The 70,948-nt window shown below is 46.5% G+C and overlaps 2 protein-coding genes across 5 annotated transcripts; one reads left to right on the top strand and one right to left on the bottom strand.

Moving 5' to 3' along the window:
• Positions 1 to 11,913: 11,913 nt before the first annotated feature.
• On the top strand, positions 11,914 to 28,809 carry GSG1 (germ cell associated 1). Of its 3 annotated transcripts, none has more exons than XM_087855413.1 (6): positions 11,914 to 12,053; positions 21,738 to 22,056; positions 23,491 to 23,538; positions 24,417 to 24,569; positions 26,037 to 26,148; positions 28,150 to 28,809. In XM_087855413.1, exons 1-6 carry the CDS (start codon positions 12,006 to 12,008, stop codon positions 28,493 to 28,495), a joined length of 1,026 nt encoding a protein of 341 aa, XP_087711539.1. In that variant the 5' UTR covers positions 11,914 to 12,005; the 3' UTR covers positions 28,496 to 28,809. The 3 variants fall into 3 exon arrangements, with proteins under 3 accessions (XP_087711539.1, XP_087711538.1, XP_087711540.1); XM_087855412.1 differs by having other exon boundaries at positions 23,491 to 23,661; XM_087855414.1 differs by lacking the exons at positions 11,914 to 12,053; positions 24,417 to 24,569 and having other exon boundaries at positions 21,735 to 22,056.
• A 480-nt stretch (positions 28,810 to 29,289) lies between these two features.
• On the bottom strand, positions 29,290 to 63,370 carry FAM234B (family with sequence similarity 234 member B). Of its 2 annotated transcripts, XM_045781398.2 has the most exons (13): positions 63,265 to 63,370; positions 51,597 to 51,995; positions 48,222 to 48,320; positions 45,666 to 45,854; positions 44,502 to 44,632; positions 40,775 to 40,922; positions 40,291 to 40,432; positions 39,112 to 39,255; positions 38,859 to 38,940; positions 35,606 to 35,761; positions 34,171 to 34,288; positions 32,431 to 32,651; positions 29,290 to 31,836 (listed from the first exon to the last, which is right to left on the bottom strand). In XM_045781398.2, the coding sequence occupies exons 1-13, from the start codon at positions 63,299 to 63,301 to the stop codon at positions 31,831 to 31,833; spliced, it is 1,872 nt and encodes a 623-aa protein (XP_045637354.1). In that variant the 5' UTR covers positions 63,302 to 63,370; the 3' UTR covers positions 29,290 to 31,830. The 2 variants fall into 2 exon arrangements, with proteins under 2 accessions (XP_045637354.1, XP_087711773.1); XM_087855647.1 differs by lacking the exon at positions 29,290 to 31,836 and having other exon boundaries at positions 32,416 to 32,651.
• Between the last annotated feature and the right edge of the window lie 7,578 nt (positions 63,371 to 70,948).

Genomic DNA, 70,948 nt, shown 5'->3' with positions numbered 1-70,948 from the left:
ACAAGGTGACTTAATCCTGTCCATTTCATCAAAGACCAGCCCAGGTGGGAATAGAGCCCCCATCCTCCTGCCCTTGCTTCTCCCTCTGTACCTCCAGTCTCAATCTTGGTGAGCAGCTACCCTACCCACCCAAGTAAGTGTGTAAAAGAAAGCTCAAGAAAATAAGGGGGTGTTTGCTGAGCGTTTGCTCCTCGAGTCTGTCTAAGAAGCTGCTGTGTACGGACAGATGGAGACATCTAATTGCTGGAGGCCGAAGGAGGGCCAGGCTGAGCTCTGGGCAGACACTTTCCAACCCAGACCATGTGGAGCTCCTTCAGCACAGCCAGGATGGAGAAAGCACAGGAGACTCTACCAAATAAGGAATTGCTCAAGGAACTGGACATATTTAGCCTGGAGAAGAACAGAGTCCGAAGACAGAAGAGCTATGTGCTCAAATACCTGATCTGTTCTCCTGGGAAGAGGGACGAGACTTGCCTGACAAACCCAAGGGAAGAGTTTACATAAGGGCAAAGGAGCTACTTTGAGCTACTGCTCAGAGCTACCCAAAGACAAACGCGCTGCCTCGTCTTAGCCAAGTACAAGCTAGAAGACCACCGAGATCCTTGATAGTAACGCATCCTGTCACTCTCAAGAGTCCCTGATTTGGGTCTAAATTACCGGTCACCAGAAAGAGCGAGCACAGCCCCTCAGCTCCTGGATGACTTGTGTGGGTTTCTAAACATTTCCAAGCATGTAATTTTTCAATTTGCACATACAAGATGTTTTTGAGATATAATCCTATGAATGGTTTGTACGTACAAGGATTATACTTTGTATCTGCCTTTCCATCATTTCTATTGTGGAGACTGAGCCTGTTCCTTTGCGGAACTGCTGCTTTTGCTGTCTGCGAGCTCCAACCAGCAGAGGAAACAAGCCCAGGAATGTGGTGCTGAATGGAAAAGGCAGGAAAGTTCTGTCTGACTTGGAATTCCTCGGCCTGTAGCAGCAAGGGTGGAGAAGTGACTGAGCTCTTGGAACAGGGTGTTCTTTGGGGCCCAGAAAACTTGGTGAAAGATTCTAAGTTCAAAATAAATGGGGACGGGGATGGAAGGGCGGGAGGGACAGGCAGGGACCAGGCCCTGCGTCCCTAGGTGCCAGAGGGAAACTGTTCTTTTGGGGACGCCGTTGACCTTCGGTGTGGCAGTTCTGCTTTGTTTTGCTTTGTGCTTTTTTCTTTTTTAAAGAAAATACATCACCAGGCTAGGGGCAAAAATCGTCATTTGAATGACAGTTTCTAAGAAGGGAAGAATTAAGGGAAAAAAGAGAGATCGGGAGAGGGAAGGAGACCTCGGGAAAGAAAGTCATTTAGGAAAGAGAAGTAAGCAGAGCCTCCCGCAGCCTGGGTGCCAGGCAGATGCTGCCTCCGTCAGAGGACGAAAGCAAAAGCTCTCTCAAGGCCCTTCTGGTTTATGATGTGTTGATTATTGCAAAGAGGACCTTCAGCCCCGTGCGTGTCGGAGAACAGAGTGTGCCTGGCTGGGGTCTTCTCTTTCTCTGCTTGACTCTGGGGCTTTGACAAAATCACCTCACCTTCTGGAGCCTCCGGGTCCGCAAGTGTCCACATGAAATCTTCAGGGCAGCGTGTTTCCAAGGCCCCTTCTCGTTATCGCCCTGTGCATGGCCCCCAGGCAAAGTCGTGAGATGGAGAGAGTGGCAGGCAGGGAATTTGTCCATGAGGGTCTTGACGGGCTGGCGAAAAGGAATCGAGCTGTTGAGAAACGGAAGCCGGGGGCCCCCAGACTTTTCCTCTGTCCTCCTTACTCCACGTCTTATGATCCCCAATGGGAAGGGCACAAGCAGACCTCAGACTGCGTGCGCCCCTCTCTTCTGGAAATCTCCTCAATAAAAGAGGTAATGGTGACAACTGATAGTGTCCCTTCCCCTGAGGGGCCTGAGGAGGGCCAGACAGGAGGCCTGTGTGGCATTCAGCAGCTGGTTTTATCCTAAGCTAGCTCAGGCTTCAAGCTCCATGGACCAGGTGTGCAAATGGGCCACCCAACATGGTGAGTTAAATCGAAGAATCTGGAAGGAGAAATCTGGCAACACGTGGAATGGAGAAGGGAGGTATCGGAGCAGATATGTTTGTGGAAGACCCTGCAAGCCCCCAGGAAGCCAGAACAGCTAGGGACCAGTTACCTTCCCACACGGAAATTCTGTTCTGGGTCCTCAAGAGCATCCCAAACACAGCTGGTGCTGCCTTGATGCCTGCCAGCCCCCACCCGGGGCGCCGGACAGAACAGGGACTAGTCCTCGCCGACACACGAGCGTTGGAGTGCGGGGAACGTATCTGAGCGCATCTCCTTCTGCTTCTGGAGAGCCCGGCTGGGGTCTGTGTTGGTTTGGAGCAATCGACAGCCCAATTTGTGAGCCGGAGAACTAGGGCCACTGAGGGGGCACAGCCCCTAAAGCGCTCTGTACGGCAGTCCTTCCCGAAAAGCAGGGAAGCACGTGGTGCCGTGAATGCAGCTGCCGTCTCTGGGCAAGAAGCAGCCGCCGATAAGGACCCATGCCCCCAGGGGAGTGAGGTCATAACAGTCCCTGTGTGCACACCCGAGCCTGTGATCAAGTTTACGGTGTGCAGCTCTTATGTGTGCTCTCATCAGCTCCTATAGCAACTCTGGGAAGTAAACAGAACCGATAGCATCACCCCTATCTTAAGAGTAAGAAAACTAAAGCTCCGGTGACCTGACGACATAGGCAAGCTCCCACGGCTGGCAAGTGTCAGAGCATACACAGACTTTGGTCTGCATCAATGAAAGGCAGTACTTCTAGAAAGAAAGAAAGGACGCATAACCAATCCTCTTTGTTTTGCTTTGGAATTTACTTTTATTCGTGCCACCGTGGATGGAAACCGAGAGATAGAGAGAGAGAGAGAGAGAGAGAGAGAGAGAGAGAGAGAAGTGCGTGCGCTTTCCTGCCTAAGAGGCTCCAAATACCTGGAAAATCATTAGCCTCTCGCTGCATACTCCCCACTCCACACACACACACACACACACACACACACACACACACACACACACTATCCACAACTCCCCAGAATCACACTGGGAGGAAAAGTTCATAACAATCCCTGCCACACTCGGGCGCCAATTAGCACTTTATGTACTGAACACCCACGCAATCCTCACCAAGCCCTATGGGGCTTTATGGCCACAGAGAAAATGCTGTCTTTATTCTCAAGGAATTTATAGTCTTAAGAGGAAGTAGAAGAAGATACGTAGCAAGTTACACGTGGTATAAAATGCTTCGCCGAATGCCAGGATTGATGGGAGTACATGAAATCCACGCACAGGTGGACAGCGTCTGCCACGGGGAACACGTTAGGGCTTGGTCATGCTTGGAGGGCTGCAGCTAATGGCTCGAACAAGCATTTGCCTTGCTCACCGTCATTAGTAAACAAAAACATACTTGCATATCTTCAAAGGCATGTTTAGATTTCACAACCTTGCATTTATTACTACTTCAGCTAATATACGGCACACTTCCTTTTGCCCTTTCAAATTCCTTTTATGTCGTTTAGGACTATTAATAATAATCGCTTCCATTAATTAGATGTTTACTCTGTGCTGGGCACTGTTAAATGCTTTGTATTTGTTATCTCATTAAATCTCCTCTAAGACACTAGGAGGCAGGTGTTATTAGCTCTACTCTTCAGACGTAGAAACTGAGGACCAGAGGGATTTTGAAGAAACCTGCTCAAAGTCATACAGCTTGTAAGGGACAAGTAGATTCGAACCCAGATCTGTCTAAATCCAAAGCTCTTATCTTTTATTTTTCCATTTTAGCTTGATGGACAGCCTTATGAAGTAAGTAGGAGAGGTTTTATTAACCCCCTACTTTAAAGATGAAGAAACAGATTTATCCAGAGTTTCGATGACTGACTTAAGAGTTCTGGCACTAACCCTGCAACTCCATTCCACTGAACAATCTATCCCATCATCTTTCCACAGCACCAGCGACTACCTAGAGCGAGAGGGAACGCCAGAATATTATAAACAGGCTTGAGACTGGAGTATAAGCAGGAAGGCAATCCATGCAGTTTTTAATCATCTGCCATGCGAGTAGCATCGCACCCAAATGTTAAGAAGTCTCCCCTTCACCCAGGAGAGAATGCAGACTCTTCAAAGCCAAGCTGGAAATGACCCACATTTGAGAAAATGCCTGTCCTGGGCTCTCGCAATGCTACGTGATGCCAGAGATGGTTGCAGACTTGCTTCAGAGCTCACCACTCGAAACTAGCAGTTCTGTTGGAAGCACTGGTGACTCAGAGCCCAGAGTCTCCTGGAATCCCTCCCTGCAAGCCCTAGCCGCTCTCAGTGGGCCTCCACGGAGAGTCACCTTCTCCGAACTTCTGCCATGCTTGTTAGTCATTCTAGGAAGCTGGGCAAGATGTGCGTCCAGGCCACGGCATTTCTGCTTGCTCAGAACCCCCCTGACAACCACGGTCCTGCTGTAACTTACCAGAAAGTCAAGGGGCGGTGGTGTGTATAGTCACAGCATCAGGTTCCTCATGGGTAAAATAATGTTCATAAAGCCACCTGACTGCACTGTGGGGACTGAATGAGACAATGAACAAAAAAGCCCACAGCACAGAGCGTTGTGAGCAGTCAATAAATACTAGCTAGATAACATTATAGTGTCTTACATGACACTATATTGTACTATATTGTTATTAATAATCATGTAATATCATTATTATTATTACTGCTCATGAGGAGTTTGAGTATATTGAATTTAATTAAGGAGAGTATGACTAAACAGTATATGCAATTAGATTTCTTCTTTAAAAGATTCTGAATTGGATCCTTTCTCAGCCAAACAATGGTTTAAGAAAGAAAAAGAGGCAGAATTATTCATAAAGTCATCCCGGATCATGGCGTGCCTGTGCTGTCTGAATGGATCAGGGGAAGAAGGCAAGGTTGAGAACCCACCTACCTTTACGTATTAGAGGGAAGAGAGGCTTGCATGAAGACGTATTTTTTGGACCTTTGCTCCTTCACTCACAGAATCCCTACCTAGTGAATGTTTCTCTTATAAATTAAAAGCCAGGAGGCTCAGAGAGGACCTGCCTTCCCACGAGCCTTTTGTGTGAGCCGGGGGCGAGGATGAAAGTTGAAGTAATTTCCTTTTCTACTGCTGCCCTTGTTTGTTTCCTGTGGCTGCTGTAACAATTACCATAATCTCCATGGCTTCAAACAGCAGAAACTGACTATCTCAGATTTCTGGAGGCCAGAAGTCTGAAACCTGTTCCACTAAAACAAAAGCAAGGTGTCAGCAGGGTGGTGCTCCCTCTGGGGACTCAGGAGAGCATCCTTCCTTGCCTCTTCCAGTTTCTGGTGGCTGCTGGATTCCGTGGCTTGCAGCTGTATCACGCCAGTCTCTGCGTCCATGGTCGCGCTGCCTCGTCCTCTTCTGTGTGTGTCCGGCCTCCCTCTTACAAGGACACATGTGACTACATTAAGGGTCCACCTGATGTCCGGAATCATCTCCCCATCTCAGGGTCCCTAACATCATCATATCTGCAAAGTCCTTTTTGGGGGGGCGGGGGGATGTATAAGTTAACATACACAGGCTCCAGAGATTGGGGATTAGGACAGGAGTATTTTTGAGGTGTGTGTGTGGGGGGTGCGTGTTGAGCCTAGCACAACCACTTTTTCTGCTAAACTCGGCACCCAGCTCTGTTTATACCCCTTTCACCAGATCCAAAAGGGAAGATCTCGGAGATGTTGCTGCCTAGACTCCTTTCTTTGACTTTGAAGAGGTTTTTCTCCAGATCTCTCCACAAAAGCTTCAGGTGCTAGAACAATCTGGTCTCTTCCAATCCATTTCAAGTCAGCAAATGAGAACTGAGCACACACCGGCGTTTCGGACACCGTGGGGGTTTCATTATTTTTTTTTTAATTTTTAATTATGTTATGTTAGTCACCATACAGTACATCATTAGTTTTTGATGTAGAGTTCCATAATTCATTGTTTGCCTATAACACCCAGTGGTCCATGCAATACGTGCCCTCCTTAATACCCATCACCGGGCTAGCCCATCCCCCCCACCCCCTACCCTCTGAAACCCTCAGTTTGTTTCCCAGAGTCCATAGTCTCTCATGGTTCATTCCCCCTTCTGTTTACCCCCTCTTCATTCTTCCCTTCCTTCTCCTACTGATCTCCCTGCTATTCCTTATGTTCCACACCTATGGGGGTTTCAGAGATGAGTAAGGTATATTCTCTGCCCCCTGGGAATGAATTAGGTGTAACTAGAGGAACAGTGGTTCCACTTTCCTTCATGAACAATAACAGAATAAACAAAACATCGATAGTAATGAAGACTGAGAGCCACACCAGGACAAAAGCCCTGGATATATTCACATCTACTTCCAAAACATAGTTGAGAACCGTTTAGGGGATCTCTAGATGCTTTCAGTAATTGAGGAGGGGGCAGAAATAATTTAAATTTATGGAAAAATTGCACAAATAAGTTTAATACAAAGAATAGTCATCTATCCTTTTTCCAGATTTACCTGTTGTTACCATTTTACCTCATTTGCTCTACCATTTGCACTCTTTCTCATTCTCTCTGTCTCTCATACTTAAATAAATTTTCCTAAACGTACCAATAACAAATTCCTTCCAACACAATCTTTTGCTCCTACTTTATTGCATATTTTGTAAGAACAGGGGTATTTTCTTACACACATGTAATGCAGTTATCCACTTTAGTCAATGTGGCATTGATATAATACTTTAATCAACCGTCAGATTTCCAATTATATCAATTGACTCAATAAAGTCCTTAATTTTAAGTTTTTCCTCCTCCAAGACAGAATCCAGTCCGAGATAAGTGATTGCCTTTGGTTGTCATGCCTCTTTAATTTCCTTAATCTGGACTATTTCCCTAGTTTTTCTTTGCCTTTTGTGACATTTTGGACATTGACATTTTGGACATTGACATTTTGGAAGCACACAGTCCAACTTTTTAAATAGACTGTTAACTCATTTGGGTTCGCTCAATGTTTTCTCATGCTTAGACTCACCTCGCACAGTCTCCACCCCCAAATCTTACACAAGCGATGGTGTATTCTTCTCAGGATTTCACATCTGGAGACACACTATATCCATCTGCCCCTCGGTCAGGTCAATTTCAATCACCTGGTCAAAGGGTTATCTGATTTCTCTACAATAGTTACTTTTCCCCCTTGCAATTAATGAGCGATCTGTAGGGAGGCACTTTGAGACCTGCTTCTCATCAAAATTTCCCCCTATATTTAGCATTCACTGATGATTGGGTTTAAACCTGTATTTACTATAATAGTTGCAAAATGATGATTTTTCTTTTTTAAACATTTTTTTTAAAGATTTTATTTATTTATGTGACAGAGAGACAGGCAGCGAGAGAGGGAACACAAGCAGGGGGAGTGGGAGAGGAAGAAGCAGGCTCCCAGCGGAGGAGCCCGATGTGGGGCTCGATCTCGGAACGCCGGGATCACGCCCTGAGCCGAAGGCAGACGCTTAACGACTGCGCTACCCAGGCACCCCCTCAAAATGGTGATTTTTCAATTCCAGCCTGCTCGCCACATTTACCAGTCAGCTCCTTGCATTGTTCAGTAAGCAAGAGCCTTCCCTTGTCCTTTATTTATTTGTGTGTCTGCTGCCTATATATGTATCAGTATAGACTCATTAATTTCTGTTTTTTTCCCAATGGTTTATCACTCAGTGCTGTACTTAATTATTCTGATGCTCAAATTACACCAGATTTAACCAGTAGAAATTCCTTCAAGGTGGCCCCTCTGCCCTAGTGAAATGCCCTCTCGTCATTCTTTTTTTTCAAGCATTACTTTACTTTCTGGCATCATGTTCAAAGTTCATCTGGTAACTACCTTGTCCCATCTCTGGGATTGGCCCTTTGTTGGAGGAGCTTTTGATATTAGAGGCCAAGATTTAAGTGCTAGGTGCTCATTGCTACTGGGGAGTCCTTACTTCTAGGCCCTTTCAGTAGACAAAGCTAGAAAAAATATGCATGTATTTACACATATACAAATATAATACAGAAGTACGTATTACACTATATACACATGCAAACAAATATGTACATGTCTATATATTTATGTGTATGTATATTTATATGTATAGATGTGTGTGTGTGTGTGTGTGTGTGTGTGTGTGTGTGTGTGTGTTCATAGTGATGCCTCTACTTCTAATCCACCCCAATAAGGTTCCTTCTTGCCTTCCCCCATTCCATATTTCGATGTCACTTTTCCATATTTCGATGTCACTTTCCCATATGGGAATTGTAACTCCCAACAGCAGTCACGCATTTCCATTTGCCCAGTGTCACAATATATCTAAAATGTTTCCAAATTGCTTAACACGCCCACCACAAGATGAAAGAAGTATATTAACTAGAAGGAGTTCAGGAGTTGAGTTGGGGGTGCAATTGCCCCCAACTCAACCTCACCCAAAACAGAAAGTAAAGAGTCAAACACTGTGTTCGTGAGTTACTTAGATTTGTTCTTTCTTGTCCTTTTCTCCCTTCAGTGTGGTTGTAGTCTTTATATGAAATACAACTGCCATCGTATGTTTCCGTTTGTTTTCAGTTGTAGATTTTTCTTTTCCTTCCCATCTTGTTTTAATTTTCTTTTGGAATACGTAAAACATTAACATGCTTCCAAAAGTCAAAACTAGACAAAACCTTGTTCTCAGAGAAGTGTCTCTCCCTCCTGAATCACTTCCATCTCCTCCCTCCCTAAGAAATCAACTTCATTGTTTTTTGGTTTGTCTTTCCTGTGTTTCTTTGGTAACAATAAGCCAATATTTGTCTGTTTTGTTTGCCCTTCTTTCTTGCACAAAAGATAGCATAGTCTATATCCTCTCTTGCCTTCCAGTTTTTCGGTTAATATTTCTTGGAAAGCATTCCATACCAGTTCGTGGAAATCTCCCTCATTTGGTGCTTTCTATTTTTACAGACCTGCACAGTACCCCGTTGTTTTTATGTGCCATAGTTAATTCAACTCATCTATGCTGGGAGATTCTGGTAGTTTCCAATATTTCGTGATTACAAACAGCACTGCAATGAGTAACTTTGTACATATATATTTCCATATTGTTGGTGGTGTATCTTTAGGGTAAATTCCTAGAAGTAGGATTTCTGTGGCCAAGGGATAAATGCACACATAGCTTTGTTAAACGTTGCCGATTCCCCTCCATGTGGCTTGTAGCATTCTGGATTCCAGCAATGAATGAAAGTGTCTGTTTCCCCACAGCCTTATCTTTAGAGTATATTGTCAAGCTTTTTAATTTTGCCAATCTGACAGATAAGAAACGGTATCTCATTGCAGGTTTTTTTTTTATTTTTTAAATTTTTTTTTTAAGATTTTATTTATTTATTCGACAGAGATAGAGACAGCCAGCGAGAGAGGGAACACAAGCAGGGGGAGTGGGAGAGGAAGAAGCAGGCTCACAGCGGAAGAGCCTGATGCGGGGCTCAATCCCATAACGCCGGGATCACGCCCTGAGCCCAAGGCAGACGCTCAACTGCTGTGCCACCCAGGCGCCCCCTCATTGCAGGTTTTTAAAAGATTTTATTTATTTATTTGAGAGAGATCACAAGGGAGGGAGTTGGGGGAGGGGGAGAGACAGAGGCAGAGGGAGAAGCAAACTCCCCACTGAGAAAGGAGCCCCATGCAGGGACTCCATCCCAGGTGACCTGAGCCCAAAGCAGCCGCTTAACTGACTGAGCCAACCAGGCACCCCCTCACTGCTGTTTTAATGTGCATTACTCTGACTGTAAATGAAGTTAAACACCTTTTCATATATTTAGGGCCACTTATATATCTCTTTTCATGAATTGCCTGTTGCTTAATTCTGCCTGTTTTCCATAGGAATTTTGATCTTTCTCCCTTAATGTTTAAAAGTTCTTTACTTATTAGAGATAGTAGCCTTTTATCTGTCATATGCATGGCTCATATTTTCTCCCATTTCATGATTTTTTATTTTGTTTATTGTGATTTTTGCCATGCAGAAGGCTTTTGTTTGTTTGTTTTTTAATGTAGTCAAATTTATCAATCTTTTCTTATCTAGTATCTGGATTTTTAGCCATCATCAGAAAGCCTCTATTTCCACCCAGATTTTAGAGTCGTTTGCCCATGCTTTCTTCTAGCACTTGTATAATTTCGTTTTCTATATTCAGATCTCCAGTCCATTTGGAGTTTATTCTTGTATATAGTATAAAAAGTGGGTACACTTTATATTTTTCTAAATAGCTATCCAGTTTGTCCCAAAGCCATTTGTGAAAAAGACCATCTTTGCCCCAGTAATTATAGATACCACCTTTGCCATATACTGGATGTCTTTATGTAGCTGTGTTTATTTCTGGACTTCCTCTTCTGTTCCATTGGTCTGTTGGTCTAGCCATGCCCCAGAGCCACACTGCCTTCTGCATAGAGGCCTGTAGCCTGCTTTAATATCTCTTAGGGCTGGGTCCTCTCTCAGAGCTCCTTCTTCCCAGGATTTCCTAGCTAGTCTTGCGCATGTGTTTTCTGAAATGAATGTTAATATCAGCTCGTCCTGCTCTTTAAAAATGCTCATTGGTATTTGTATTAGGGTTACATTAAATTTGCAAATTAGAGAGAGCTGACATCTGATCAAGTTGAAACATGCCAAGAACAAGGCATGTTTAGTTCCTTCTGTTCAAGTTAGTGATAGATCATTTTAGATCAGATGTCCTCTCTTAGATGTTCATTTAGGTATCTTAGCTAGTAAGAAGCTCCCCACTGCACAGCCAGACCATCCATGCTCTGCAAGCTCAAAGGGAAGAAGAGAGTGGTAAGAAGTAGAAGAGCAAGGAAAGACGGGGCTGGACTAACACGGGAATCAGGTGTCCCAAAGGTCACATAGGATTTAGGTGGGGATGGCAAAGAGGATGGAATCCCAGTGAGGGGCACCCAGGCTAAGCTCAGGGGTACACTCTGGGTGACATGCCTCACAGGACAGGAAGTCCCCAGCCAGACTCTTAGCTGGAATACTGGGGAAGACACCAGCCTTCTCTGCAAGCCTCAGAGTTACATCTCAGTGTTAATAGCTCGCAAATCCTCATTATGTACTATTATAATTTGGTTCATGAACACCAACTAGATTTCAGATACTAGTCCTTTAGAACGGTCGTTTCTGTACATTGTTGCCTTTTCTGGGAATGCTGTAGAGCGGCATTACCCTATACGTTCGCTACTAGCCACACGTGGTGATTGAGCCCTTCAGTGGCTAACGCCATTAAGGCGCTGAATTTCTACGTTCATTTCACTTTAAATTTTAAACGGGAACTTTTAATCGAACTCAATCGCTTGTTTTGAGGAGGACTGCATTTTACTAGAATTATACCACTACATAAGATATCATTGTTGTACTGCGACGCATGGGTCCATTTTACTTTTTTAAATGTGGCTACTAGAAAACTTGCAGTCACGTGTATGGCTCCTCTTTATTTCTCTTTGGGAGCACTGGTCTAGAGCCTCACCACCCCCTGTGGTCTGGGCAGCATCACGTGGGAGCTCTCCCAAACCCTCAGAATCTGCTAGCTCACAAGGATCCCCAGGTGATTCTGACACACAAAAGGGCATCATACATTATACAAAAGGGAATAGAAATCTGTTCCTCAGACGACATCCAGGCCCCTGGTAGGTACCCCAGAGTGGCCCCCATCCTTCTGGTGGTAGGGCAGAGTGTAGGGCAGAGAGCTCCCTACCTGCCACTGTGATGTCACAGAGAAAACCTCTTACATCAGCCAGCCCCGCCCAAACTGGTGTCCTGGCTACAGGATATCCTTTCCCATCTTCTCCAGCCCCCCTCATACCACCTCACCCCTCTGCTGGCAAGAGGGGGCCTGAGTCATCTTCTCACCAGATACGCATTCCACGCAACTGATCAAGGCCGAGCAGAAGAGAAACTGAAACACCTTTGCCTCAGAGCTTCGAAAGTGAATGAGCAATCCCTCTCAACTGACTCAAAATGTTTGTCTCACCCAGAAGGTAGGTACCCCACTTTTTTAAAAGTTTTTATTGACATTCCAGTGAACATACAGTGTAATACTAGTTTCAGGCATACAGTGTTGGATTCGTAATACAGGTTATACAAATCCACTGCTTTATTTCCCGTGGTCATGGTAAGGAACTGGGAACCCACTGTAGGATTATACAGAAGGGAATAGAAATCTGTTCCTCAAGCCCCATTTTTATTGATAAACCTGGTGATGTCCCTACCTCGGCCTTCTGTTTTCATCTCTTCCACTAACTTTCCGTTTCCTCCGCCGCCGCCCCTTCATCTGACTTTTCCTCGCTGCTCCCAGGACTGCTAAGGGCCCTCTAGCTCTCCCTTCTCCCCTCCCATCTGTATGATTCCTGTTGCCAAAATCTGGTTCCTGGTAAAAGGCCCAGTAGCAGGGGCAACCCCAAAGCTGTTGATGACTCTAATGAACTGAAAGAGCAGATATTAAGTTCTCTGCCAGAGGAAGGTGAGGCACCCCCAGGGTCCTGCCAGTAGCCAGCTCTGGAATCTATTAGAACTGAGGAGGACACAACCGTGGTCGTGCTACTTCCTCTTTCCGGTCTCAGAGAATCTGGGAGAATCTGCAGGGATCCTTCCAGATCCAGAAAGACCCTTAGTCAGTAAAAGATGGCTTGGCCTGTTTAGGAGAACCCACATCTGGAAACGACTCGCCTCCCATCTGAGATAGTTGGGAACAGCCAACTTGCAGCTCAACGGGTTACTAAAAAAGCAAGTGTTCATTTCTCACACTTCTTGCTTTTCTCAGGAGAAAAATGAAGCTTACAATTAGGCAGGGAAATAAAACACACACTCACGCACACAGAGCTATGCGGTGTGCTGTTCATTGTCTGGTCGTTAGGGGTCCGGGAAGACAGGACAGCAGCCAAAGTGAGTAGATCATAAATAGGAGAACCGACAGAAATGGGTAAGAACGTGATAGAAAAAGCCAAGCGTAGTAAATTTTTTTATTATTGATTTAGGAGGAAAGACAGAGGGACTATGGAAGGGTTTATCAATACATATCCATTGCATCCTTCTGTGTGAGTTTCCATTATCAGTCCTGCAATCCCTGCCTTTTGCTCAAGTGTGTGCACCTCCCCTTTCCTGACTGGCAGCCTGGAGCTGAATCAAAAGGTTTTGAATATTGACTCCACCATTTACTAGCCTGGTGGCCTTGAGCAAGTCAAACGCTCGCTCTTGAACAGAGTCCCACCTCTCCCTGAGGCCGATAGTGAGAATTACGTGAAGAGTCTCGCAAGGTGTCTGGAACAGGGCAGATTCCCTCGCCCTTCCTTTACACTTTCCCCGCTGCCTCTTGGTCTTCACAGCAGAACTGTGAAGAACAACTCCTTCTCCTCATTTACTTCCGAATCACTCAGGTAGGTTATGTAACTTGGCCAAAATCATTAGTCCAGTCGTGGGTGGAGGTTGGGACTAGAACCCAGAACAGTTGAGGATTCGTGGTCTCTAGGTTTCCTTCTAGGATCCCACGAAAAGAGGCAAAGACTTGGACCAGCAACCAGCGACCTGTACCTTTAGGGGAAGGGCGGGAGTTGGGAAATGGCTGACTTTTGGGTTCGACTGCAACCCGCACCTCCCGACCCTCAGGCCTAGAGGCTGGGTGTGAGGAGCTGATCACACGACCAACTCGTCTCTGCCCTCCCTCCGCCAAGCCTCGCCAGGACAGCCGGCCATCAGGCCCCGGTGCTCGGCCTCCCTCCGGCCAGCCCCCTCCGGCCCCTTCTCTCGGGAGGGCCCCGGGGACGCGGCGCTCAGCAGACGCGGGAGCCGGGAGAGGAAGCCAGGGCCCCGCTCCCGCCCCACCCGCTCGCGGAGTCCCAGGCCCTGCGCCGCTAGGGCGGGGCCTCGCCAAACAATTCAAAACACGCTGCGCGCGCGTCGCCGTGGCAACGCGCGCCCGCTGCTAGGCGACCCGGGCGCCGTAGTAAACCGGGGGCGGGAGTGTTACTCACCGAGGGAGGGGGGCGAGGGGAGCCGGCGGGGACTCGGGCTGGGGCACCGCGACAGCCGGGGAGGGGGAGGGGGAGAGAGCAAGAAAAGAAGGGACGAGGGGGGCGCACGCGGCATGGAAATGGGGCAGCCCAGCTCCGCGCTCTGAGCACCCCTGGAGGGGCGGCTCCCCTTAGGCCCCCGCCCCGCGGTGCCCAAGATCCCCGGCCCCAGCAGGCCCCGAGGGCTCGGTCACCCGCGCGTGAGCAGGATGCAGATGTGGCTGCCCCTCTGATTCACGCCAGCTGCTTGGGGCAGGGAAGAAAGGCGGCTTCCTCTCCTGGAAATGACTGCATTAGCAAAAGCCGTCTAACAATTCCACTAACAGCGGAAAGGGAAAGGCGACAGAGAGGAGAGGCCCCAAAGTGCTTTTCTTCAGTCCTTCCCGCTGAACCTAAGTAGAAGTGTTCCCAGAACTCCTGACCCATGTTAGAAAGAAAGGAGTCGTTATTCTACACGTTTGGGGGCCCTGTGGGCGTGAAACACTGTTGCAGTGGTTAACCCGAAAGCCCAGAAATCCCAGAGCTCAGTGCCCTATACTGGTGTTAATATTTTGGACGCTCAGCATGGGCATTTTGGTGGCATTACTCTACCCTTCCGGGCTGGGAGGAAGATCAAAATGTCCCGTGTGAAGACCCTCCTTAACTTCATCAGTGAATGAGTCAGACATGAGGCACTGAAGCAAACATTGTGGAGCTGGGAATCTCTGATGGTTCGAGACGTGTCACCCAAAAGGGTTCTCATCAGTAGGGAATCCCAGAGCTTGGGAAAGGACATGGCACTTCCAATCGGTCACTGGCTTTTAAGCCATCTGTTTGGACCCTGGTCTGTGAGCTAAAGATAATATTCGTTCATGAGATCATTGCTGTTTTCTGGGCTTTGCTCCTCGAAAAGCAGGAATGTTTCCACAGGTGGGAGGAAGTGTATTGGCAGAAGATCTGTTCGACATGCATCTGTGTAGAAAGGCACAGGGTGTGTCTGCGGACCTACAGACGTTCTTCTACCTTCTACCTTCTCGCTGCTCTTTTTTTTTTTTTTAAAGATTTTATTTATTTATTTGACAGAGACAGCCAGCGAGAGAGGGAACACAAGCAGGGGGAGTGGGAGAGGAAGAAGCAGGCTCCCAGCAGAGGAGCCCGATGTGGAACTCGATCCCGGAGCGCCGGGATCACGCCCTGAGCCGAAGGCAGACGCTTTAACGACTGCGCTACCAGGCACCCCCCTTCTCACTGCTCTTAAATCGTGTGAATCAGGAGGATTCGCGCGCCCTTTAACAATGGAAGACTGGACACTTTTCTCTATTCACATCTTATCTTCACTCATAGGCTTCTTAATTGTATTCTGAGCTGGTTTCCATTATAAACATCATTCACCCATTCCTGCAAGTGAGAAAGTGCTAGGCTCTGAGGATCAACCTGGAATAAAAAACACAGCTGCTCCTGTAACTAGCAACTTCCAGTCAAGCCTGCGGGTTCTGAGCTGCATGAGAAAGGCACACGGTGGAACATGCAGGAACAAAGAACAGGGCCCTGCAGATGAGAGCCAGTGACAGCAGAAACATTTCACGTCCCACTCCAGCTTTTTGACTGCTGAGTAACAGAAAGGAATTAGTTAATGAGGCGTGGGTCAGAAATCTGACTCCTGGGCAAAAGAGATACTACTGTTGGATGGGGGTGGAGGGGGAGAAGATGCCACTACTGATAATGGGAAAGGACAAACAAACAAACCCCAAATCCCTTAGCCCCAGGCTTTGCCATCAGGCAAGTGGTATGCTCTCCAAACTGCTCCGGCTCGGCATTCTTACCCATTGTTTTAATCACGTCTAATCTACCGTGTATTCATAAAACAATACATTGGATTTCTGTTTACAAACTTTGTGTGGGTGTCCCAAGACCATTGTTTCTCTTTGTGTATACTTAGTAAATACGGTTTCATACAGTGCAGGGTATGGTCCCTGAGAACCTTAGCAAGCACAGGTTAGTTCCAAGCTTTGGCTTTGTGACGTCATAAATGCTGAGTCACATATAGGTCCTTGGGGGGTCATCCTGACATGGTAACAGTCCAGCATACCAAAGTTAAATACTGTGTAGAGATACGGAATCTTTGTGTCTGTCCTGAGTCATGAGCTTCTGAGCCCAACCTAATTATATTCATGTTGCATTGACTAGCAATTAACTTCTTCTATTCTAAGGGAGGAAAGAGAAGAAGAAAAAATATTAACATGCCTAAATTATAATGAAAGGAAGTGAGTGGGATGCCAGGCAGAGCAACTCATGTCCCGTCAAAAAAAAGGAAATTAGACGTCGTAGCATGGGGTCCGTGGGGACAGGGGGCTGTCCTCATGATGGATCACAGCTAGTAGCCCACCAGCCCGCCCAGCCATGCAAAATGCACGGCCACCGAAGGGATAGAGTCAGGCTTTGGGGAGGCCTAAAATAATATAACTTCGGAGGCTCTCTTTAAGAAAAATAATCCAAAGTGACAAGTCTGTAAGGGTCTTGGAAGGGTCTGAGTCCATGAGAAACCCCAAAGCTGGGGTGTCACTAGCTTGCTTCCCTTTCCATCTCCCTCCAGGCCTCCTCACATAACCTCGAGACTGCTGCTCCCGTGCCCTTTTCCCTGGAGAAGGCAAATTTCAGCCTATTAAGGCACAGGGGGTGCGGTTTATGAGCAGAGGCAATAAAAACCAAAGACACCGGACTGTGCCAAACGGTGACTCAGGCGGGATATGAGAAGTGTCTGCAAGTATTTGAGGGGTGTACGCGCAGAGAAGGGAAAAGAATTGTTCACTGTTGTGGTGTGGAAAGGGAATGAGGATACGATTCAATAAAGAAAAATGTGCACAAAAATCCTCAGGAAGCATTGGCTGACTCTATTTTCTGATACCGTGGAGTTGTATTTCCCAGGGGAAGTATTTGAGGATCTATGAGTCACTGAAAACTGGAACTGGCCAGGAAAAATGTGCTAGAGGAAATAATCCTACAAGATGTCCTCGAGGGAGCGGCTGGATGCTCCCAGAGTTCGTTCGGAGCCCTGAATTCCGTAGGGCTGACACCAGACATTCTATAGCTGTATGAGTGGGGAGGAGGCCAGAGGAAGAGACAAGAGCCATCCCACGGGGAGGAGCCGCCACCTGCGCCCGCATTTGCAGACGGGTGGGGACAGCCTGTGCCCGAAGAGGGGAAAATATAAGGAGATAGCGCCACCCAGCGTCGGGACAAAAGCTGTAGCCAGGAAACCGACAGCCAATTCAAACGTGGAGTGACCACAACATTCCTGCTCCGGTCCCAGAGGAGAGGGAGCTCTGTAACAATAAAGGGTCGTGTGGGCGATATGGGAATCACGCCTGGGCATAAGCACACGTGTGTCAAATGTGCGGAGACATCGGCCCTAGAAGAGTAGGAAGCCAGAGCCAGAGACACTCCCCCAGCTAGAATGTGGACTAATTCACAGAGCCTGCCTTTCATGCCCCCCGCTAACCTCACAAATACAGAATGGGAAAACCATGACTTGGTTGGTGGCAAATCTGGACCATTCCAGGTGGGGGAGGGCCAGGGCAGAATATGAGGGTTTCATTAAACGTAAGCCCCACCTGAGGCAAACAGGTAATACCTGATGGTACGTTAATTCCCTGGCTCCGTATTTTCCAGTTTGTTCAGCTTCTTACTTGTTGTTAGGTTGTAGTGGCAACTTCCAAGCTCTTTACATTTGGAACCGGAAACCAGAAGTCCATCCCTGGCTACCTATGAAAAGCTTTCTAAAATTGCAGATTCCCGGGCCTCACCCCTAGGGTGGAATCTCAAGACGGGGCCCAGGGATCTGAATATTTCCCGAAGTTTCAAAGACTGTTCTGATGCTCAGTCAGAACTGAGAACTGCTGCTCCGATGAAGGAGGGGCCTTTGAGGTCTTTACAATCCAGACAACTATCCGGAGTATAAAAGTATTATGAGAGGGGTACAGTATGGAAGGACAGAGAGGAGGGAACTGTTCTTCGGGAGAAAAGAAACATTTTCGAAGAATGAGTGACTTTTACACTAGTCTTGATAGGAAGGCAGATCACCAGATAAAGAGAGACTGAAGACATTCCAGGTAGAAGGAAGGGCATCTGCAAAGGCACGGAGGACCGTCTCCGTATTCCATTGGAGGGACATTGTTAATAATCCTTACTAACGATGCTAACTGGAAGACAGAGACCCCCCATGACACAAGGAAGCTATTTCAAACCCATGGCTCTATGAGGCCCTATCATTACAGATAATAGCTTATTAAAAGGATGAAGGGACGCCTGGGTGGCTCAGTCGATTAAGCGTCTGCCTTCGTCTCAGTTAATGATCCCGGGGTCCTAGGATCGAGCCCCACATCGGGCTCTCTGCTTAGCGAGGAGTCTGCTTCTGCTTCTCCCTCTCCCTCTGCTCCTCCCCCCTGGCTTGTGCTCTCTCACTCTTTGCTCTCTCTCTCAAATGAATAAAAAATCACACACACAAAAAAGGATGGAAAATCCTACACAAAGGAATGGGAACTCTTGTAGTAATGGTGACTCTGTAATATTTTCTGTGTCAGCCATAAAATCAAGCCTAAGCCATTCCCACCAGCTTCCAAGGGAATGGCAGTTAGGTGGAAACTGAATCTTCACTTAACTTTCTAAAGAAACTTCCCTCTTCGAATACAGGTCCTTGCTTCTTTGTGCTTAATCCCAGATCCCCATTGGCAGGCTCTCCCGTGTATCTTCCAGAACATCTGGGCCATGATTGCATTGTCAATTATTAAATGCCGAAGGTCCCTGCAAGGCAGCATTTAATCATGAGGCACTCTAAAAAAAAATAGGACGTAGGAGAGGAGGGATGGGAAGGGAGGCAGGAGGGTGGGAAGGCAGTTTCATTCTGTCAACATTAAACCAAGGGGATTTGGGGCACAGATGGCATCCTATGGTCCTTCCAGACAAGCTGCAAGACGCTGACCATGGCCAAGGTAACCAGCTTCCCTGTCTTATTGCTCAGAATATACATTGCATAGCGATTTTGCACCTGATTAAGATCTGTCCTGTCTCATCAATTTTGTTGTCTGTGTTAACTCTGAGTTTTTCTGTTAAACCATGTTGATGGAAGAATTAGTGACATTTTGGCACTGATGCATTTCCTATTGATCTGAGGCAGTCTAGGAAGCCACTCTCTGCCCTTTTCTAGAGAGTAAAGAGTCACCTTGGCATGAAGCTTGTCAGTATATGCAAAGATACAGCTTTTCTGATGGCTGCCACTTCTTCATGATCTCCTTAAAGAGATCATTGCAAAATTAGGCTTGGTCTTCCAATTCAAGAAGTTATCTGGATCCTGGAGAGAAAAGGCATGTTTAGGGAGAAATAAAACATGTGATGAAGGGCACAGTACTGTAAGTGTTGAAGATAATTCTCGAAAAGGCTCTTGAATGCGTTCCCATTCAATTGTCAAGATAACTCTTGAATGAGGCTCCTTGTATCTGTGCTTGGTTGGACACTCCTTCTGGAAGCAGCCTCTTTGAGCTTCGTTCCAAGCTCTTTTTCATCTTTTTTTTTAAGATTTTATTTTATTTATTTATGTGACAGAGAGGCAGCCAGCGAGAGAGGGAACACAGCAGAGGAGTGGGAGAGGAAGAAGCAGGCTCCCAGCGGAGGAGCCTGATGTGGGACTCGATCCCGGAACGCCGGGATCACGCCCAGAGCCGAAGGCAGACGCTTAACGACTGTGCTACCCAGGCGCCCCTCTTTTTCATCTTTTGTTTCTCAAATCACTTCTTCCTTAAATTGGTTATCACCTTGGTGCGGGTTCCTTATTCTTATCTGTGAATAATCTGCAAAATAACTTACAAATATGCATAACTTGAAACGAATCGAGGGTAGAGTAAAAATCTGATGTGATAGTAGACAAATTTCCAAGCCGTATTAGATTGAAAATGAAGTTGTTGAAAATGTAGAATTGCCTAAATCATTAGTTCGCTCTTTATACAGAATGACTAATGAAGATGTTTTACCAGGAAGTCCATTTCCTGTTCAAGCAATGGATATGAAAATAATTAGAGAGAATAACTTACAGTAATGGAACAATGGCTAAAACCAATAGGATTTGCACAACTAAAAACAAGATGGAAACATTCTTTTGGGGGTACGGGGGCAATGCGTGACTTCCATACCAGGTAATAGAAGATCTTTCCTCACTCCAGATGCTGTGGTTTTCTGTCTTTACCAAGGTCACCCAGAGTCCTGCACAGACTGATTCTTGGTAGATTTAATTTGTTGAGTGCTTTTTTAAAAATCCTATCAGCAGATTGCTTTCCAGAAGTTGTTTTATCGTATGTCTTATGTATTGATTTTTATATGCATATGAACCTTGTCGATTTCCTATGGCCATAAATAATCTGCACTTTGTGGTATGCACTGTTTCAGTCCCTGGAAATTCTGAAGAATGAACTGTTATATTTCGAAGATAAAGTTCCCTGTTAAATGTAGAAAATGTTAAGCTGGAGATTATGAGGCAGATTTATGGGCCTGTCCCATTTAGCTATGGTTTTATTTACGTTTCTTAAACTAAGCAGATTTACGTCTGATTAATTCTGATACGAGAGATCCCCTGGAAAGCTCAAGATGGTTTACTTTAAGAAGCGTCTGTCAGCAACTAAATATGGCTGCTTTTCCCTTCAGGACGTATTACCGTAACAGTATAAACTGCTCTGTAACACAGAGTGCAAGACCTGTCAGGTTTCTTTATTTTTCTAAAGTCCAGTCTGGCTCCCAGCCACCACTCACCGAGGCTGAAACGTCTCCCGCTGGTCCCTCTTCAGCTGGGCTCCTCTTCTCTTAGGCTAACAATGATGGGGAGATCAGGGCTCCAGCCAGAGCCACACTGTCCCCACTGTGAGTCAGGCACCACGGCTGCATCGAGCAGTGGAGATGTCCCTCCAGGTTCCTCTCTGTGCCCACAACACCTGGTGTCCAGTCTCCGTGGGCGCCACACAGCCACCTCGCATTTGAGGTCCTGTCCTCTCTGTGGCAGTGTATGAAAGCTGGACCCAGGTCACCCGCTCTCTCCCAACCCACAGCCTCATCTCCTCTCCAAGGGGCTTCCACTTACCCCACATCCCAGTAGGTCCACTGCCTTCACCCCTGGGGTGATCCAGTATAATGCTGACCAATGGGCCAGATCTTCTTTGACTGTCCTCTCAGAGGAATCTGGGATACAGAGAAGAGGACGCCAGCAAAACTTGCGTTGTTCCAGCAACAGATACCTCAGCAAGTCGGTGCTACAACCCCTCCCTGAAGACAAAACCAAAAATAATCATCAGTAAGCGCATTAGAGTGGCCCCAATTCTTTAGTCAACTTGAGATGCACTCACTCAGTGGCTGGATCACACTGCGCCTGAAGCTGTCATCGGGTACTTATTCAGATTGTCCTCAATAAGCATTTGAGTCCAACGAGGTCCAGCTTACATAAACATCATCCCCATGGTGACTACTCCAGGCCGTTCCTGAAGCTAAGGCTCCTTGGAGAAAGCTCTCGGTGGGCTGGCCGGCCCATCACCGTCCGCGTGGAGGAGCGTGGCTTGAGCTCAGGGAGCCGCAGAGGAGGGTATCCAGATTTCCAAGCAGGTTCTGCAGTCAGGCTCTCCCCCTTGTGTTTGTCTGTTGCAGATGGAACTCCCGAAGGGCTCCTCTGGCCAATGCGCATTCCTATCTGCCGTCCTCAACATGCTATCACTCGGCCTCTCCACAACATCCCTGCTCAGCAGCTCCTGGTTTGTGGGCACACAGAAGGTGCCCAAGCCCGTGTGCGGAAAAGGTCTGGCAGCCAAGTGCTTTGACGTGCCGCTGCCCGTGGATGGGAGCAGCGCCAACACATCTTCCCAGGAGGTGGTGCAATACAGCTGGGAGGCTGGGGATGACCGCTTCTCCTTCCATGCCTTCTGGAGCGGCATGTGGCTATCCTGTGAGGAAACTGTGGAAGAACCAGGTAGGCTCCTCAGCCCAGCTGCCTGCTTTCTTGCCCCCAGAGAACTGAACACGGGCGAAGAGCCAGTGGGAAGCAGACAGCACTGCCCACACCCCACCGGGCCTCACCCCCAGGCCCAGCATCTCCTACCTCTGTATCCCCTCCCTTCTCCCTCAGACTCCCTTTCAATAAGACCCAAACATCCATCTGGCTTTTCTCCTCCCGGCTGTCTAGTAGCCATGCGGCTTTAAAATAGCACTGTCCCTAAAGGGTTCCACTTAGACTTGTAGCATCATGAGAACCCCACTCCGGTGAGTTAGGGTTGCTGTCTGGAGACCAAATGAGGAGAGAGACAGGGTTCTTAGAGAAGCAGCCCGGGCTCTGCCCAGCTGTGACCCCGTATGAGCAGCTGGCTGTCTGCAGGCCTGGATTTTCTCCCTAGGGAGATGAAAAGACCAGAGTAGATCACCTGTCAAGCCCCTTCCTCCCCCACCCCACCAAAAGGGTCTTCTTGTCCTAAGTGCTACCATTACAATTTACAAGGTAGGGGAACTGAAGCCTCAGGAGTAAGGCCACCCTTGACCTCGCAGGTGTCCTGCAGCTCAGCACATCCTGGCAAAGCGGGTCCTGTGTCACTGTGCATTTCTTTTTTTTTTTTTTTTTTTTAAAGATTTTATTTATTTATGTGACAGAGAGACAGCCAGCGAGAGAGGGAACACAAGCAGGGGGAGTGGGAGAGGAAGAAGCAGGCTCCCAGCGGAGGAGCCTGATGTGGGGCTCGATCCCAGATCGCCGGGATCACGCCCTGAGCTAAAGGCAGACACTTAATGACTGCGCTACCCAGGTGCCCCTCACTGTGCATTTCTTAACCTGAGTTCCTCAGCTTAAGAGCACTGGCCTACGGACACTCCTCCTCCCTGCTCAAAGCATTCAGACATCCCCTGGGAGTGACGTTTTCCTAAAGCCCAGAATCCAGTACAATTAACCTATTTCTCCCAATTTGGGCCAAGGGAAAAAGGAGACAGAAGAGGAATATAAATGTGTATTTGTATTTTTTGTGTTATTAACATGCCATTTATCGCAGCTTGGACCCCAGTCCCGGAAACAGTTGTGAGCCATTCAGACCAGTGGGTACAGCGGCAGCAAAATGATGCTGGTTAACCCTGGGATTGTTTACGCCTCCCTGACCTGAGAAATGGGAACATTTCCCTAGGGAAGCCCTCCCAGGCTCACGTGCTTTTCTTCATTGTCAGAACTGGGGACAGAGAAATGAATCCGGAGTGAGTCTAGGTCACGCAGACATCCGTCCGTGAGGCATTCTTCCCTGCTTTCAGAGAGCTCCGTTGAGCCCTTACCTGCCGTGTGCTGGGCAGGCACTGGGCTGAACCCATGGGGTGGCACCAGGCGTGGGACATTTTCATCCCCCCCTGAAGTTACACCTTGTCTCTCTTTCAGGGGAGAGGTGCCGAACTTTCAATGAACTCACACCACCAACCGAGAGAGGTGAGAAAGGACTACTGGAGTTTGCCACGTTGCAAGGCCCATGTCACCCCACTCTCCGATTTGGAGGGAAGCGGTTGATGGAGAAGGCTTTCCTCCCCCACCCTCCCTTGGGGCTTGTGGCAAGTATGTGGGTTTGATCACCAATTTAGTGGCCATTAAGTTGGACCTCTCTGGCCCAACAGTGCTCTCTATGCTGTCCTGTGATCTCCTTTTCTCTTCTTCTGAGCCCCACGGGTGACCCACATTCCTTCCAGAGCTGACTCTCATTCATATGCAGGAATGCAAAAAAGGAACAGCAGGAACAAATAAAGTTCACAAATAGAAAACCACCAACAGCTCTAACCTCCTCCTGTTGCCAAGTAACCATATTGAAAAGCCGAGAGGTTTTTTCCTCCGATGTGTATATATATTTTTTAAGTAAAAAAAAAAAATATTTTTAATAGAAGGGAGTGAAAAAAGGAAAGGGAGGGAGAAAGAAGCAGAACTGATTGCTCTAAAATTCAATAAGGAAAAAGAGAACAAAAATGACCCCCAGCAAAGACATGCCCCTGTGAGATTTTGTGACAATCAGATGATTTCTTCTCGAATCGCCCTAATGGTACTTCCAGTCAATCAAGTTTACTTGATCCTTTATTGGGTACTGAGCAGACAGCGAGCGCAGGGGGGACAGCGAAGGACTCAAAGTAGGGAAAGGTGCCAGCTCTGTCCCCCTTTCCCCTTCTCTGACTCTGGGAGGCTTTCCCTTCTGCTGGGCTCTGTGTGTTCAGCGTTCAGTCGTGTACCTGTCTGGGTGAGGGCTCTTCTTCCTCTGGTTTCTTTATTCTTTCTTTTTTTTAATACATACTTGAATTTTATTTTCTTCCTCTGGTTTCTGGCAGAGATCCTATGGTTATCAGTGGGAGCCCAGTTCTCGTCCATCGGACTTGAATTCGTCAGCTTCCTCCTGCTACTAACGGACCTGCTGCTCACTGGGAACCCGGGCCTTGGGCTCAAGCTGAGCGCCTTCGCGGCCGTTTCCTCCGTCCTGTCAGGTGCGTGCCCCCCAGGCTGGAGCGGGTGGGGGCTCGCCACCCTTGAGGCGCCTCTGGCTGGCACGTGTGTCTGTCTGTCCGGAGGGCAGGAAGGAGGAGGCAGGACCGAGAATGGAGGGAGGAGAGACATTGCAGGTGTCTTGGAGTTGGAATGAGATTTTATAGCAGATCGTTATGTACTTGGCGAAATGATTTCTCTCAAGGTTCTTTTTTTTTTTTTTAATATTTATTTATTTATTTATTTGACAGAGATAGAGACAGCCAGCGAGAGAGGGAACACAAGCAGGGGGAGTGGGAGAGGAAGAAGCAGGCTCATAGTGGAAGAGCCTGATGTGGGGCTCGATCCCAGAACGCGGGGATCACACCCTGAGCCGAAGGCAGACGCTTAACCGCTGTGCCACCCAGGCGCCCCTCTCGAGGTTCTTTTTATTGGAAGCCTTCTCAGTGCGTGAAATGCAGTTTGGTTTACTTTCCAGTTGCGCGTACACACAGCTTTTCTTTTTTTTTTTAATATTTTTTATTATATTATGTTAGTCACCATACAGTACATCCCCAGTTTCCGATGTAAGGCTCGATGATTCATTAGTTGTGTATAACACCCAGTGCACCATGCAATACGTGCCCTCCTTACTACCCATCACCGGTCTATCCCATTCCCCCACCCCCCTCCCCTCTGAAGCCCTCAGTTTGTTTCTCATAGTCCATAGTCTCTCATGTTTCATTCCCCCTTCTGATTACCCCCCTTTCTTTATCCCTTTCTTCCCCTACCGATCTTCCTAGTTCTTATGTTCCATAGATGAGAGAAATCCTATGATAGTTGTCTTTCTCTGCTTGACTTATTTCACTTAGCATTAGCTCCTCCAGTGCCGTCCGTGTTGCAGCAAATGTTGAGAACTCGTTCTTTCTGATAGCTGAGTAATATTCCATTGTATATATGGACCACAACTTCTTAATCCAGTCATCTGTTGAAGGGCATCTAGGTTCCTTCCACGATTTAGCTATTGTGGACAGAGCTGCTATGAACATTGGGGTGCATATGGCCCTTCTCTTCACTACGTCTGTATCTTTGGGGTAAATACCCAGCAGCAGTAGTACACACAGCTTTTCAAGACCCGTGGGATCGAGTAGGAGCCGAAGGTGCAGATATAAAGCTAGAGCAAGAGGAAAGCTTGTGTTGAGGGCATGGGTGGGAAGAAGTAAAAGGCCCTAAGGGCAGCATTGACTCAGAAACTTTTTCCATAGCTCTCCACCTAAAGCCTGGGGCAACCTATTGCAAAGCTCTGCATCTGAGGAGAAGCCCCCATCGCAGAGTAGTGTCCCCGGAAATGCGGGGACAGATGGGCAATGGAACATCTCCACGTAGGCTGGACCTGACACAAACTGAGGCAGTTGCTTCACACTCATAGTCCCGGCAGAGGGCCAAGCCAGCCTGTCTCTAAGGGCGCCGCCTTCCTGTTCCCTCTGTAGGCCTGCTGGGCATGGTGGCCCATATGATGTACTCACAAGTCTTCCAGGCAACCGCCAACTTGGGTCCAGAAGACTGGAGGCCACATACTTGGAATTATGGCTGGGCCTTCTAGTAAGTGCTTACCATCTGCTGAACCTTCTAGCCCCTCCCCAGCCAACCTGCCTTAGATGTCGTGCCCTCAGCTTGATGCTTGCTTGGTGTCCTTCTGCCTTCTCTCCATCCCTCATCCCAGCAGTCTGCTGACCAGAGAGCTGGACCACCAGGCCACGCCTGTTCTTTCCCCACCTCCTGTGGAGGCACAGAGAGGATTCTTCTGGCTTGTTTGGTCGCATTTTTCTAATGATACGGCTGTCGCCGTTGCTCCCTCACCTGATATGCATGTTCCCTTGGGCAATGAGACTGATTTTGTGTGGCTTATGCAAGTGTTGCTCCGTATTTTATAGATTTTACGATTCAAGGTGTTGGAGGACAGAGAAACAAAGAACTAGCCTTGAGATTTGGGTCGAATTCCATCCCCTGTGAATGGCTGACTCTTCTCCTGTAACGAAGCGTCACTTCTTCCTACTTCCGTTCTTCTTCGACCCAACTGTGTGAGAAATAAAAGCTCCCCTACCAGTCATTCCCTCACCCTTAACGAACTAAGGGGTCAATTATTTTCGATTTCTCTCAAGAAGAGAGAAGCAGCAACCATGACAGACACAGTTGAAGCAAATATCCCCTCTGTTTTACGAGCCGCTCACCTTCTCCCCTGAGGAACACGCTCTGCCCACTGCACGTGTGTCAACCTGGGCCTGCGCGACTGTGTGGGATAAGTGCCGAGTACTGTAACAGTGCTGGAAAGGCCCACGCTGCGTCGAGTTTCCATGCTAGCGGGGGCAATCTGGAAGCCTGTCCATGTCTGTTGGGAGATCCTATCCCCTTACCTCATGATGTAACAGGTGCTATTTGAGGCGGGCGTCTTTGGGCTCTTCCACCAGCCACCCAAGCTCCTTTTCCAGGCGCGTCGTTTTGTATCTTTTGTCTGTCCGTTGTTGGCACGACACCTGCCAAGCGCAGCCACAGCAGTCCCATCAGAAGCATCCCCGGCCCGAGTCGGCGGAGTCTGGTGGAGGCGGCAGATAGGAGCACGCCGTGCCAGCGCGTGGCCTGGCTTCACCCATCACTTGACCTCATGAAATTCCTCACTAACCTCACACAACTTCCTGTTTCCTGGGCTTCCCAGAATCATGGGGAGATTGAGGGGTTGACTTTCCAAGTTTTTAGGAATGCCTTTGATATAGTTCCCTGGTGGTTTCTTTTTTTTTTTTTCTTTGTTGAATCCATCCAGCTTCTCTTAAATCTCCAGCTTCTCATCCATCCATTATAAACTCCCTTAAGCCAAGAACCACATTGGTTTCATAGGAGGCAAATTCCACTGGTACAACGTATAATACCTCCAGGTTTGTAGTGCGAGTTGCCTGAATGACACTCAGAGGCTTAACTTTGTGGCCCGTAAGACTGCTAAACTCAAAAAGAGAGACGACGGAAGAGGAATGATCGCTCCCAGCATCTGGTCTGAGTGAAGGAATATCTTGGGCAGGGTGTGTGTATGTGTGTGTGTGTGTGTGTGTCTCGGGTGGGTGTGGGGTGCTGCATTGAGCTGCGTCCTTTCGATACAGCGGAGCTATCAGTCTGTGAATCTTGGGAGACTACAAGGGTAACTGCAGGTGGGGAAACCATAGTCCAGAAGAGTGTGTGTGTGTGTGTGTGTGTGTGTGTGTGTGCATGTTATATGTATATAGAAAAGGCACACCAGGAATAAAAGAGCAGAGTGCTGACGACTAATCGATCCAGTGCAAGCGAATCTTTTAAACTCCTGGTCTGACTTGCAACACTCAAGAGTCATTCTCTCTGACTACAAAGCATTCAGAACATATCCCACCAAGACAGACCAAATTCAGGCCTCTGGCGCACACAGCTTCCCCACAACATGGTGGAAAGGAGCGTCGGGCAGTCCCTGAATCCCTAAGGGGCCCCAGCCTCCTTTACTAGGAGGAAGGGATCGGGGAAGTCTTCCCTCGGACCTGTACCTGGGTCAGATTCTGACCGTCCATGTTTTTGGTTCGTCCCTAGCACGGCCTGGCTTTCCTTCAGCTGCTGCATGGCGTCGGCGGTCACCACCTACAACACGTACACCAAGCTGGTGCTGGAGTTCCAGCGGAAGCACAGTAAGGGCTTCAAAGGAAAGCTGAGTTGCCTGCCGCTCCATCACCAGTGCTTCCTGGAGCCGCCGTCCTGCGCGGCCCCCACGGGGGGTCGTCTGACCAGCTACCACCAGCACCACCATCAGCCCGTCCGCTCTGTCTCTGAAGGAGTTGACTTCTACTCGGAGCTACACCACAAGGGATTTCAGCAAGGACCCAGCCAGAGGCTCAAGGAGGAGGCGGCTGGGGCATCCGTAGAGGAAGAACCGTGTTAGAAGTAGTCGGGTTTGGAGGGCAGGCTGAACCCAACCTTACATGTTCCTTTGCTATCAACACGTACTGAAGCCACAGTCTGTCTCTCGAACGTGGTTTTCCCAGCATATCGCAAAGCGCGGGGCAGGTCCAAACGGGTGCGTGCCCGGGCGCCACTGCCCCGCCTCCTTCCCGGCTCTTCCCTTCCCTTCCTGTGTTTCGTTTCACCACCCGCCTGTCTCCCGCATTCAGGATCACCGCCTCTCCTTTACTGATGGCTTGTTATGTGCCAGGTTCTGGGCTCTGCAGCGGAGATGAAAAGAGAAGTAAAATCCAGTTCCTGCCCTTCAGGGGTTAACCAACCCGTCTGGTCCTCTGGGATCTGGAGGAATGCAGGTGGGCAACTCGGTAGTTGTCCATGGTGGCTCAGCCTTCCATGTTGCACTTGAATTTTCCTGGAAGGCACAGAATGGGAGACAGAGGCCCTCCTGGGAGAGTGGACATGTGGGACAGATGTCCTCCACACTGCCTGTTACAGTGCCCTGCACCCACATAGTAGGGACCCAGTAGAAGTTTAAATACTAACCTGGAAGCCACCAGGAGGCTAGTATACATGAGAAGGCCCCCACAGCATGCAGGGACAGGTCCGCTTCCAGAAATGGTCCACTGAAGTTATTCGTAGGGGATTTATGGTAAGGGGCACTTCCCTGATGAACAAGGTCACAGCATACACTCCTCTCTGGAACTCCAACTCACCCACCCACTTGTCCTTCCTCTTTGCCGTAAGGGACAACAAACCATCATGATGGCTGAGATGAATGAGAATGACACAAGTGTGTTTCCTATACATTGTATTTATTTGTTCTGCAACAATTCACATTTTAAATAGTGCTTCCTGACATTATACCAGCTGGCTCTTCTGTAGTATGGGCAATAAAAGTAGCCATTCACATTCAAGGGGGTTGGTATCAGCATACCCGACTGGGAGGGGGAGGAGAGAGCATCTGGGGGCTGGGGGGGACGCTGTCTAGGGTGGAAGGGCCTGTAAGGATAGTGAGGAGGAGAGCTTGGGAGAAGGAAGATCCTTGTACCCGCACAAGTCACAGCTATCCCTAAGTGGCAGTCACGCTGGCCTTGCTGGGGTGGGGGAAGGAAGGAGCTCTTCCTATCTTAGATGTCTGCTTGGATGGATGTGTAGGGACAAGGAGAAGGAAGTGTAGGGACACACCTGACAGACTAGCACCCACGCTGGTCAGATGAAGCTTCTGCAATCCTTGGCCACCATTCTAACCCTCTGCCCTGGCTGCAGGAGGAAGGGGAAAACTACAGCCTGTCCTGTGTCTAGCAAAAATGGATTCAAACTTAACCAGAGTCAAAACAATCTATGCTAAGTTAGTTTGTAAACACACCGGGAAGAATTTAAGAATTGATGCTCTTCTAGCTTCCTCTTATTTCTGGGACTCACCCGGCATAAACACCATCTTCTACCCAAAGGATCCCACCCCCCAGATCGGGCCCTCAGTAAACAACTTTGCATTTTACTCCTCTACCTAAAGTGGCTTTCCCAGAAAGCCTCGACATGCTGAAGAACGAGGGCGAGGCGCAGCTGGCTCAGCCCGGGCCGCAGGACCACAGGTCAAGTTGTAGCTATTCAGTCAACTATGAATTAGTCCTTAGAATCCTCTACCGGACCAAACAAGATCCTAGGCTCTTCTACCCAAGCAGATTCAAACTCTAGAAGTGAATCTAGAATCATCCCTATCCTCTTGGATATCCTCTAACTGTTCCCCCAAGTTTACAAAAAGCTGGACCCACACATGCTTCCCAAAGTGTTGAAACCAAATTTGCTTTCAGGGCCTTAAGGGCAAGGGGGTGCCTAGAAATCTGGCAGGCCAATCTGCTATTGCTACCAATCTCCTGTTATGTCATAATGCCTACCATTGGGCAAGTAATACACATCCCTTCAAATCCGGGATCCCTAAATTTCTGTAATCTCTAAATTTTTCTGGACTCCCTCTATTAATACAAGCTAAAAAGATACAGGCCCAAGTAAAGACAGAACCTGAGTTGCACTCGGGTATGACCTATCAAAATTATTCAAGAAGAAAAGCAGTTCTCCACTGGCTAACGTGGGACTTTCTGCTATATAAACAATGACCTAGAAGTTTAGGAGAGAACTTAATAGAAGTAACATATTTATGGAAGAAGGGAGAAGTAGCACGGTAGATAATTCTAAAGAACTTAAGCAATTATAAAAGTTAGAGTATTTACATAGGCAATTTCTCCAAATACAGCGCTTCAAAGGCTCTGCAAGGAAGGAAATGGTTGCATACGGGACTCGAGGAGCAAGAATAAAAATCCAGAAACAGCTTTGCTCTCATGCAAGCAAAGCAAAAATCTGACTAAAAGAGGGCAAATGAGAGGCAGTACAGAGGACAGCTCATAGGAGATGCTAAGAGAGCAGAGTGGAGATGAGGCAGGGATAAGGCTACCTGCCTGAATAGTTCCTGACTTCACAGACCTAGGGCAATACACACACACGAGCACTTCCGAAGTGACTGCAGGGAAAAGGTCACGATGGGCAGGCCAATCAGGACCACACAAGAGCACAGGGACCGTGTCAGAGGCTGCCCACAGACTCTGCTGCTCTTGCTCCCCTTCCGAGAGGAATGTGGTGGTGGGGACGGTCACCACGTGTGTAGAGATGGAAAGGTTGTGAGGCGGGAGGCTATGGAAGATAAAAGATGAAAATAAATGTGCAGATCGTTCCCTCAGCCTCCCACTGTCCGTGTGTCTCCCTGGCGCTAGGATGGCGAAGAAGCCAAGGTACAGGTGGTGAGAGAACACGGAGGGAAAGGATGAGCGGCCCTGATCAGAGGCAGGGCACCTGGAAGTCTCAAGACGACCAGACAAACCAGGTGTATTTCGGAAGGACAAGAAACTGGGTCCCTGGAGCTTAGAACAGATCTAGAAACGATTTCTTCACAATACCAATACGTACATACATGTGGCATAACGCAAAACAACATGTTCCAGGGAAGAACCTCACCGGAATTTCCCAGCAGCAGTTCATAAATTAGACACACAAAAAATAAACCGTAAGATTCACATTTCCAAACTATCCATGGAGTGCCTAGAGGGCGTTAATGCAGGGACTGAAAAGGTAGCTCAGATCCCCAGCCAAGTGGATCGTGCCGTCATCAGAGAACTCCAACGCACACTCCAAAGTGCAACAATCACGCAGAGGTGGTGACATGAGGTTGAGGTCTTCCTTCTCTCCAAAGGACTGACTTGACGCTGCCGGGAGAGAGACAGTATCGCTCTGTTCGCTTCTTCTGAAACGGAAGATTCCATCGGACTATATCTAGGGGAAAGAGTACAGGTATCAGCAACTTTCACTTTTTTCATGACAGAGAAATGGAGGAAACCCAAAGGTCAGGCTATTTCTCTACTCTTCTGTCCTTTGATCTAGCCCTGATTGCTCGTAAGTCCTTCCAGAAAGATCCAGAGACTGTTTTTCTCCATGATAAACTCTTGAACATTGAACTAGACCACACAGTATTTGAGGGCTGCGAGGTTAGCGTTTTGAGCAAGATCGTTCTTTGGAGTATGTAACTGCCCCACGCTGTGTGATGTTAGCATCACTAGCCCCTACCCAGAAAACACCAGTCCTATCCATACCCCTCAGTCACTGAGACAACAGACACCAGGACCCCACATTTCCAAGTGTCCCCTAAGGGGGATGGTGCCATTCCCAGCTAAAAACAACTGAGTACCATTTCTGAATGGTCATCAAGCACCCTAAGAAAACAGTGCCGCTCTCGAACAACTGGTTCTTGACACCTAGCTAACCAAGAAGGCTCCCCCCCCCCTACTTTCTAGGGAACAAAGTTGGAGTTGGTAGCATTTGCCCCAAACCCTTAGGAGTAATCAAACATATCTTTCAGAAGAGATTCACCTGGTGGGGAGGATCAACAAACTTTATCCTAGAGAGGAATCTTCGCAGCTCCCCGCGGCCAATTTTGGGGGCGGTGTCCTCGAGTTGGACCACCTGGCCTTCCATCAGCGCCCACCGTAGACTAAGCTTGCTGACCACCAGGGGTGCTGGATGGCCTTCGGAGCTTGGCCCTGTTGTCCTGGTAACATAAAAGGCATCTTTCCAGAGGTCGTTAATTCCAACTGAGGAAGGACAAAAACAAGAGCAATTAACGAGGACAGAAAACTCCTGTTAACAGGACACTGGCTTGACTCAGCAACTAGATTCATTCATTCATTTACTCCCTCATTCATTCATGCACGAAGTTCACTGAGCACATAAACACACGGCACCACAGGAGCGCACAGTGGGCAATGACAGGGGCCGGCAAAACAGCACATTCCTCTCGCTCTTTGGACCTTTCCTTTTCTGAAGCTGTTTCTGAGAAAGCCCCAAATCAGGAAATGAGGATATGCCAACAGTGCTGACAATTTGGCAGAATGTGAGCACAGCAGACCAGACTTCTGAGAATTCCCAGACTGTCGGCACAGTCACAGAAGCTACCTGCCTCGCCAGTGCTTGTTTTGTCTTATCCTTAAAACAGGTGTTGTACTACAAAGGGTCTCGATTCCTAATTACCACTATTTAACGCTCCCTGAGTAATAATTTATGCTAGTACTGAGAAACAAGTCATCTAGGTCCAACCACAGGATTCTGCAGGATGACGCCTCCCCCACCCCGCCACCCACACGAAGCCAGGGGGCAGGGGTTCTTGCAAATTCCAGATGAGCCCTTCTTCCCAATGTATCCCAACTAATTGAGAGTCACAAGCACCAGCTTTAAGTTGAAGGCAAATGAGTTCGTACATCGTACATCGAGAGCAAGCCTTTGAATGGAAAAGTGGCCCATCTGGTCTTCCTCCCCTCGCATCCCTCCCAGCAAGAACTGCAGACTCCTTCAGGCCAGAGTGAGGCAAAGGATCTCTGAGGAGGAGACCGTCAGACGCTTCCAGACCAGGAGGCAGCGCTGGCTGAGTTTCCAGAGCTTTGACTGCCTGGATGACAGGTCTCTAATATTTGACCCAAATTTTGCTATGCCGTGTTATTTACATACATACATAAAGGTGAAGGCTGCTTCCAAAAGGTTAATAGGGTAATGAGTGGTCAGATTCCGTGCGATCTTTCTTTTTCCTGACTTTTCTCTTGGCAGCGACTTCTACGCACTAGGCATGCATACTCGTACTAGCCAGAAGAAAGTCTCCACCGATCCTACACCGGTGTCCTGGAGACAACACGCTACGTCCATCATGTTCCTCACAGTTTATTCTACTTGTATTCTAGCCTTACTTGTATTCGTTCCCAGCACCCGGCACAGTGGCCGACACACAGATGTAGCTCAACGAACGTCTGCTGAACGAGTGGCTGCGTGAATCACGTCCACCTGAGAACCCTGTGAGACTGGGGCTGCACTTGCCCTCAGCTCTCAGCCTAAGAGGACTGGGTTCTCAGCCTGCGAGCCTGGCGCTCCTCCCAGAGGGAGCACTCTGGCAATGGCCCTGAGCACCAGGGATGCATGGGAGTGGCTCAACTGCCCCCCCCCATGTTGTCTGAAGGCACGCGTCCCTCCCTCCCTCGGTGAGACAATGGCATCCCCACACACACACAGCCAGCACACCTTCTCCCCTCGTCTGTGCACACGGCCCCCACTGTCACTGGGACTCACCCTCTGAAGCCGTCACTGTGCCCGTGGCATTGGTCAGATCCAGAAGAAGAGAGGGGAATGCTGGATGCAGGAGGTAAAGGTGGTGAAGGCTGGGTGGCCCAGTTCCTGGGATGACATCCTGCCAATGAGAAGCAAAAGGGAAGAACATAGGTAACTCTACATTCCCACATGTGACAGCCCTCCGGTGAAAGGGACAGAGGAGACCGCAGTGATTTCTCATTCCTCTCAGATGCTATGACCTGACCCCCAACAACAAGCATGTGTTTGAGAGAAACTCCCATATACGAGAAACATGTCAGAGAGCTCAAAACAGACTCATCACTAACTTCTTCAAACCAGCAGAACTAGAAAATGCATTCTCCCTTATGAGAAAACAAAGAATGGAAATGTGCATGCCCGGGGGGGACCCCAGCCTTCTGCCTGTGGCGGTGTTAGGACACTGGCTCATCTCTTGCAGCAGGTGGGGCATCGTGGAAGCAAAATGTACATACGAAAAGACATCTCCTCTCACCGGGTATTAAAGCCAATTGCAAGTATTTAGCTAAAATCACAAAAATCTTCTTAGGGGCGCCTGGGTGGCTCAGTCAGTTAAGGGTCTGCCTTCGGCTCAGGTCATGATCCCAGGGTCCTGGGATTGAGTCCCACATCAGGCTCCCTGCTTAGTGGGGAGCGTGCTTCTCCCTCTGCCTCTGTCTGCCACTCCCCCTTCTTGTGCTCTCTCTCTCTCTCTCTCTCTCGCTATCTCAAATAAATAAATAAATAAAATCTTAAAAAAAAAAAAAGGTATGTTTCATTGAACCAACTCAGGATGGATCTTATCAAAAACTCCCAAGCACCTAGTAGAGGTGGCAGCCTCATCAACCCCATTAAAATACTGCAGGATAGCATTTAAGACTTTCGAAACCCTGCCTTCTGGCATCAGACCTTCTCTCCTATAGCCCCCCCCAGGTGAACCTCAATCTCCGCCTCGTCCATGTGCTCTCCAACTGCCTGGCCATCCCCGCCCCACACCGTTTCTGCAGACTCAGTTTATTCGCCTCGAAGCCCAGCCTCGCCCGCCATGAAAGCTCCTCTGCCCATTCCAGACCAGTCACAGTGCCTTCTCTTTGACTGTAGCACATGTGAAGCATCTGGAAATCCGGACCTAGCATCTTGAGAGGACTTATCCTCTATCTAGCCTCCCGCCGTCAGCAGCCGGTGGCCAGGGGCTGCGGGCAGCGTTCACAGCGCTCGGCTGAAAGGCAAGGCCAGGGCGAGCAGAGCTCAGGAAGAAGCAGGTTCCAGCCCTGCCCACTCGGGTGCTTCCGTGTTTGACCCCCACCCCCTGGGAAGCGTGGCTGCCCCACTAACCCTCCAGACCCAGTCAGCCCCGCAGAGCAGCTGTCATCTCCCCTAGGGACAAAAGGACCCCCGGCCCCACGCCCGCCAGGCTCACAGAACTGGGAGATGCTGCTGACATCCCTTCAGCCCAGAAGAGGAAGACAGACTTCTGGTCTGAAGTAACTGCCGAGGTGGCTGGCGTCTCTTTCATGTGACAGGGAGCAGTGTAACTCCAGGAAATGGAGCCTGAGTCTCCATCCACCACCATCATCTGCAAAAGAGGAGACAGTGAGTACAGCCCACCTTCAGAAAGGCGGCAGGCTGGGGCGCCTGGGTGGCTCGGTCAGTGCGGCAACCAACTCTTGATTTCAGCTCAGGTCGTGATCTCAGGGTTGCGAGATGGAGCCCCACGTCGGGCTCTGCACTGGGCACGGAGCCTGCTCAAGCTTCTCTCTCCCTCTCCTTCTGCCCCTCCCCCCACTCCCTCTCTTAAAAATAAGGCAGCAGGCCAAGAAAACACACAAAAGAATGAAAACCCACATATATTAACAGGTTGAGTTTATTACATGTGAACAAACTTGGCGTTCAGAGAGCATTAAACAGCGACGAGGGACCAGACCTGGTTTTCTGCAGCCCTGGTCCCCATTTTGTAGAGTTTAAAGGTCTGCTGAATTCTCAGGTGGGAAGGGGACATGATAAATCATTCGATCCACCTCTTGTTCTGCAGAGGATAGAATGGCGGCTCGGGGACGGGCTGGAACTCAGGACTGTTCGGTGTCTGTGGCAGTCCTGGTGCAGAGAGCGCAGCCCTTTGGAGGGGAGGCGCTGTAACCAGATGCCCACAGCAGCGCCTCCTTCCCTCCCACGCCCGCAGCGCCCACGGAGGGGACAGTGACTGAGTGGACGCCTGTCCTAGGCGCCATGCTACAAGCTCTATGGGTTCGACTCCTGGGTGTCACGCGTAGGTCCCTCACCCCCAGGCTGGCCTCAAATTCAAAAGAGCACATCGAGACAGGCAAACAAATGAACCAAGAGAAAATACATTCCTCAGCTGCATCTCTTCACAGGATAATGAAGGGACCAAGCTCGTAATTCCTGGCCACACTTCTATCTCCTTTTCACCCCAAATACCTCGTACCTCACAGTTTTAGAGCCTCTCCTTGGCCCAAATCCACAAGAAACTCCCCATCCCCCTCCAGCCCCTGTCTTTATGGCCCCTTCCCTCAGTCTCTGGTCTTCGCTAAGGGGAAGGACTGCACGCCTGTCAGCAACCACTTCCCTACTCTTCCAGCCCTCGGTCCGCCTTCTGTGGCCTGCTCAGACTCTGCCACACAAAAGGTTCTGGCGCCACCTGGAGGGACAGACTCCCCCCAGCCAGCAGTTCAAGATGCCCTTTGGTGGTTTGGGAGAAAAGTCTTGAGACACCACACTAAAAAACTGTATCCAGTCAAACACACATTATTTAACTGTCATGATAACCCCAGGAAGACAGGTGATACCATCACCCCCACTTTATAGACATAGAATCCACAGTTACGTGAGAGTATGTTATTTGCCCAAGGCCACCACTAAGTAGTGGAGCCAGGATTAAATTCCAGGTCCAAACCCGCAGCATCTCAGCTTTTTTTTTTTTTTTTAAAGATTTTATTTATTTATTTGAAAGAGATAGAGACAGCCAGCGAGAGAGGGAACACAAGCAGGGGGAGTGGGAGAGGAAGAAGCAGGCTCATAGCAGAGGAGCCTGACGTGGGGCTCGATCCCATAACGCCGGGATCACGCCCTGAGCCAAAGGCAGACGCTTACCCGCTGTGCCACCCAGGCGCCCCAGCATCTCAGCTCTTAATCAAGCTATGTATACCCCCTCCCTTAAACCTGCTGGGAATGCCAATGAAAATGGCAATCTCTACCTGAAATTCTTTCGAAACACAATCGGACATTGCATCTTTCCTGCACAGCACCGCTGGAAGACTCCCCCTGAAGTGATGCCTTTATCATCAGATCTGTCCTCCGCTCAGGACCAAATAACCCTACCGCCTCCCAATCGTCACCTAAATGCTGCAGCCCTGCTTTTCAGGGCCTTCCTTCAGCTGAGCTCACTCGGATCTCTCTGGCGGAAATGCCCCTCAGCCTCTCCTTATATATGGATCCAGCAAACCACTTCTCTGCTTTCATGACATGAACATCTAGCCCACAACCAGCATGAAGCACCTCTTGACTCCCTTCACTCTATCTGCTCCCCACGCCCCCGTGGCATTGTGTGGACCTCCATTACAGCACTCAGCACACGTGGGAGAGCTGTGAGCCTACAGGCACCCCAGTGACTACGAACGACACGAGACCGGGGGCTTGTCTTCATCATCACTGTGTCTCCAAAGACCTTATCGGTGCATCTGCACGGAACTTGGCAGACATTAGAGGCGATGATTAAGTGTTAGGTTGGGTCCCAGGGAACAGTGTGCAATATATATATACATATTTTACAGTGAAGATAAACCAAAAAGCTAGGTTAATTATAAAAAAGAAATCTTAAAAACTCTAATTCTCCCTGTAATAAGAATGAAAACTGGGGGCGCCTGGGTGGCTCAGTCAGTTAAGCATCCAACTCTTGATTTCGGCTCAGGTCATGATCTCAGGGTGGTGAGACGGAGCCCCACATCGGCTCCTCGCTGGGTACGGAGTCTGCTTGAGATTCTCCCTCCCCCTCTCTGTCTGCCCCTCCCCATGCTCAGGTGTGTACGTCCATGCTCTCTCTCTCTCTCAAATAAATCTTAAAAAAAAAAAAAAAAAAGAATGAAAACTTCCTATCCAATCATATGTCTTCACAATATGCAACCTCACGTAAAATCAGAAGGATCTATTCAGTGTCCCTGGAACATGCACGACCTCTGGTGTCGGTGTTCTTGACCCGACAGGCCTTCCCATCCCCCTGCTCATATAAGTATAATTCAACTTTCAAGGTTCTGCTCATCATTTTTCCCTCCCTTACTAAGTCCTCCATAACAACCCAGCGACCCCAGATACCCCGCCTTCTCTGAAATCTTAGGAAGCTATGTACTGAAGTACGAAGTTTATTTACGCCTGTCTTTCCCCACCAAGAGACTTCAGAAGGTTCCTGCTGCCTAACTGTAAGTTAAGAATTCAGAAGAGGGAATTCACGTACAGCAAGGAGGTTAGCTGGGAAAGCTTCCGACGCTATAGATTTTAGCACTAAAGTGTGAGTCTTCATTTTATCCAACAGCTAGGCTTCGAGTTCTCTGAAGGAAGGGACCACATCTTAGGGTCTTACTTCTCACAGTGCCTAGCATATGGCTGGACACAGGAAATGCACTTTATAGATGTTTTCATTGATTTCAGTCGCAGAGTTTTACCTTTTTCATCCCAACTCCATCCTGTATCTGGAGAAGGAAGTCTAAGGTCTGATCATCAGTAAAATACCCAGGCGTAGGCTGGCTGCAAAGGAGAACAAAGCCATCAGTAGTGAAGCCGCAGAAGAGGAAAACCAGGACTTCTTTCTCCCTCTTCTCCTGCACCACCCCCGATATCAAGCAATTGCTCTGGGCAATTTTTAAACGTGGGAAAGCAGATCAAAACAGCAACCCTTAGGAGGAGCCCACGGCAAACCTGTGCAGGCCTTGCAGGCTCAGTGTCCAGGAAGGGGTAAGATTTTGCCCCCGAAGCAGGACGAGGCCTTGTCTGGTTGTCATCAGGAGGTTGCTGCAGTTGGAGTCAGGTGCCTCCACCATCTGCAGTAGCTCAACACCATCACTGAATTAAACAGGACCCAACAGTCAGTCTCCCGCTTGGATGAGATTCCGGACCCACAAACTGGGGCTCTTTCTCTCGGGGTACGTGTTTCTATATACTCCTGTATTCACTTCCCACCATTATCTGATCGAGGGGGGCACTCTGTCATTCCAGTTGAGTTTCATTTTAGAAAGCAAGAATCCCTGGAAAATTCATGCAAGTTCAAAAGGAACTTCCAGGAGAAGGGCTGCGGAGCCAGATCTCTCACTTCGGATACTCTGGGCACAATAACAGAGCCAAGGATAATGGCAGGGAAGCGGAGGGAGACCTGGACAGGAGGCCTGAGACTGTCCCCAAGCTTGGACAGCAACTTGTGGTCTACACTGCATCGAATTATTTCTTTTTCTGGACAACTGGGACCATTCGATTTAACACCTGCCCAATTGACTGGAACAATGCGATACTGCCTGAGAAAATGCTAGAAAATGCTAGAAAATGATCTGACACATCTGATAGAAGAGAATGAAGACAATCACTACCCAGGCCTGGGGTTAAATGGGTAAAATCCACTGCATGGACAGGCGACATGTTTTTGATTAAGAAATAAACAAGAATAAAAGATAAGAGTTCATGGCTGCTAGCCTTGCTCCTGCCAAAATGATTCTTCAACTAAGAGAAAAACACAGAAAAAGAGTAGGGCAGATACTTCAGCCCAGTTTTACAAGCAGGTTTTTTACATAAATCTCTCTCCCTGCCTGAAGGTCTCCCCATCTCAGCCTGCCCCGCTCTGACTCAGAACACTCAACAAATAGCCTTCTTTGCAGTCTGTGTGCAGAGCGACCACAAATCATGATCACCAGCACAGCTTTCAGCACGCTATGTCACCAAGAAAAGAACGTCTCTACCTCACCAGATCGGAAGATGGTATATTAAGGCTGGCACTGTCTCCCCCCAAACCTCGGCCCCCTTATTCACTGGCCCGAGCAAACGTGGAGACTCCACGGCTCGTGAGATCTCAGGAGACTCAACTGTGACAAGGTCAGACACCTGCCCTACCTGTAAATGTCAATGAGCTCGGACAGGTTGATGGATCTTCGCTTCTCCCATTCTGGCTCTTCTATCTGCAGAGAAGGTGGTAAGCTGTCTCGATTTTGGGCCTGAACAAAAATGTCCCGCAGGGCGACAGCTTGGATATTTCCTAGCACCACAGGAAGAACCAACACTGAGAAGCTGAATTTACTAGAACTCTCCCAGGGTGAGGATCTGAGCGAGAGACACAGAGCCTGATCAGATGGGTCTCACAGGGTCCGCCCAGACCGGTCCAACACGGAGTAGGGAAGGGATGGAGCAGACACTGGACAAAGAGACTTCTCTTTGGAGAAGGCAGCCGGGGAAAGCAGAGTTAATAACCGGCAATGGTGGGGGGAGAGTGAGAGGCCCCGGGGACAGGAGGTGGCGAAAGGGCTGGTGTCAGCAATTAAAAGGAGGCCTACCACACACACAGATGGGGAACAGCAGCAAGACTAGCTTTGCTTCTTACCAAAGCCAAACAGGATGTAGACAGCCCCATTTGTGGTGACATAAACCTGAGGGCCAATCAGATTCCCCACTCCCACGATGCTGTACTTCACGGGCCGGCCCACTGGACTCCCTGTCCGGCCGGACACCAGCAGAAAGCACAGATCTGGCTGAAGAAGGGAAAAAATGGAGTCAGTAGATGCCGTGTCGTTTCCTAACCAAGCAGTTTCTCCAGAAGTCGCTACTTTCTCATTAGCTAAGGGTTCAGAAACCCTTCCCAAAGTTGGAAAGCACAAAGCCAAACCTGCTTCATTTTTTCCCCCGGAAGCAAGAAATTGAAGCCAACATTTCCATTCCCTTGGTAGATATGTGCAAAAACCATCTTTGTGGTAGCCCAGGCAGTTTCTCTGAAGCTCGGTTGTTGCTTGATGAACAGTCTTCTGAGGCACAGAATTCTGGCCCAGAGCTAACTAAAGGACAGCTGACTCCCGGGTCTCTACTCTCCTACTCAGAAATCCAGTAATATTTGGTCCCAGCTAAAATCAATACAGGCAGCCTCTCCCATCATAACATTACATGGTTAGCCTGCCTGGCTGCTATCAACCTTACTCTCAAGGAGAGATCAGCAAACCTGTCCTGTGAAGAGCCAAATGGTAAACACTGTAGGTTTTGCAAGCCGGATGATTTCTGAAGCAACTAGTCGACCACAATAGCATGAAAGCAACCATGGATAATAATAAAAGAATAGGCATGACTGTGCTCCAATAAAACTTTATTTACAAAAACAGGCAGGGGGCCAAATTTGGCTTACAGGTCACAGTTTGCCAACCCCTGCTCTAGAGGGTTTTCTTTAAAGAGTAGAGTCACTAGTTGGGAAATACGAGAATTGTAGTGATATCCTGACTTCAGTAAAGATTTGACAAAGTTTAGCATCATGAATTCTTTTGGACAAGATAAAAAGATATGGTTTTCAGTGTACCCAGAGTGAGTCAATGCCAATCCAGAGGGAGATTTTTGTGGAATGTCACAACACTCTACTATTGTCCCATTCCTACTGATCATTCTCATCAAAGACTTGAATGAATAGTTTATCTCAAGCTTATCACAAAGCTGAAAGGGATAGCTAATACGCTGTATGACAAACTCAAAATTCAAAGAAGTCTTAGGCTTGGAAGATGAGTCAAAATCTGAAAGAAGAAATGGGGCCATTAATTAATTGATTAATTAAACGGTGTGGGTGCTTTAACGGATTATAAACAAAAACTAAATCTTAGACTATCACAATCTTCAGCTGCATTAATAGAAATATAAAGCCTATATCAAAAGAAGCAACAATTTCCTTACATTGATGTAACTGGTTAGGGTACCATTTTCAGATACAGGTATGACATTTTAAAAGAAACATGGATAAAATGGAGTGCAAAGGGAAAGAAAGCGAGAAAGAGAGGGATCTAGGTTTCATGTTGCATGGGGGACAGTATGAGAAATTGGGGGTACTTAGCCTTGCGAGTAGCAGGCTTAGTGGGATGAGACTAAGGCTAATGGGCTTCTATGCAGAAAGAGGATTAGATTCGTTCAAAGTAGCCAAAGCTGAAACAGTCAGTAGAAGCTATGAGAAAGCAAATTCTCACCAATATCACAGAATTCTCTAGACCTGACCAAAAGTGAAATGAACTGTCTTACAAATCAGTGATATTCCCATTAGCCTGAGGACTCGAGGAGAGTATGGGTGCCAATGCATCTGGAATACTGTATAGAGATTATAACATGGTGTGAGGCGGTCAACCACATGGCTTTGAGGTCCCTTCCCACTAATGTTCTAGACCAAATCAGTTGCTCTAACCCCAAACCATCAGTTCCTCTGTCTCAAGCCCACCTCACTCTAAACCCAGACCTAAGAATGCAATCAGTCTAAATCATAGATCTAATATGTTCCATTACTTAAGAAGAGAGAGCCTTCCATACTATAGCTCAGAGTAAGCCACAGCTTAGGTTCCCCAGGCTCTTTGTGGCTGGCATTAGAGGTCAAAACAGGGCAGTATAAAGGTGAGGCTACTGCTCTAAACCCATTGCTTCTCTAAGATTTTTTTAGTACTATCACTTTTCAGACAGAATGGAGGCTATTCATACCTCTACACTATGTGTAAATAAGTAAATTCTGTGAGGCAAGTTGGACAGGACACTTTGCATAGAGTAGGAAATTTCTCCAACAGAGACTGCCTCACTGTGGAGGGTCCCTAAAAGCCTGAACCTCTAGCCTGCCAACTACCACTGGCTAAGAAGAAGCCAATAGGGTATGAAGGCCAAAATTTTCAAACTTGCTCAGGATATAGAAACTTGTTCAATTTCTTGCTATGCCTCTGCTAACCATACTTCATTAAATCATTAAAAAGAAACTCCCCATGCTTCCCACGTTTAGGACCTTCAGATAATCACTCCCTGGTGGATGCAGTTACTGAAATTTTCCCTAGACCTTGGTCTCTTTATTCACAATGACTGGGATAAAAAAAAAAGATTATGTAACTATTTGTCGAGTTTTTGGTTCAATCTACCTTGAGACCAACTTGCTAGTGGAAGGAAAACTAACAGAAAGTACCCTTTGAACTACCTAGCCTTCAGAAATTTACCTTACTTCTTTGCTCTCATCTTACAAAGTATCACCAGATGTACTCGACCACCGCGCCCAAAACCTGTGCCTGGAGAAGCACTTTCCGTTTGTTTACAGTGCTCCCGGCAGAAAAGCAGAAACTACTGATAGATTTCATTCTATTCAGTCATTTTAGTTGCAGATTTTATCACTACTCCAGTATATGCATTACAAAAGTCACAACAGCAAACACGAGGTCTTTTAAAATTAAAATAAGCTACCAAATGAAGCAAAATGATCTATATTCACATTTTCCCACAAATTATTTACCAATTATTCAATTCTTTCATCCACAAGCATTTCCCGGCAAACACACATAGGAAGTCTGAGAAAAAGTCTTAAAGGAACTTTGAAACAAGCTCGAAGAAAAGTGTTAGGAGTAAAAACTTAAAATGGAGATAAGTCTGGTCATTAATGTTTTCTTCCCTGTGAGTTAGGAAGGAAAACTCCTATTATTCGATCTGTGCACAGGATAATGAGTTCCAGCACACGGGAGCTCCAGCAAAGCATAATCAAGGAGCATGATCTAAGGACAAGTATACTAGACTCAAAGTCTGTATTGTCATAGCCCATGTTACAACTATTCTTTCTTAGGCCATTGTTGTTATCACTTATTCAACATATGATGTTTCCCATATATATTTTATGAACTGTCTTATTGTTTTATATAAAGGTTAAGTATACATAATATAACTAACAATACACCCACACGGTAAAAAATAGGCACTACTATAGGTTCTTCAAATACGTTAGCTCCTACTTTCACAATAACCCCGTTCATAGATAGAACGTTCCCATGTTATATCTTGGAGAGATTCCATGGCTTGCCCAAGGCCACAGAGCTACAGTGGAGCAGGAATTTAAACACAGACCTCTCTGGCTCCGAAGCTTCACCATGCCACAATCAATGGGAACATAATGAGACTGCCGGGAAAATGGGTTCATGATGGCAATTTATTCATTAAATCTCCCAGAGAGAATTTTCTTAAACCTAAGCCTTTGTAAAAAGGTTTCAAGCAGCACTTATAATAACAATACTAGGAACTGACTGAAATTGAAGCACTTCCTCTGAGAAACAGAGACCATTTCACGTAGAGCATACCTGCAATTCCCCAATGGCCAGAACGACAAGGTCTCTAACGCCATCTTCATCCAAGTCCGGCAACACCACCCCTGGGGCAGCCAGGGTACCATTGGATAAGTAGTTTGGGTTTAAAGTCCAAATGGCTTTCCCTGGGGGGGCACAAATAGGCTGATCACAATGATGGCTTTTGGCCTCTGGAAAAGGCAGATGCAATGCTCCCGGGTCAGAAAAGAGAAACTCAATGGGCAAACGACAGATGGCAACTCCTTTTCTTTTAATCTTACTGGGGATGAAGGGAGCAGGGGGTGTGAGCTGAAATCCTCAAGTGTCTGACTAATAAACCCATGTGATAACTTCACACCTAGGTTTTTTAGATAAAATGGAGGCGCCGAAGTCTCTCTAAGAAAGAGGAGCCCACTTGTCTGAGGCAGAGGAATGGGTCTGTTAGAGATTATTACAAATATTAAGGAACCATCCAGGGGAATCGAACCAGACCAACTCTCTCTCCTACCACATGTTCAAATGAGCAGGGAAATCATAGGAGGTTTTCAAAATGACTTCAGCTCTGCAGTTAATTCACATTTAAATTTTTTTTACTCAGAACTACCCCACTACCAAATTCCAACCTCTAAAACTAGGAAGGTTGCTATGTATTCAGCTTCGGTCAAGTCCACAGCGTTAAAAAGCAGTACACTTATGGTTTTGTATGGGGCCTTCGTTATATTTGATTCTTTCTCATTCTTCATGTCACGGATGTCTAAATATAGTAAGAAGTTAAAAGGCCAAATCAACATGCATCAACAAACCTCAGTTTCTTCCCTGACCTTTTTCTAAGTGGTTAATGGCCAAGTTTACATATGGACCCCATCTATATCAAATAGGAAGAGACAAAGCACAGCTGTCTTTTGTAACAGAGTAGGAGGACTACTTAGAAACCAAAAGCCTCAGGGTAGTTTCTGTTTGGGTAACTCAGCTTAGCCCCATCCTATCACCAAACAGGTTTAACCATGATCTATCACTCACCCTATTCAAACCCTTTCTGTTTACCCTAAATCCACCTTCCAAAGTAGTAAAATCAGACTTTGCACCATGTGGGAGCGGAAAGGTCCCCTCCATACGAGATTGTTCTGATCCGAGATTAACAGCTCACTGGAACAGAGACTTCCGTGGAATGATCTTTACCTGATGTCGCATTGAATGCACGGAACATTTTGTGTGTCCCTGTCACAAGGCAGATGGTTTCAGCCATGCTTCCTGGCATCAGATCCAAACACGTAATGTCCCGGGCCTCCTCGGGGAGGGGACTCGACCAGAGTGTGCTGCCATTCATCCCCGAAAGGCACACGAGAACAGCAGCTGGCTTTGAGACACCTAAAAGCACACAAGAGACACAACAAAGGAAAGGAGAGAAGGTAACAGTCCAGGTGGAGCAGGAAGCCAAAAAACCACAAGTAAATGGTGCTGAGGCAGCAACTCGCACCCGTGTATTCCACAGCCTTCCATATTCCTGGCGCCAAGTCTGAACAACAGGGTACCTATCATATCTGCTTAACACATTCCTCGTGTCAGACGAGATGCTGTGGACCTCTTCCAGGCCACGCTTGCTCACGTGTCTGTCACGTCGGCCCCCACTAAATAGTCATATCCTGAAGGATAAAGACTACCACATTCATTTCTGTAGTCTCAGCGCCTCGCAGAGCACCTAGCACATACAGCAACCAAGCAATCATTTGCTGAATAAAAGACAGGAGCAAAATCCAGAATATGGGAAAGTCATTGTTGAGAACACCACCACCAACAAAATCAAGAGGGAAGGGCATGCTCGGAAAAGTGACACCGACCTGGAACACGTACAGAGCAGGGAGTAAAGAAATACCTGCATTCTCATTGTTGCTAGTAAGTGCTCCCTGAACGCACAAGAAGTAAGTATTTTAAAAATAAACCTGAAGATTACAACTTAGCAATGATTAGTAGGTCTTCCCGGTCTAGAGTCCCATGGAATCGGCTGATACAGCTTCAGTAGTTTCCCAAGAATACTTGGGAAAACTTAAGGGCCAAGGACATGAACTCTAGAGACAGTCTCTCAGCTACACCGTTTGGATCCCAGCTCTACCATCTACCAGGTATGGAACTTTGAGCCCCTTCCTTAACCTCCCTATGTCTCGGTTTCCCCATCTGCAAATAGGGGTGATAATATTAGTCTACCCCTAATTAAGAATTATATGGAGGGATAAATTCATTCATAACATTTGTTATGTACTTACACTAGTGCTTTGTCTACAGGAAGTACCATATATTAGCTCTATTCTTTTTATAATCTGTAACCAAATCAGGCTGGTCCGTATTGTGTCCAAACCCATAGCCTTGCCATACGAGTCCATACCAAATGATTAAAAAAAAATCTCTGAATCTAAAAGTGGAAGGGGAAAATTTTTGCTTCGAAGGTTAATGAGTCATAGGCAGAAAAAAAATGTAATTAAAGTCGATTAAAGTCAAAAGTCAACCTTCGAGGCTGAAGGTCCTCTCTGTAAACAGATCTATTCTTAAATCGCTTCTACGTATTACACAAGACTCAGGAAGGTACTTCTAATAACACCAGAGAAGCAGGCAGCCTACAATTCTCTAAAACATACCTCGACTATCCCAGGGCCTGGATGATTAAAAAGTAGCTACTAGGGCATCCTCAGCCTCAAACCACAGTTACTGTATCAGTTTATAGACTGCAGGCTGCACCCACTTTAATGGATGCTGCAGGACAAACCAGGAGCCCCAGGTACCTATGTTGAAAATGCAACCTCCTTTTTTTTTTCTTCAGTTGATGTGTATCAGCACACTCAATCAGGTTAAGTCGGGTAAGGTTTAATAAAGAGATTATTTACAAAGATATGGTCAGGGTGTAGAGAAACCATGCGGGATAGCACAGTCCCTCAGAACTATAACCGCTTCCAGGCCCAAAGAGACAGGAGAGGAAGTGATTCCTGAAATCCAGAAAAAGAAAGTCCACCTTAAGAGAGGATGTGACCTATGATCAAGGATGTAGCCTGCCTGAGGTCACCCTGCTGGGGAGGGAGCCAAGGGAATAAAAAACCTCTCCTCATTCTCTTCCTCTCCTCCAATTTCTTGCCTATGCTCCTTATTGGCCAAACCCAACTGGAAATTGGCAGGCAAGGGAGCCTGTTGACCTAATGCATGCTGGTCAGCCTTCCAAAGCAGACAGCAGGATGGAGAGGAGAGAGAGAGAGAGGAGTAAACAGAAGCAATAAAAAGAAAGCACCCGGCCACGGTAATGTGGGTAAAAATATTTTAGAACATGAACAAGAAGTTTTCTACTGGGGATGAGAAGGTAGGATTGTGTCAACATTTACTGTAATCTAAGAAGCAATGGAAAATTGGCTGGGAGAAAACACAAGAACCTTAAGAACTATTGCTGTTCATTGCAAGTGTGTGGACAAGTCACTTCTCCTCTGGGTCTCCCTTTCTTCACAGGACTGGGTGACTACTAAAAGTTCCTGTCAGCTACGGCTCTCCATGATTTCTTTAAAGGAGCTTTACTTACATGCAGGAGCTTTCTGATAAAGTTTGTCATGTGTGATAGACCCATGATGACTTTCTCTTCACTCAGACCCTTTTCCACAGTGCCCTTCAGGAGACAACCCTGATGTTTTCTCTTAGCTCACAGCCCCTCCAATCAGTGAGCTTCTCCTGTAGCAGCCTCTAAAAGACGTGCATGTCTCTTACCGATTGCACTCCTGTTCCTTGAAGTTACAAAGGAGAGAAGGACATCACGCAGGCCGTCTCCATTCACATCAGCCAATTCCAATGGAGACAGGTCCCCACCTGATAAACACATCAAAAACAAAAAAAAAAGTCCTGAGTTAAGTCACTACAAACCAGTTCTCTGCTGCATGTTAGAAAGGGAACTGACACATGGCACTGCCAGCACCTTCATAAAACCCAGGCAGACTCCTGGTTGCTAGACACAATTCTGCCTATTCCTCTAAGAATACCTAAACTCCCTGCACGTTACAGAGAAAACAAATGTAAGAAGACTCTGGAAGGTGGAGAGGAGGTAGGCTGGCTGGGGATTGCAAAGCCCACAGAATGACAAGGTGATGACTCCCCTGGGTTTTCTTCTGGCCTCATATGTCCAGACAAGGTGCTACAGAAGCCGGCAGCCCAGAAATGCCAACAGGTACAGACAAAAAAGGCCCAAGAAAAGCTGGCTCCTCCAGCCATAGGTGCAAGAGGGGAACAGCATCATAAGACAGAAATAAGTTTTAGATGTTAACTGTTCCACTCCAACCAAACGCCACACCCGTAGAACTGTGGCCCCACCCCCAGCCCTACAACAAAGGCTAAGTGGGAGCCTAGACTTCTACCCTCCATCTCCCAACCAGGGTCATGTCAGAGAAGGCCAGGTGGGGAGCCAGGACTTTCCTCCCCACCTAGGGTCCTCCACACGCAAGGGAAGCCTACAGTTCTACCCCACCCGGCATTAATGAGGCAGGCCCCCACCCCTGCCAGAGTGGTGTCAGCAGAGGCCTAGCAGGGAGCCTGGACTTCCAGCCTGGGCAGTGACAAGGTAGACAGTGCTGTCCTGCCCCTCGACAGTGTAGAGTCAGAGGATGCCTGCCAAATACGGAGAGAACTCACCGCGTGGCTGGTGGACGTGTAAATTGGTATAACCACTCTGGAAAGTAATTTAGCATAAACTACCAGGATTGAACACGCACACACCCGACGACCTAGCAGTATCAGTCATAAGTCAGTGCCCGAGAGAAAGTCTTACATGTTGCATCACGAAACATGCACAAGAATCTTCCTAATAGCATTATTTATTTTTTAAAAAACGGAAGCCACCAAAATGTTCATCAGCAGTAAAATGGATCAGTAAGTCATGGGATATTCATACCATGGGAAATGAGACAGTGGTAACAATGAATAAACTCTAGTTACAGGGCATCAATATTGAATCTCAAAAAAATGCTTTTATAAACATGCTAAATAAAAGCAAGTCACAGAAGACTGCTTAATTACATTTATATAAATTTCAAAATAGGCAAAACTATTTTACCATGTGGTAAAACTTTAACAAAAAGTAAAGAAATAATGACACAAAACTCAGGACAGTAGAACTCTTTGGCAGGAAGACATAGCTTTGGTGAAGAGGGACACATGGGGGTTTCAAAGGTATTTATAATGTCCTATTTCTTTCTTTTTTTTTTTTAAGATTTACTTATTTGAGAGAGAGAGAGAGGGAAAGAGAGCAGAAGTGGTAGGGGCAGGGACAGAGGGAGAGGTAGGGAGAGAATCCTCTAGCAGACTCCCCACCAAACATGGAGCCCAACAAGGGGCTTGATCCCAGGACCTTGAGATCATGACTGCACTGAAATCAAGAGCCTGACACTTAACTGACTGAGCCACCCAGGCACCCAAATGTCCCATTTCTTTAACTTGGTGGTGGGTATACCAACAATTTGTTCCTAGTCTTTATACCGTATACCTATAAGAGCTCACTTAGAACCATCAAAAAAAGGGGGGCGCCTGGGTAATTCAGTCAGCTAAGCATCAGCCTGTGGCTCAGGTCATGATCCCAGGGTCCTGGGATTGAGCCCCACGTTGAGCCCCACGTCAGGCTCCCTGCTCAGCAGGACCCTGCTTCTCCCTCTCCTCCCCGCTCATGCTCTCTCTTGCTATCTCTGCTCTCTCTCTCAAATAAATAAAATCTTTAAAAAGAAGAAGGACCATCAAAAAAGGAAGGGAGAGATCCCCACGTGCTGGGAGCAGACCGTAAGTCACATCTGCTCGGTTGTGCCTTGAGAGACAGTAACAGTGAGAACACAGAACTCATCCAAAGCTCAGCCAACTAGGACCAGTGACGTGTCGGTGGTAAAATAGTTCTAGGATCAAGATGAGTATTGTAGGGGAGGGAAAATTTCTCCTCTACCCTCTTAGGATTTCTAGTGGGACCGAGTAACAAAACAGAAAACGAGATAACTGATTAAGAAGACAGATTAACAAAAGGAAAGCATTCAAGTCTATTTAATAAGATTCCCCATGTCCATGGGAGCCCCGACAGAACATAAAGGCCTGCAGCAGAGCTGGCGAGGCCTCAGGGCTTCTGTACTCATTGAACAAAGAGCGGCAGCCCTGGAAAGGGGACCAACACGGTCGAGGAGACTACAGGAAGGTAAGAGTTATTTTAACAAGGTCTGTTTGCACAGATTCCCCTCGGCCTCAACTCCCCGTCTCTGTTGATGAGAATATTTCTTTCTTCCTGGTATGGAGAGGGAATCTTGCACATGGGATTTTCATCTCCTGCTTTCCGGGAAGAATTAAAGGTCAAAGTCAGAGTGCCCTCCTTGTGCCTGCTGTTACTCATGTGCCTGCGGCTCAAAATAAACAATATGCCAAAGCGACATATTTTGGGGTGGTGTGTTCCGACCCCCTTTCACCCCAATGAAGTTTACAAAACACAAGACTGCTCAGCACTGACCGCTGAGATGTAATCCCCATTCATGACCCAGAGCAAGCTGTTTCAAAGAAACCTGCTCCAGAATAAGACACAATAGCTAGAATTACTTGGGTGGCACCACCCCAACCACCAGGAGGAAGAAAGGAAACACTGCAAGATAGCAAGTTGATTTTACTTGAAATTATTTTAGATTCAAACCAGGTCAGGCTCCTATCACCAACAAATGCCTGAGGGTCGTAAAAAGCCCTGGCCTCTGGTCTGGCCAGGCCCCGGGCCTTACTTTCTCTGTAAAGAGCCTGTCCTACAGCTTTGCTCTCCGCTAATACAGTGTTGGCTGCACTGCAGGGACACAGCAAACCAATGTTCTGTCCTCTGCATCTAATTAAGACCAACGCCAATAGAAACACAACAGGGCAGTGACCCTCCCGAGTTTCTGGAGCCGTATCAATCTATCTTTTTGTTTCATTTCCAATCTTAACCTCCTAACCACCTCCACACACGGGGAGAGAGGTGTTACATGATACACGTTTATTTGTAGTAAGGACCTGGAGGGAATTTTCAACGTCATCCGAAGTTTTACAGAACTACAGGTAAACATGAAATTTTACAGAATTAGGGCGAGAAATCCTACAACTCACCTCCCTGGGGGCCCAGCTGGCGGCTCCAAGTGCTGTGCAGATCTCTGGGGGGACAGGGGATCAGGAAAGCACATACAAGCACTAGGATCGTGGAGATGACCAAAGTTAGCAGAAAGACAGAGGTGCGCACATAAGACACGATGGAAGAGGCTGCCTTCTGCTCCAGGCCCCCAAGGGGTTCCGAGGGGTACCCCTCTGTGGCGACCTCCGAAAGATGTGGCTTTGCAGCCCCCACAGCCTCAGCATCTGAGTCAGGCTCTGGCACCTCTCCCAGAGGGCTCTTCCCGTTTTTGACCCCTCCATTCTTCTGCTGCAAGTTGAGCACAAGATCATCCTCGCTCTCATCACTATCGGCCTGTGTGAGGGGGTCATACTCCCCTAGGTCTGGGCTCTTCTTCCCTGAAACACAGAAAGACAGAGGGTCAGGGTGAACTAGGAAGGAGCAACCCTTACCAACTACACGGCAACTGTGAACACCTAAAAGAACACACAGAAAACAAAACAAATTAAGTTTACAAGTCTAGGTCTTGATGGCCATCTGTAAGAAAGAGAATGGGAGGAAAATGAAAGTCAGGGTTCTGCTTTCATGAGCTTAAAACTGGAAAGAGGGGTGCCTGGGTGGCTCGGTCATTAAGTGTCTGCCTTCGGCTCAGGGCGTGATCCCAGGGTCCTGGGATCTAGCCCCGCACTGGGCTCCCTGCTCCGCTGGGAGCCTGCTTCTTCCTCTCCCACTCCCCCTGCTTGTGTTCCCTCTCTCGCTGGCTGTGTCTCTCTCTGTCAAATACACAAATAAAATCTTTCAAAAAAAAGAAAAAGAAAAGAAAACTGGAAAGAAAACAAAGTGGTAAATTTCAAATACCTTTTTATTTTTTTACTATTTTTTAAAAATATTTTATTTATTTATTTGAGAGAGAGCATAAGCAAGGGAAGCAGCAGAGGAAGAGAGAGAAGCAGGCTCCCCATGGAGTAGGGAGCCCGATGTGGGGCTCGATCCCAGGATCCCAGCATCATGACCTGAGCTGAAGGCAGACACTTAACCAACTGAGCCACCCAGGTGCCCCTGAAATACCTTTTTAGTCTGGGGAAAAACAAAAAAACAAAGCAAAACAACACAAAACAAAACAAAGAAAAACCTCTCTTAATTTCTGTGAATCTCACTAATGAAAAAAGACATGGCTCTTATATCAACCTGCCATATGCCTAATGTGCATATTTACTCTGATTTTCTCAGATCTGTGATGCTTCAATCTTTCCTGGAACTTGCCTAAACTTTAGAATAATTGTTCTCTGTACACTGCTCCTCACAGTCGGATATTTGTGGCTTCCCAATTGTCTCCATGGAAACAACTTGGAAAGCTGAACACTAAACGTCACCTGGAGACGTCTTACGAAAAACTCACTTCTGAGCTTCCTATGATTCTGATGCCCTGTCAGCATATGTTTCAGTAAACAGTGTTTACTTTAAAAATGCTATCCTGAGCAAGTATTCTAGGAGGGGAGGGAGCAAGCAGGAATGCAGAGGTAAAGGACCTGTCTCAAAGCTGGCTTACACAATAAGCACCCTGTTTTTACTTAGACACTACATTTATTCGGGGTGGCTGAGGGGTGAAAATTACAGGACAGCTTAAGCACATCTCCTCCCACGCCACCCCTGGGCTCCCGCTGCCAAGGACTGAATGATTTTATGCCTTCTGTTCATGCTATAACCAAGCAAAAACCAAAAAAAATTTCTGGTTTTGGAAATCACATGGTAAGCTATACTAATATAAACTACATTGTTAAATCTTTTATTAAGAAGAAATATAAAAAAGAAAATACAACCCAGCTAATTAAAAAGGAAGAAAGAAGAATTCTTGATGTTAATCTCTGCCTCTGGTCACTGTTCTCTTGGTGATGTCACTTCATATATTATGTCTTGTTTACTCAAGACATAAAATGAAGCAATAAAACACTATATGGAAACAAAGATGGGAAGTAAAATCTTTAGTGTAAAGCTTGGTGTTTGGTACATAGAAACTGAATAAATATTTGATTAAAAGTAAACACTACACAGAAATATTTTATAACATTATATATTCTACAAAAAAAAAACCCACAACAAAACAAAACCCAGAGAAGATACTGAGCAAAATGGCATTCTATTAACTAGAAACTTCTATGTGTTTTCACTTTCAAAACTATTCATTTTATCCAACAAATACTGGATTTCATTCTTAAAGGCACAAATTAAAGAAAATAAATAGACCAGTTATTAGGAATTTAATTTAAAATAGTACTTCCAGGATATGCCATAAAGTCATTTCAGGTTCAAGCTAATCTCCTGCAATTTACAGATCTACTCTACAAACCAAATTATTGTATTAATTAGGATACACCATTCCCTAACTGTCCCATATAACTTCAGTTATAATAATTTGCAAACACAACCATAGGCTGCTGTACTAATATTAATTCTAAAACTTTTTAAAGTTTTTTTTAACTAAAAGTATATACCTGATGGTATTAAAAATGTGGTATATACATCCAGTAGAATATTATCCAGCCCTTAAAAGTAAAGAAATTCTAGGGGCGCCTGGGTGGCACAGTCATTAAGCGTCTGCCTTCGGCTCAGGGCGTGATCCCGGCGTTCTGGGATCGAGCCCCACATCAGGCTCCTCTGCTAGGAGCTTGCTTCTTCCTCTCCCACTCCCCCTGCTTGTGTTCCCTCTCTTGATGTCTGTCAAATAAATAAATAAATAAATAAGATCTTTAAAAAAAAAAAAAGTAAAGAAATTCTAACACATGCCTATAAGAGATTACACTAAGTAAAATAAGCCAATCACAAAAGGGCAAATACTGCACGATTCTTATATGAGGTATCTATCCAGAGTAGTCAAATTTGCAGAAACAAAGTAGAATGTGGTTTCCGGGGCCTAGGAGCAGATGTTAATGGGGAGTTGCTATTATTTAATGGGTACAGGTTTCCCTCGCTATCTGAAAGTAGATTGTTCCTATCAAACTCCTTGTAAGCTAAAATAGCTTAAATAGCTAAATAGCTAAAATAGCATAAAGTGAAGAAGCAATTACCATTAATTTACATGGAAAATTTTTTGAGCTTTCGCAGACCCAAGTAATAACCTCTCCTAGGCTTTTCTGGTATCTCAGGATACATCTTGCTAAAAGATGCAAAAATAAGTGGAGATCAAGCGCAGATGCTCACAGACACAGTTCAAGGCTCTGGCGGCTGGAGGCTGAGATGCTGAGTGTGGCTTCGGGGTGGGGCTCCTCTCATGCCGGGTGGGGGGGGGGGGCGGTGAGCGCTGCCTTTATAATGATTTGCTGCAAACAAATGCTGAATGCTGTTTTCACTTTGTGCTTTTTCTCATAAAAGCGAAAATCCTCTTCGGATTTCTCTAGGTTAGCGAAAACAGGTGCTAATTAATGGAGGTCTTTCGTAAAAGCAAAGTGGCGTCAGGCAAAGTATCAAAAAGCGGGGGATACCTTTTAGAGTTTCAGCTTTGCAAGAGGAAAAAGTTCTGGACACTGGTTGCACAACAATGTGAATGTACTTAACAATACTAAACTGCACATTTAAAAATAATTAAGATGGTAAATTTTATGCACATTTTACCACAATTCTAAAATTTTTAAATTAAGGAAAAAAAAAGAGTATCTGACAAAGAGGAAAATAGATGGCAGCCCAAATCTCAGGGTAGGAGGAGACTTTGAAGATCACGTAGTCAAACACCCACCCAGCAGTCATGCTAAGACATGAGGGAATTCACGGCTCTCCAATCGAGAAAGCAGTTCCATACACTGGGCATTTGCCAATTATCTGTCCTGGTTCTAATTTCTGGGACCCCTCTTCCACATGCAAATCCTTCAAAACTTGAAAATACCAATCATAAGAAACATGCTATGCTATGGTATTTAAGAGTTTAAGTCTTTACAAGCAGAGTCAAATCTTGGCTCTATCTCTTATTAGCTCTATCTCTTATCTCTTACTAGCCATGTGACCTCAATTAAATTTCTTAGCTTTACTAAGCCTTATTCTTCCCATTTCTGAAATGGGGTAATTATTTTTCCTACCTCATATGATTGTTTTTGAGGATTAAATAAGATAACACATGCATGGTCCTTAGTGTCTGTCTTATAGTGGCACTCGATAAATTTCCGCCTATAGGAGCACCTGGGTGGCTCCCAGTCAGTTGAGCAATGGACTCCTGATTTTGGCTCAGGTCATGATCTCCGGGTTCTAAAATCCAGGCCCACGTCCGGCTCCCTGCTGGGCATGGAGCCTCCTTGGGATATTCTCTCTCCCTCTCCTTCTGCTCCTCCCAACCCTCTGCTCATACTCTCTCTAATTTAATTAATCAACTAATTTCGGCTTCTATTATTATTGTTGGCACTACTTCTCCCAACTGCCCACCCAATCTTCTCTTCTCCAGGATAAATGTTTCCACCTCTTTCAACTCATTACTTGAGGAAGCACTGTTTCACATATCCGCAACAGCCTGTTCACTCTTCTCTGGACACAATGTGATATGTCAGTGCTCTTAAAGTATGGTTCTTGGAACTGCATACAATCCCCAGGGTGCAGTCTGACCAGGGCAGGGGAGGGCAGAACTGTGCCCTCCCTAGTCCAGAGGGCACACTACAATTCAATTACTGTAACCCAAGATCTTGCCAGGTTTGAAATCACAACTGATTTCAACTCAAACTCCCAAGTATTTTCTACATACACTCAAGCCATCTTATGTAATAGTACAATTGGATTTTTTAGCATCAAGTGAAAAATTTACCACTGATACTTAAATTCAATCTTGCTAGTCAGCTGTCACCTTGCAACAAACATACCAGTCTAAAACAAAGTATAATCATTACTAAAATACTAGCCAACAAAACAGCTTAAAGGAAATGCACTTTTATGCTATCACACACCATCACAGGCAGAGAATTTGGCTGCATATACTACAGAAAGTAGTAAGATCTGTACTAAATCTAATTTTTAGTAAAAGCTTTACTAAAAATAATTTCCAAGGGCACCTGGGTGGCTCAGTTGGTTAATCATCTGACTCTTGATTTGAGCTCAGGTCATGATCTCATGGTCGTGTGACTGAGCCTCATTTCCAGCTCGGTGCTCAGCAGGCAGTCTGCTGAAAATTCTCTCCCTCTACCTCTGTCCCTTACCCCTCACTCTCTCTCTAAAATAAATAAATCTTAAAAAAAAAAAAAATTAAAAACAGGGGTGCCTGAGCGGTTCAGTCGGTGAAGCGTCTGCCTTTGGCTCAGGTCATGACCCCAGGGTCCTGGGACTGACGTAGCCCTTCACTGGCTTCCTGCTCAGCGGAAGTCTGCTTCTTCCTCTCCCTCTGTCCCTCCACCTGCTCATGCTCTCACTCGCTCTCAAATAAATAAATAAATAAAATCTTTAAAAAAATTAAAGATTATATGCTTCCAGTTGATGATGGCAAAGGAAGGCATTTCTGTCAGTATCCTTCCTAAAAACTGGGGAGGGGAAGTAATAAAAATAAGGGGAAAAAAAAAAAAGAAAGAGCCACATTCCCAAACTACAACTTATGAAAAATTATTGCCAAATGCAGCAAAACTTGTATCCAACTGAGGAAGCGCAGTAAGAATGGGCACTTGGTCTCAGGTCTCCACAATGAGCACAGTTCAGAGTTAATAATGACAATGACGACGGTGATGACGGTAACGGGAAAGTACTCAGTACCTACTATTCTGGGCACTGGGCTAAGCACTTACATGTTAATTCATTTAATCCTCACGACAACCCCGGAAGGCGGGTATTATTATTATTATTATCCCCACTGTATCAACAAGACAATGAAAATATAGAGAGGTTGAGTTGCATAAGATCTCAGAACTAGGAAGAAAAAGAGCCAGGATTCAAACTCAGGCAGTATGATTACAGTCCACAGTCCTAACCAATAAATTATACTACCTCCCTTGTTCCATGGATATACAGCCAAACCACTTATCTCTTGCTTAGAAAGACGAAGTCTGCCATCCCAGAGGCATCAATAAGCAGCCCCCCCCCCCAACACCGCAGAGACAAAGGGGAGATAAAATGACATGAGAAAGGGTTTACAAGAAGCAGGCTATCAGCCTGACAGGTAAGAAAAGCAGCTGTGGCACAATCAGCCCTGAAGAGGGGGATTTCTCTCTCTCTCTCTTTTTTTTTTTAACAGGCTGGGTCCAATTAGATTAAGCTTCTCACTGCCCTCGCTCACTCCCCTGGGCCCCAGCCTCTGCCTGCATGTCAGCCAAGAGCTAGCTGTAAAACAACTGATGATTAAATATGATTATAATCAGAAAGAAGCCATCTTTAGTACTCGTTCTATAAGATACTACAAAGTTCTGTAGATATTCAAGAAAGAAGCCACAACACAGAAGAAATAATGAACAGACGCTTCACTGTGGAATCCAAGAAATTAAGAAAACAGTCTTCTCTGAAATAAGGGCTCACAGAAAAAAAAAAAGAATATTTCTAAGAAGAAATGACAACTCAATAGGGAAGATGAGAAGTAAACAAACAGGACTCAGAAAAACAATGGAAGAAAATAATAAAACAATTTTAGAAAAGATATACTTAGTAGGATGAGCAAAGAGAGCAGACATGGCTGAAAGAGTCAGAGACAGAAAGGGCAGGCTGGTCAGGGAAATTCAAATCAAAACCACACTGAGATACCACCTTACACCAGTTAGAATGGCAAAAATTGACAAGGCAAGAAACAACAATTGTTGGAGAGGATGTGGAGAAAGGGGATCCCTCCTACATTGTTGGTGGGAATGCAAGTTGGTACAGCCATTCTGGAAAACAGTGTGGAGGTCCCTTAAAAAGTTAAAAATTGAGCTACCCTATGATCCAGCCATTGCACTACTGGGTGTTTACCCCAAAGATACAGACGTAGTGAAGAGAAGGGCCATATGCACCCCAATGTTCATAGCAGCATTGTCCACAATAGCTAAATCATGGAAGGAACCGAGATGCCCTTCAGCAGATGACTGGATTAAGAAGATGTGATCCATATATACGATAGAATATTACTCAGCTATCAGAAAGAACGATTACCCAACATTTGCAGCAACATGGACGGGACTGGAGGAGATAACGCTAAGTGAAATGAGTCACGCAGAGAAAGACAATTATCATATGGTTTCACTCATCTATGGAACATATGAAGTAGGAAGATCGGTAGGAGAAGAAAGGGATAAAGAAAGGGGGGTAATCAGAAGGGGGAATGAAGCATGAGAGACTATGGACTCTGAGAAACAAACTGAGGGCTTCAGAGGGGAGAGCGTGGGGGAATGGGATAGGCTGGTGATGGGTAGTAAGGAGGGCACGTATTGCATGGTGCACTGGGTGTTATATGCAACTAATGAATCATCGAGCTTTACATCAAAAGCCAGGGATGTACTGTACGGTGACTAACATAATATAATAAAAAAATATTAAAAAAAAAAAGAAAGGGCAGGCTGGTGAAAATCAGGCAAAATAAAATGGAAACAACAATGGCGGGCAGTTCCAAGCCCTTTCTCTGTATGCACTCTTCCAAACTCTTGTACTGTCTTATCTCCACAAATCTGCATAACAACTCTTGGAGGTAGACACACTATTATCTCCACTTTCAAGAGGAGGTTTGGAAGTTCAAGTAACTGGCCCAGAGTTAAACAGCAGTAAGCTCTGGTGCAAGGATTCAAATCCAGGCAGTGTGGCTTTGAAGGAAGTCTGTGCTGTCTGTCTCCCACTGAAAAGATCAAGGCTTTTAAAGAGACTAGAAAGGCATGGACAGAGAAGGCAAAGGTGATTCAATATATGCAGAACAGAAGAAGAGAACAGAAAAGGAAATAGAACCAAAAACAATAATTAAAAGATATACCAAAAGAGCTCCCGTCATATAGCAAGACCTAAAACTGTAAAATAAAGGGTACACAGAGTCCCAAATACAGAATAATCAATATTGAAACAAAGCGCAATAAAGGTGCTGAACTTCAAGGACAAAAAAAGAATCCTATGAGCATCCAGGAAAAAAGAATCAAGTCACTAAGGATGGGAACAAAAATCAGGCTAAATTCTCTGCAGTAACATGTATTACTAAAAGATAGTATATTTGGGGCGCTTGGGTGGCACAGCAGTTAAGCGTCTGCCTTCGGCTCAGGGCGTGATCCCGGCGTTATGGGATCGAGCCCCACATCAGGCTCCTCCGCTATGAGCCTGCTTCTTCCTCTCCCACTCCCCCTGCTTGTGTTCCCTCTCTCGCTGGCTGTCTCTATCTCTGTCAAATAAATAAATAAAATCTTTTAAAAAAAAAAGATAGTATATTTTTCCAGACATTACAGAGACAAACCACAGCTTAATTATTAGACTGCAAGTTTTGATCAGACAACTCCTAAGTAAGTATTTTTGCTTCTTCCTTTCTATTCACAGAAAGACAAGGGACTGTGAAGTATAAAGCACACCAACTTGCCTAAAGTTATAATCATGCTAAGGAGCTGGACATCAAATCCGCGCCTCAAAGCACAGGGCACTTTAGCTCTCTTTTCTCTGCTAATGTCAGCCACCACCCACATTCTTAATCAATGCAAGGTTTTCAAAGAATAAAGGAGAGGATGCTGATATCATAATACATCAACAGAAATGAGCTTTCCACAGCTCACTTTTCCTCTTAGGAAGACTGAGGATACCAGTCAAATAGCACTCCCACAATGGTACCTGAGAAAACAGGAAGAAGATGCAACCCTATCATCAGCAGATATGGTTAGGAAAATATGCTATAATATACACTATTCTACGATACGTACGATACTTTACATAGACTATACCATACACTCTACTACAACTAAAGGTAAATGATTCACCTCATGGATTAAATTATCCAGGAGCACATAACGATTCCAAATTACACATAATAAAACAAATCATTACAGTAACATTGTGCTCTGATATTCCCTTCAGTGTTTGACCTTCAAACTTTAAAATGGACTAAAAAAATACATATACTTAAGATAAATTGTTCAACAGGCTGCTTTATGAATGTCACATTGTCCTTCTGTTACTAATTAACCTCGTTGTACACATGTGAGCCAAACATCTTCCTGTCTTGAGCTTAGTGGAAGGGTAGGAGACTGTGAAAGGCTCCAAGAAACTGCTCTTTCTTCACAAGGTTCATGACTTCTGTCATTAGCTCACGATTACATCAGGCTTTCCTTCAGGTATCACGTTCATAAATGGGCATGGTACTGATGAAGGTGATAATAAGAGCTAACACTGAATTATTAACATGTGTCAAAGGTAAACAAATCTCTTCAGTACATCCATTTCTTCTACTGAGCCAAATAACCCTACGAGGTAAACACGTAACAGAGTGTATGGCATATAGTGAATGTTCCATAATAACAGTACATTACATGTGAAGAAACTAACACTTAAAGAGGTTAAGTAATTAATCTGGTAAAGACGAGACTTGAACCCAAGACTGTCTCGTGCTCTTAGTCACCATTCTCGTCTGCTTACTCACACATAGAAATAGTAAGGATATCATGGTGGTGATCGTTTTTGCAATATATACAGATGATGAATCATTATACTGTACACCTAAAATTAATAGGATATATTAATTAGACTTCAATTTAAAAAAAAGAGAGAGTGCAAGAGGATGTTAACGAAAGTAGCATAACACGGTAGCCCACACAGGACAGCAGCCTCACAGTCCCAGTTACAGCACATCCCAAAAAAAGCTATAAGAAAGCAACTTCTACCTAATGTAAAAGCTAAAAATTGTATTTAGGACGGTGGGGAGAAAGGGCAAAAGGAAGACAAGCAAAGTATAAACAAAAACAAACATACACAACCCGCATCACAGAAAAGAACACATCGTCATTGTATCTTGGCCCTAGAAAGTATCAAACAAACCTGTCTGTTCAGGTCGAAGATGCTGTGCAAACACAGGCCCAAGGACCAGACTATACTCTCCCTACCCTGTCAGCTGGCCAAGTTACTGCAACCGGATACTCCAGGGAGTAATAATGACACTGCCTTAGGATGTGAGAATGCAAAAGGACTCAAGAGTTTTGAAAGCGATTTTCTTTTCTCGCATTCCCATCCTTAGAGAAGAGCAATGATCTATTCCCATCCTTAGAGAAGAACAATGATCTATGCTGTGGTGGGGTGGAGTGGGGAAGAAAAGGAATCTAAAAGAGAAAAGAAATAAAGCTAAATATGCCTGACATCTCATTACCCTTTGGGGAGGATATCATCCTACACTAAGGATATACAAAGGTACTCTCTTTAAAGTTAATCCTGCAGGTAAAGGGACACATCCCCCACTTCATTTCAGTGTTACATACACATTCCAAGATAGATATTATCAATGTTCCTTCCAATGTTCTCATAAGCCCATGAGGGAGGGGAAAAAAAAAAAAAAAGAAAACTCTGAGGTCATGAAGTCTGGGGACAGAAACGCAAATTCATACCCAATGCAGTGTCATCCATGGCACAATGTAGCAGACTGGAAATTCCTTGAGAATAAGGCCCCTGTGATCCCCTTGCAGCCCTATGCTGGATATCCACTAGACACTCAACTAGCCCTTTCTAATGATGCCAGTGAAAGCAACTGCTTTTCCTACTAACAGCTGCTTTTCCCACTATCACCTTAAGTCATCAGCAAATAAATGTTTATAGCTTAAGACTTAAAATTTATTTAGGTAGAACCATAAAAGTTTTTAAAGATTTTAAAAGTTTAAAATTTCTTTGGGCAGAATAAATATACTTTTATTAAAATAGCAAGTTTGTAGCAGCACCGTCTCATTCTAGAGGTTTAAGAGCAAATTAAAAAAAAAAAAAAAAAAAAAAAAAAAAAAAAAAGCTTGGAGCTGCTGCCCAAAGTACTGAATTAGCTCTGAAGTTACCACCACCAGAGCCTCCCTAAAGAATATTCCACAATTTATGTGCAATTTGCAGGTGCCAAATCATTTCCCTCCTAAATGCTTAGCCTCGACAGCCAGAAGGTGACCAAGTGGAATCAAAAGCCCAGGATCTAGAATCAAAAGACCCCGACGTTCTAGTTCAGGTTTTTCCAATACTGTTTGTGCGACCTTGGACAAGGCAATTAGGCAAATAACTCTCATTTTCCTCTTCTGTAAACTAGAAGGGGTAAACACCTGTCCCACCTACCTCACGGCTGCGTCAGTGTTGTTAAGCGGAGAGGGTGGCCCGCTTCCTGTCACCCCGTCCCCCCTCGCCCCCGGAGCCAGCCCAAGACAGAAGGAGCCCGGGACCCTGCGGTACGTGGTCCGCGGCTCCTCCGGAAAGGATGCTCCCCTCACCAGCCCTCCCCTTGGGATGGCGGCGACGCGCGCTCTGACAGTCACCCCCGCAGCAGCGCCGGCCCGCTCCCGGCCACCAGCCCCGCATGCCTCCAGCGGTCCCTCACTGGATTCTCCCAGGCTCGCCCCACGCCCGCGACCCCCGACCAGCCGTGCGCCCCTCTCGCCCCCTGGTGGCGACGGACCCCAGCCCGCGGGGGCTGCACCGGCTCGCCTCCGTGCTCCTGCAGCTACGCTGGGGCCGGGATTAGGCCCCGATCCGCTTCGCCCCCAGAGCCTCGCCTCCTAGTCTCCCCAGGCCCCGCGGGGGCGGGGTGGTCGCGAGGCTGCGACTCCTTACCCGGGAGCTTGAGCGCCCTGGACAGCACAGTCGCCATGGCGGAGGCCCCGGTGCGCGTGCGCGCGCCCGCGTCCTGCCGGGAAGAGTAGTTCGCAGCGGGCCGTGCGCGGGGCTGGGACCTGGGAAGGTAGGAACCCCGCGGCAGGGAGGGTCCGGGGAGAGGCCGGGGCTGCGGCGTCCGCGCCCACGTGCACGCTGCTGCGGCCTCTGCTCCCGGCCACTCGGAGCCGGACCTCTCACCTGGCAAGTCGCTTCACCACTCTGAATCTCACTTTCCTGCTCAGCGAAAGGGGGAAACAGTAACTACCCCGGAGGCTTGCAGTGATAACGAAATGAGATAGCAGGTGTTAAAGGAGGCGCCGGCTGTGAAATGAGCGTGGGCTTTGGGCAGACGGGATTTGAATCCTGCCTGCATCCCTTGCTAGCTGGGCCATCTTGGGCAAGTCACTTGGTATGACTAAGCTCCAGCCTCATTTTTAAAATGGAGACACTATCTCATTCACGGGTTTACTGTGAGAATTAAATTCGGTAATCTGTTTCCAACGCACGGCACACAGCAGGCACCTAGGAAGTGTGTTTCTTTATGTTTCTTAGTAAAGGGCGAGGTTTCCTGGAGCTCTCACCCTCGTCTTGTGTTTCCAGTTCTTTCCAGGTATCTACTGGACACTCTACCCTGCAGCTTCTAGCTTGAAGGGTCTAGGAACAGGAACTGACCTGCTTCTTCCCCACAGGCACCAAGACGTCAGCATTTTAGTGCAGGAATAAATGCTAAAGATGTTATGGGACGGGTCTTAGAGGCCATCTAGTCCTCCTTCCTTGTTTCACTGAAGAGAAAACTGAGATCCAGAAGATGATGTGACTTCTTAGTGTCAAACAAAAGCTGTAAGATACCTGTCTCTTGGACTCCGCCTCATTCCCAGGAGAAACCGTCAGCAGGACTACCCTGAGGGTATAATCCAAGAGACTCTTAGCAGCCATCCCATCAGCCTCTTCCCCACGAAAACATTTCACAGACTCTGACAGGGCACAGGGTCTGGAGACAGGCCACTGAGCTCAAATCCTGACTCCACCATTTCCTAGCTGCCAGATTTAAGGCTACTTGCTTAATCTCTCTCTGCCTCAATTTTCTCATCTGCAGAATGGGGTTGAAATAGTTCCTATTCCACAGAGTTGTCCTGGGAATTAAATGGATATATGCAAAGCAGTTAGAAGGTGCCTATCACCTAGTACGTGTTTTATAAGTGTTAGCTGTTCTTTTTACTAATGATTTATTCATTTTGACAATTTAATAACAAATAATAAATTTCACAATAATGGATTCGTAATTTATTCCTTCAACGTTCTATAATACCCGAATTTTTTACTGTTTGCCCCCCTCTTTGGAGGTATGATTAAAAACCATATTTTACATCTATGTAGGTCATCTAAGGAGCTGCACTGCAAGTCACAGTAAGCCAGTAGTGGCTTGCCTGACATCAGATTAGCTAATTAGAACACATTCTTGAGAAATGGAGACTGAGGAAAATAACTTTAAAGTGAGCAGGATGGAGGATATAGGTCAGTTTGAGCTGAAAAAGAACAGGAACTTATGTTTCTAGGAGAGAGCAGGGGGGCTGAAACAGCCAGGTTATACAGAAGAGGAAGCAAAGAGGAAATCTGTTCACTCTTCGTAGTGAAAAGGTATATTCTTCTTATGTGATGGAAGTAAAATAAAATTGTACATTTAAAGTTTGATTAAAATTTTCCTTCACATGGTGTAGTCACCAAAAGCACCGATATGCATACACAATTATGTGTGAGCACATAACCATGTGTGAGTGTACATGTCTCCCATAGGTGCGTCATCTCCAGCCCCTCAGCTTTCCATGCCTAATCTTTGTGGTATTTCCACTCTCCCTCTAATCACCCCAGCTTTGCCCTAATGATTTTCAGGGGGAAGCAGATGCTGAGGACTCCCTCCCTCCCAACTCCCTGAGCGGTCCTCCTCTTTGTTCTCCTTGACCCTTCTGGAAATCTCCTCCATCCTCCACATCTTTTTTCATCTTAACACAGGACCTCAGGCTTAGAACAGTGTTTCCCAACTTGAATGTGCTTTTTTTTCCAATTAAAGGAAAACAACTCAAAGCAGCCACCAAATAAATCAAGATCCTTGCCTTTTACGTAGAAAAAACCTGCAAGTTCCTCAATTGTTACCCGGTGGCATGTGAGTGCCTTCACTGCCCCAACACCCACTGAGGTCTCTGTGGAAAATGCAAACACTCTGGGCTTCCTGACTTCCCAACTTGGCTTACCACCCCGAGAAGTAAAAGAAGAACAAAAAGTTGCCTGACTGTCGTGCCCGCTAAGAGGAGCAGAAATTCTATTTCTGAACATCAGACCTGAAGCCAGAAGAGCCCCTTCTCTTCTTCCTACATTGGTCAGCGTTGGCAGTATTCCTCCCCAACCTTCCAAGGCTCAAATACTTTGTAGAGGGAACCCATATGGGCTGGCTCTCACTACCTTTGTGATATCCCAAGTCTTGCTCAAAATCTCTGAGCGTCCTACATGGGTTCAAGATGAGATCTGGTCATCTAATCCTTAACATTCTGTGAACGCTGTCACCTGCTGGTTCTGACCCTCCGACTAGCTTTCCCTGCTTCCTCTTGGAAACAGTACCACTGTGTCCACCAGCAGCTCCCACCCCTTCCTCCTGGTACCACTGAGACTTCCAGGCCTCCTGGCCATTTCTGCTTCCTTTTAAAACTGCTCCTTCTTCCTCTGTCTTCCCCCCGTCAACACCACTTGGTATTTTAGTGCTGTTAAAATGGCAAAGCTGTTCAGGGCAGGAAGACTGCCTCTCTTCTGTTTTTATGTTACTCTTATATAGAAAAAATACAAATGCTATGCTGCCTCTTCTTCAAGGTCAGATGCAGTGTTTTCATTAAACAGAGCTTTCCATTTTTGCTTAGTAAGTCAATCAGGGCGGGGTTATTGCTCTTCACGAACCACCTCACAATTTCGGTAGTTTTAGAGGATAAGTGTTCATTTGGCCTCATGTCACAGTCAAAGTGAAAATGGGGATAGGCAGCAATGGGGTTCTATTCCTCCCAGTTATTCAGGGTTTCCGTCTAGGGCTTCTTTCTTCATCCTTAGGCCTTGGATTCCTCCACTGGATTATTTGCATCCCAATCAGGCAGGAAGTTTTCTGTGCCAGGCCTGGAGGTGGCATATGTGACTTCTGCCCACATTTATTTGGCCAAAACTCAGACACAGAACATGTATGCCAGGAAGGTATGAGCCCGGGAAGAAAAGGAAACAGTTTAGTGAGTATTCATCCGTGCTATAGTAGACCCCTACATCTTTATGTTCTGAGTTCTTCGTAGTAGGGAGGGGGTTTGGCCCTGCTCTACTTAGAATTACCCCTCTCCTCTAGAGACTAAAGTTTGTTCCAGAGATAGGCTTGTTGTCCTGCGTTAAGACTTTCCACTGTGTGTAAGGTAAGTCTCTTCCAGGAGGCTCCTCAGTCTTTCTAGGGACCATTCCTACATCTGTCAGCAGAGCATGGACAAGCCCAAACCCAGTGGCAGACCCGTCTCAGGCTCGGAGTACTACCCTCTGCTATGCTCGTGCCAAAGACATAGAATCAGAAAGCAATAAAAAGATTTAAAAAGCAGAAAGAAAAGCAAATAGCAATGAGAACAGGGAGATTTGAGAAGAGCAAAAGAGGTGCTCAGCAAAGATGATTATGGGGCTAAATGCCAATGTCAAGAGTCCTATGAAATCAGCCTTGCATTCGGATCAGGAAATTCTCTCTCTTTTTTTTTAAAGATTTTATTTATTTATTTGACAGAGAGAGACAGCCAGTGAGAGAGGGAACACAAGCAGGGGGAGTGGGAGAGGAAGAAGAAGCAGGCTCCTAGTGGAGAAGCCTGATGTGGGGCTCCATCCCAGAACGCTGGGATCACGCCCTGAGCCGAAGGCAGACGCTTAACGACTGCGCCACCCAGACGCCCCTGGATCAGGAAATTCTAAAAGGCTTGCATACAAGGTATATTCACTTCCCATCACAAACAACTGGATTCTATGACCAGGAGTTGCGTGGTTTGTGGTGAAGACAAACAGGTTTGTGTTCTCAGAGCATTCTTTAATCAAACACAAGGCCCATCCAGCTTGGATTCATACAGACTTCCAGTCCACAGAACTTTCTGGAGTCTAGACTGTAAAATGCCTTTTGGGCCCTGAGATTTTAAACAAAGGCTTCTTGTTAAGTCTCTGGCTGGAACATATGTTTAAGAATGACACCATAATTAAGGACAGACCTGCCCAGGACAACTTGGCTCCCGTTCCTCTGGACCTTCATCCTAGCTTGTTCCTACGTCTACCAAAGCACTTGTAGTAGTAATGGATGTGCCGATAGCTACCATTTACTGAGCACCGATCTCCTACAGCAGAGGACATTGTTTGGGACCCTTGCCAACCTTAACCCCAAAACTCGGCCCTTTGCCAGCTTTCAAAAAAAAAAAAATTCAGTGAGCCAACTATATTGTGACTTGTGGTTTTCCTGAGGATTTAAGGTGTCAGGGGGTCGAGTCACAGGGGACACATAGCATTTCACCAAAAATATCTGTTCGACACGGGTCTTTCCCCGGGCCCTTGCTCCTAGCTGCATCACTATGTCTTCCTCCACTGGGACCCTCTTGGGTCTGTCCCACTTTTAGGCTCTTTCTTCTCCTCCCTTTTCTGCCTCCTGCTGCCATTAACCTCGACAGGAGGCTGGAATCTCACCTCCATCCTACAGTGGACATGATCTTTGCATGGAAACCATCTACCTCACACAGTGGGCACTCTGACACGATGTGCGCCATGTTGTCCCTTAGGTCTTACCACCCCAATCTTACAATGAGGGATGTATAAGCTGGATGGATAAAGCCACTGGCCCAAAGTCTCACAGTTTCCACACGCTGGAAGGAGGATTCGAATGCAGGTTTGTCTGGTTTTTAATCAGAAGCAGGGACATCACATACATGGCACGTGGACTACAATTTGTCCTTTCTTTATCCCTGGCACCTGTCCATCACCAACATATTCTTTCCCAGTGAGCCTGCACACAGCCTCCGAATCCTTAACTCAGCTCTCCGGGGAGCCAGGACCTATCAATTCGACTCAGCCTCAAAATTGAAAACAATTTGTAACCCCTGCCTCACTTATAGCATAATAACCACACTAAAAACCCATTTAAAGATGGTCCCTGATTCATGATAGGTGTTCAGTGTTAAATGTAGCTGATGTGTGAACAAGAATTGCTCTGAGTGGTCGGGACTCCTAGCTGATTAGTCGGATGTGTTCTGATTGGTCAGAACCTATGCGGTACTGATTCATTAACATTTAGACTATACCCCTGGTTGAGTCTTTTAGTTCTGTACTTTTGGCTCACTGGTTAAGTCCTAAGTGATGCTCTAAAAGTCAATACGTTAGGGTACCACGGGCTGTGTAACTGCCTTCTTTTTCCTACCCTTCTTAGACTATTTATCATAGACAGCTGTGTGTTGTAATGATTTGAATATGTTTCTACCGTATTAAAGCTCCCGTCCTAAATGTTGAGTTCTTAAAGAATAGAAGTGAGATTCGTGTATCTTTTTAGCCCTCTACAATGCAGAGCACGCTGCCCTCAGACGTTTATTGGATAAACGTGAATTCACAAATGACTCATGAGAGTAGAATGAAATCAACTCCGAGAAAACTTCTTAAAAAATGAGAGAAGAACCCCAATATTTATAGCTGCAATGTCCACAATAGCAAAAATATGGAAAGAGCCCTGATGTCCATCGACAGATGGATGGACAGAGGAAGTGGTGTATATATACAATGAAATATTACTCAGCCATCAAAAGAGTGAAATCTTGCCGTTTGGAATGAAGTGGATGGAACTGGAGGGTGTTATGGTAATCGAAATAAGTCAGTCAGAGAAAGACAAATACCATATGATTTCACTCATGTAGAATTTAAGAAACAAAACAGATGAACATAGAGGAAGGGAGGGAAAAATAAAGTAAGACAAAATCAGAGAGAGAGACAAACCCAAAGAGACTCTTAATCACAGGAAACAAACTGAGGGTTGCTGGAGGGGAGGGGTGTGGGGGGATGGGGTAACTGGGTGATGGGCATTAAGGAGGGGATATGATGTAATGAGCACTGGGTGTTATATGCAACTGATGAATCAATGATCTCTACATCTGAAACTAATAATACACTATATGTTAATTAATTGATTGTAAATTTTTAAAAATGAGAGAAGACTTTTTATAATTAAGACAACTTTCCCCCCCCAAGTTCACATTCCCGGATTCATGTAATCCAAATGTTCTTAAGTCCTTTTACCACTGGTCTTCCTACCAGTGCCATGGTGCAAGCAGCCAGCCGGCCTGACGTCAGGAAACCGGGTCGCTTTGCAGGTTTGTCCCTTAGTGGTGCTTACACACACCCCATAGGCCTCATGCCGCCACTTCTCCCTTACCCGTCTGGTTAGGTGGATTGCGCTTATCTGATCATTACTTTTGGCGTTCTCATCTCTGCATCCCCATCAGGCATCATCATACAGAATAAGAAACGTTGACACTTAACATCAAGTTCCTAGCTCCTGGCGTCCACAGACTATATCCTTCTCAAGGGGCCATTCCTGATCAGTTCTTTCAGCAGAGCTGAATCTAAAATAGTGAACCAAACCAGCAAGATCCTTGCCTTCAAGATCCTTGCAATCTATTGGGGAAGATGGACATTAAGCAACTAATAAAAAATGTATCATTATAAATCGTGATGAACACTATGAAGGAAAAGAACCCAGGACCATGAGAGAGAATTACAGGGAGAACATGGAAGAGGTGGGGCTGGGGGGGTGGCGGAAATGGCTCTCTGGGAAACTGAGACCCGAAGCACAGGTAAAAGTTGGCTGTGTAAAGGCATGTGAAGGCCCGAGTCAGAAGGAGCTTGGTTCTCGGAGGAAACCAGTGCACCTAGAGGACAGTTGCAAAGAGCTGGTGGTGAGAGTGACAGGTGACAGGAGCCAGATGGCACAGACGACGTGAAGGCTGTGAACTTGAAGGACCTTGATCAAAAAGTGATATGATTGCGTTGGCTGCTATGTGGAGAGTAAGTTGGAGAAAGACCAAGAATGCACACAGAGGGAGCAGTTATAAGAAAGAGGTCATGGTGGATTGAGTTACTGATGCTAAGCCTTTCCAACACGGGTGTGAGCACCTACTCCGACTTTTCACCTGCCTTCCTGAGCTGGCAAGAAAGAAAATACGGGTGTTGTTTCTTTTCCTCGTATTATGCAAACTATTAAACCTTACAGGACTCACATGTTTTCTCCTGGGAGCCTGACTGTAGATGGGACAGTTGGCCTACACCCAGCCGGACACGTGCCTGCCATCCACAGCCAGCTCTCGGTGCCATGGTCACGTGGTGACACAGACACAGGCTCCCTGGTGCTCTCCCGCCTTGAGTGAAGCCACTGGGCCATGTCGCCTTAGACAACAGCCCAGCACGCAGTGTATGGAACAAACTCTTTCCCTCTGTATTGATCTGAAATGAGGGGAAGGTAAATAGCCACCATATGAGAAGGTCTCCCTAACACACAATTAAATACTATCCGTTATTTTGATTCCTATACAATTAACACTTTCAGTTTCCTCTATTTGAAGCACAA

The sequence above is a fragment of the Ursus americanus genome, chromosome 25 (genome assembly GCF_024610735.1).
Source record: "Ursus americanus isolate L20-20 chromosome 25, mUrsAme1.1.p, whole genome shotgun sequence".
NCBI lineage: Eukaryota > Metazoa > Chordata > Mammalia > Carnivora > Ursidae > Ursus > Ursus americanus.
Note: the sequence above shows the minus strand (reverse complement) of the source record. Positions and strands in the feature narration are given on the sequence as shown.

Excerpts from the sequence above, each read along its gene's own strand:
- GSG1 (XM_087855412.1), top strand. The coding sequence starts at position 12,006 with ATGAGCAATCCCTCTCAACTGACTCAAAATGTTTGTCTCACCCAGAAG. Across the intron at positions 12,054-21,737 it reads ATGTTTGTCTCACCCAGAAG|ATGGAACTCCCGAAGGGCTC; the intron begins GTAGGTACCCCA and ends TGTCTGTTGCAG. Across the intron at positions 26,149-28,149 it reads AATTATGGCTGGGCCTTCTA|CACGGCCTGGCTTTCCTTCA; the intron begins GTAAGTGCTTAC and ends GTTCGTCCCTAG.
- FAM234B (XM_087855647.1), bottom strand. The coding sequence starts at position 63,301 with ATGGCGACTGTGCTGTCCAGGGCGCTCAAGCTCCCGG. Across the intron at positions 38,941-39,111 it reads AGCCTGCAAGGCCTGCACAG|CCAGCCTACGCCTGGGTATT; the intron begins GTTTGCCGTGGG and ends TCTCCTTTGCAG. Across the intron at positions 34,289-35,605 it reads CAGCAGCATCTCCCAGTTCT|GATGTCATCCCAGGAACTGG; the intron begins GTGAGCCTGGCG and ends TCTCATTGGCAG.